At 41.2% G+C, this 59,536-nt stretch overlaps 3 protein-coding genes across 4 annotated transcripts; 1 reads left to right on the forward strand and 2 right to left on the reverse strand.

The window, feature by feature from the left end:
• Positions 1-19,814: 19,814 nt before the first annotated feature.
• On the reverse strand, positions 19,815-33,313 carry strn4 (striatin, calmodulin binding protein 4). 2 transcript variants are annotated; one of them, XM_010784360.1, is made up of 19 exons: positions 32,861-33,313; positions 26,050-26,153; positions 25,835-25,911; positions 25,639-25,717; positions 25,295-25,480; positions 24,568-24,630; positions 24,134-24,311; positions 23,864-24,014; positions 23,206-23,301; positions 22,756-22,874; positions 22,482-22,657; positions 22,317-22,364; positions 21,938-22,059; positions 21,689-21,856; positions 21,457-21,597; positions 21,240-21,338; positions 21,039-21,125; positions 20,413-20,603; positions 19,815-19,949 (listed from the first exon to the last, which is right to left on the reverse strand). In XM_010784360.1, exons 1-18 carry the CDS (start codon positions 33,164-33,166, stop codon positions 20,434-20,436), a joined length of 2,370 nt encoding a protein of 789 aa, XP_010782662.1. In that variant the 5' UTR covers positions 33,167-33,313; the 3' UTR covers positions 19,815-19,949; positions 20,413-20,433. The 2 variants fall into 2 exon arrangements, with proteins under 2 accessions (XP_010782662.1, XP_010782663.1); XM_010784361.1 differs by lacking the exon at positions 24,568-24,630.
• An 866-nt stretch (positions 33,314-34,179) lies between these two features.
• Positions 34,180-37,398, forward strand: fkrp (fukutin related protein). The gene is made up of 2 exons (XM_010784362.1): positions 34,180-34,536; positions 34,827-37,398. Exon 2 carries the CDS (start codon positions 34,938-34,940, stop codon positions 36,534-36,536), a length of 1,599 nt encoding a protein of 532 aa, XP_010782664.1. The 5' UTR covers positions 34,180-34,536; positions 34,827-34,937; the 3' UTR covers positions 36,537-37,398.
• A 540-nt stretch (positions 37,399-37,938) lies between these two features.
• slc1a5 (solute carrier family 1 member 5) lies at positions 37,939-47,605 on the reverse strand. Its single transcript, XM_010784363.1, has 8 exons — positions 46,914-47,605; positions 42,589-42,631; positions 42,384-42,452; positions 42,107-42,273; positions 41,754-41,987; positions 41,376-41,570; positions 41,057-41,191; positions 37,939-40,453 (listed from the first exon to the last, which is right to left on the reverse strand). The coding sequence occupies exons 1-8, from the start codon at positions 47,450-47,452 to the stop codon at positions 40,219-40,221; spliced, it is 1,617 nt and encodes a 538-aa protein (XP_010782665.1). The 5' UTR covers positions 47,453-47,605; the 3' UTR covers positions 37,939-40,218.
• Positions 47,606-59,536: the final 11,931 nt, after the last annotated feature.

The raw sequence follows: 59,536 nt of genomic DNA on the forward strand, positions 1-59,536 counted from the left end.
ACCACACTTCTTTAGTTGACACCCTCGGTTAATAATCTTTTACCTTCTGTATGTCTGGTTGACTATTAGAGGGAGCTAGCCCCAGGTGCGTTCTAGAGTGGGGCACCTCAGTTTACTATGTCTCCACTCCGTTGTAGGTCTTGAGTGTGCCCCTGATGCAGTTGTACTGCGACGTTCTCGACCCTGGTTTCATGTGTCATGGTAGTCATTGTCGTGATGCGGCCGGTCCCCTGGTTTAGGACGTCACCGCAGAAGGGACGAAATTCGTCATGACAGGTCCGGGTAACTCAAACGATCTCTCGTAATCTACTAGGTCTCTCCTAACCCTCTTACAGTATATCCCAGTCTCTTTGGTTTTCATATTGAAAAACCATTTTGAGTGATCTGCACAAACCTCCTCTTCTACGACTCAACGTTAGGTTTCTCGTGGTATGGTATACACTTTGTACCCCACCTTTTGTAGTACGAAACCCCGACAAAAGACGTTTCCCTGGTCTCTGCTGACTATCTTTTATTTTTTAAAACTCCCTCAAGTCACAAAAGATCCTACCTCAGTATCGTCGCCACGATTCCGTCGCCCGGTCGTTTTACACTCGCCCGCGCGCATGTCAAAATTCACACACGCGCACGCTTCACCGAAGGCGTAATACAAAGATAAACCAGACGGTCGTATCTTCTGTGTAGTACTCTTCCGAGTTTACATTAAGTCATAACATTACTTGTATTAACCACCCAACCTGTAGTGTAGGAGATCCCCCAGGCCCCCATACGGGGGGGCCCTTCTAAAACAAAAATGTAAAATTATAATTTTCCATGTAGCACCACTAAACTCGTTGTTACTGATCTCTACTAGATTTGGAGATTTGTGGTAACTTTTTCTAGACAAAATGTAAAATTATTAGTTTATTAACTTGTATGGTTATTTGATTGGTACTCTATTGTTATCATTGAATAAATTAAAAACAACAAAATGTAGTGAAAGTAGTCCGTTAAAAAACAAATTATATCCACAGTTTGTTCGGACCGTACAATTAAACTTACAGATAACAAGACGTCACTGAACTTATAGACCCAAGACGGGTGGGAAGTACGTCTAGATCTAACCGCAATCGCACCGAGACTAGTCGACAGCCACAAGAATGAGGGGTAATTACTGGCGCAGCGACGTGTAATAGGGAATGTTTGATCATTCAATCATCTACATTAAGTAAATTACATCCGAAAATAGTTTCATACCATCCAAATTGAACACTCCCCGCATTTACCATTTGTGTAAATTAAGTACTTATATGTAAATACGCAATACTGAAGAAAACTCACTAACACAGGTTTGATTTCAATCACAGACAATTGAACGACACAGAACAGAACATCTTCAAAAGAACGAGACTTTACTCGTCAAAGCGATAGCCACCGAGCTTCAACGCTCGCGATCCCCCGTCGTAAAATTAAGAAAAATTTTTTTTTTAAATTTTTTCTTAAAAAAAAAAAAAAAAAAAAATAGACGAACCCCCCGGACGCGGGGGATCGTCGCCGCGCTATAAAGTCGTCGCCGCGTCGCGGCGACGACTTTTGTATATTCCCCTTTGGTGACCTCAACTTTCAGGACGACAACGGGTTCGCGTGTGGGGGTTTTGTAGTGACCGAGATCTCCTCTAGATACCCGAGTCTTGGTCAGGAGTATTATGTGTGTACGTGTGTCTTCCTAAGGTGTGAACCATAAAAGTAATTAGGTGTTCCTAAGTGTGAACATAAAAAGTTACGTGTGTGTTTACACAAGGCAAAGTATATGTACATATATTTTAGGTTTGTGGTTTTTTCAAATGTATACATTAAAAACTAGGTGTGTATAAACAAAAAAGGCAAATTTTTGGAGACTTTGGCCGGTTTTGTGTTTGGCGAAAGACACCGTGCCTAGCGACACGTAAGCACACACCCAAAAAACTCTGAGGGGACTGCCAGTGCGGCTAAAAGCATGGAACATAAAAAAGATAGATCGCGGTTAGTCTACAGGGGGGAGTTAAGATTCTGTTAGGGTACTCGCGCGGGGTGCTCCCTGGTTATAGGTCCTGTGAGGGTGTAGAGTCATTGTAACGGTGAAGGGCTTGTCCTTTACGGTCATTTATTTTCGGAAATATTAATAATCCATTCGGCGGTGAAAGGTTTGGTAACTACTTATATTTTATTATACACACATGTTGTTTTTTGCCCGTCCGTTTTGGCAAAAATTTACACACAAAAGGACATACCGCTTAAGTCGACGAAGTAAATACAGACATACTTACAAAAACACTCACACCTCTCTCGTCGATGTCCAATCGAATCGGATTAGCTAGTCACGGATGCTTGGGTCACTTGACAGTTGCCCCCCTCGGGCGGCCAGTAATAGCCGCTATAAGTGAGATTTATCAAACTAGCCCGAGAGATATTTCCGCTAGTTCCTCTCGACCTAGACTAAGCTATACATGTATTTGCGCTCACTTCACATTGGCCTGCGCTCTCTCTCTAGTCTAGTCGACGAACCAGACTGCTCTGTGGTACGAGACGTTATTAGTGGACTACGTAGGAAGAACAAACGCCGACGGCCTGTCGCGATTTACGCATATACTTTCCACAGTACTTGTCGTTATTTAGTATGGGAGCACCCGCGCGAGTACACTAACCGAACTGACCTCCTCGTTGACTAACCGTATATCTTACCTTTATTTAATGTCATCCTTAGCCCACTGGCAGTCCCCTCAGTAGTTTTTTGGGGTGTTGTAGCGTCGCTAGGCCAAACACCAAACATTCCACGTCGCCAAAATTTGCTGTTTGGTTTTATACACACTAGTTTATGTATACATTTGAAAAAGACACCAAACCTAAATAAATGTACATATACTTTGCCTTGTGTATAACTACACACGAACTTTTTGTGTTCACACCTAGGCCTTATGTTCAACACGTTAGGAAAACGCCTAGTAATGTATGTTCCACACTTTAGGAGACACCACGGTACACACAAAATACTCTGACAAGACTCGTATATCTCTAGACGTACCTCCTTAACCCGGTATTATGGGTCGTTCACACAACTAATGACCTTCTGACCAATATATTTGGCAAACTTGAGAGACAGATAACGAGGTTTCCCATACTACATCAAATATCATGTCAAACATACATAACAATGTGATTAAACGAATTAATACTGGACTTTTAGTTTTGAATACCATCATAGGTGTTATATATATATAAGTGTCTATGTTTAGGTGTAACAGACTGAAGAAATTCTTAAATAGAACGTGTTAATACTACCTGTGTTCAAACAGTTGAGTGTTCGTGTCAAGTAGAGGTTATGAAACAATAGTATGGGCAAACACCGTTACTGTCTCCAGTTGCGCCAAATATTATTCAGAGGTGTCCCAATGAGTGTGTACAACGTACCATAATACCGGGTAAGGAGGTACCGTCTAGAGATATACGAGTCGTTGTCAGAGTATTTTGTGTAGTACGTGGTCTTCCTAAGTGTGGAAACATACAGTTACTAGGCGTTTTCCTAAGGTGTGAACATAAAGGGCCTAAGGTGTGAACACAAAAAGTTACGTGTGTGTTTACACACAAGGCAAAGTATATGTACATTTATTTTAGGTTTGTGTCTTTTTTCAAAATGTATACATAAAAACTAGGTGTGTATAAACAAAAGGCAAATTTTGGCGACGTGGAATGTTTGTGTTTGGCCTAAGCCGACACGTAAACACACACCCAAAAAACTCTGAGGGGACTGCCAGTGCCCCTCGGCTAAGGATGAACATTAAATAAAGTAGATCATCGGTTAGTCAACAGAGAGGTCAGGATTCGGTTAGGTGTAACTCGCCGCGGGGTGCTCCCATACTAATAACGCAAGTACTGTGAAGTATATGCGGTAAATTCGCGACAGGCCAGTCGAGCGATTTGTCTCCCGCCTCGTAGTCCACTAATACGTCTCATACACAGAGGCAGTCTGGGTCGTCGACTAGACTAGAGCAGGAAGCGCAGGCCAATGTGAATGAAAAAGGGGGGCCGCAAATACATGTATAGCTAGTCTAGGTCGAGAGGACTAGCCGGAAAATTATCTCTCGTGGCTATTTGATAAATCTCACTTATGAGCCGGCTATTTACTGCCGCCCCGAGGCACTGTCAAGTGACCCAAGCATCACGTGACTAGCTAATTCCGATTCGATTGGACATCGACGAGAGTAGGTGTTGAGTGTTTTTGAAGGTATGTCTGTATTTACTTCGTCGACTTAAGCGGTATGTCCTTTGTGTGTAAATTTTGCAAAACGGGACGGCAAAACACATGTGTAGTATAATAAAAAATATAAGTATGTTACCAAAACCTTTCACCGCGACATGGATTATTATATTTCCGAAAATAAATGAACGTTAAAAGGACAAGCCCTTCACCGTTACATGACTCTCACCACCAACAGGACCTATACATGGAGCCACCCCCGCGCGAGTACCTAACAGATCTTAGACTCCCCTGTAGACTAACCGATCTATCTTTTTTAATGTTCATGCTTAGCCGACTGGCAGTCCCTCAAGTTTTTTGGGTGTGTGCTTACGTGTGCGCTAGGCACGTGTCTTTTCGCCAACACAAACGGCCAAAGTCTCCAAAATTTGCCTTTTGTTTATACACACCTAGTTTTTATGTATACACTGCTTTTGAAAAAAGACACAAACCTAAAATATATGTAAACATATACTTTTGCTCTTGTGTAAACACACACGTAACTTTTTATGTTCACACTTAGGTAAAACACCTAATACTTTATGTTCACACTTGGAAGACACACGTTACACACATAATTACCTCTGACAAGAACTCGGGTATCTAAGAGGAGATCTCGTCACCTTTACAAAACCCCCAAGCGACCCGTTGTGTCTGAAAAGTTGAAGGTCACAAAGGGGATATTACAAAGTCGTCGCCCTTGCGACTGGACGCGGCGACGACTTTATACGCGCGGCGACGATCCCCCGCGTTCGGGGTTCACGTTATTTTTTTTTTTTTTTTTTAAAAATTAAAAAAAAAAATTTTTTCTTAATATTCACGACGGGGGTTATCGCGAGCGCCGTTGAAGCTCTGTGGCTATGCGCCCTTCGACAGTAAAGTCTCGACTTCCTTTGTGACGGACTGTTCTGTCTGTTGTCGTTCAAACTTCTTCGCTGTATTGGAAATAAACCTGTGTTAGTGGAGTTCTTCTTCCAGTATCTGCGGTATTACATCTCAATATATTAAATTTTACAAACAATGTAAATCTAATTCATTTAATTATGAAACTATTTATCGGATGTCACAATTCTTACTTAATGTAGATCGATTGAATCGATCAACATTCCCTATTACACGTCGCTGCGCCAGTAATACCCCCTTTTCTGTGGGCTGTCCGACTAGTCCTCGGCGCTGCGCTTCGCCTCCCTAGATCCAGACGTACTTCCCACCGTCATTGGGTTCTATAAGTTCAGTGACCCGTCACCTTGCTTCACCTCTGTAAACCGTGTAAGTATACATGATCCACGGTACGAGAAACTGTGGACTGATAATTTGTTTTTTTTAACGGACTACTTTCACTCACATTTACTTGCTTGTTTTTATGTTTTTTCAATGTAACACACTAACCCCGATACCATGCAGAATAACCATACAAGTAATACAACTAATTAATTTTACATATTTGCTAGAAAAAGTATACCCACAAATCTCAATCTAGATCAGAGATCAGTAACACCACGAGGTTTCACGTGGTCTAACTTCGTAAATATAATTTTACATTTTTGTTTAGAAGGGCCCCCCCGTATGGGGGCCTGGGGGATCTCTACACTACAGGTTGGTGGTTAATTACAAGTATGTTATGACTTATCGTAAACTTCGGAAATTACTACCATACACAAAAAGAACACGACCGGTCTGTATTATCTTTGTATTACCGCCCCTCTCTCGTACTCGTGAAGCGTGCGTTCGTGTGTGAATTTACAGTGCGCGCGTGCCGAGTTGTAAAACGACCGGGGCCGCACGGAATTCGTGGCGACGATACTGAGGTAGGATCCCTTTGGTGACCTTTGAGGGGAGGTTCTAAGGAAATAAAAGATAGTCAGCAGGACCAGGGTAAACGGTTCTTTTTGGTTGTCGGGGTTTCGTACTACAAAGGTGGGGGTACAAGTGATCATCCATAGCCACAAGAAACCTACGTTGAGTCGTTAATGAAAGAGGATGGTTTTTGTTGCAGATTCGAACTCAAAAATGTTTTTCAATATAAAACAAGTAGACTGGTATACTGTAAGAGTGGTTAGGGAGAAGCCTAGTTAGATTTACGAGAGATCGTTTGAAGTCTACCCGGGGACCTGTACATGTACCGAATTCGTCCCCTGTGCAGACCGTTGACCGTCCTAAACCCAGGGACACCGGCCGCAATCACACCCAATGACTACCATCGGAAACAATGATAACCAGGTCCGAGAGACGTCACAGTAACTGATCCAATTGCAGATTCAGTCTTCCCAGCCTGGTGAAGGTCTACAATTTTGTTTCTGTTGTCCTTTGACAGCTCTTTGGTCTTGGCCATAGTGGAGTTTGGAGTGTGACTGTTTGAGGTTGTGGACAGGTGTCTTTTATACTGATAACGAGTTCAAACAGTTGCCATTAATACAGTTAACAAGTGGAGGACAGCGGAGGCTCTTAAAGAAGAAGTTACAGGTCTGTGAGAGCCAGAAATCTTGTTTGTTTGTCGGTGACCGAATACTTATTTTACAGAGGAATTAACCGTTAATTCATTAAAAATCCCACAATGTGATTTCCTGGATTCTTTCCCCCCATTCTATCTCTCATAGTTGAGGTGTACCTAGGATGAAAATTACAGGCCTCTCTCATCTTTTTAAGTGGGAGAACTTGCACAATTGGTGGCTGACTACATACTTTTTTGCCCCACTGTAAGTAGCTACTATCAAGAAGGCCCCACTAACAGTCTCTCTCTGTGTAATGAAAATATTAGTTTATCTACCCTTGATCTCCAGTGCTCCCCCTCCTCTCAAAGAGCCCTGTGTTTCTGCCTGTTTCTATGACATGAGGAGAAATTCTCTCCAACTGGTACAAACTCTCCACATGCCACTAAATGCCGCTCAACTCTGCGGCCTCCAATTGGATTACAGCACAAAACCGTTTTTACAGATGCTAATCGCCAGATTAGAATCATAAGGTCTCCTTTGCTCAGGACAAGAGAAGGAATGCAGGGGCCCAAGAGGCCGAATGAGCCCTAGAAAAACATAAATAACAAAGAAAACAGGTTGGCCTTACAGGATCATTCTGCTTCGACTAGCTTTAGTCCTAATTTGTACTGATTTCAAAAACATTGTACCCATTTATAAAATAAACAATTGTTGTGTTCCAGAAACACAGCAACATTGGCTACAAGAATAGAATCTGATTCGGCACACACAAGCTTTCAAATGATTAGATTGACTCTTGAGTTGGCCAAGTGCAATGTAATTTAAATGTTTATCTGAAAATCAACAAATCCCAAATGTCTGTAACCATCCTTCATTGCACAGTAAAACGGTTTGGACTGTGTGTATGGTAGGTCAAAGAAGGCCAAGTGAAGTCAAATCAATTTTTTTAAAAGCTTGCCTCAATGGGCTTCACAATTTTCGCAATGTACAAGCCGCCAGAGAGCAGCGCCATTGCACAAAATCCTCCTACGTGTTTACATTCATGAAATCACAAAGTAAACCCTCACCATATGCCTTTTGCTGAAAATGTTGTGGTGCTGTGTGGTCACATTGTATCGCTCTGCACCATCCAGACCATACCACAGTTTGCTAAAGAAGCATTTTTCCATTGGTTGAGCTGGTGTTGTCATGCATCACTGTGATTATCACAGCTGGGTGTATCTAATAATCACTACACCATCTGATCTATATTCCCCTTCACCCACCAGCCCTTTGTACTGCTACACATACAGTATATGCACCAAAACGGTAGGTGCCCTCCATGCATTTGAGTGACTAAAATAGATCCCTTTAGAAGAATAGAAAAAAGTTTAGCGGTGAACAGGAAGTCAGTCTAGAAACCGTGATCGTGTCTGTAATTACAACAAACACTTTGAGTAATAACTAACTTTTGTAATCTTCCAAATAAGTTTGGCCAGAGTTTGTTCAATTTTTCACTCCACCTCCACCACATCCCTGACTCCAGCCAGCAGTGTACGCTTTTAATAATCAAATGTCCTTGTGCGGACTAAGCTTCCCCCACAGCTTGCCACTAACAGAGGAGACACCAGGCACGGTCAGCCATGCAAAGCTGTTCCGCTACCATGCAAATTGTATCAAAGAGAGGGACACACACACAGTGAGAGAGATATATGCGTAAGCAGAACTGATACAGGTGGCTGTGGGTGTGGGTATAGCCTTATCAAAATAAACAAAATTTCCTGTTGCAGTAAGGTTTTTGCAGATATAACTTTGGTGAGATTTTTGCATTTGGCTAAAGCTGCTGCATTTGGTCAGTGACTGTGTGATCTTTGCTCAATTATCAAATGTCAAGCAGGCTGATAAAGGTGTGGTTTGTTCTTTCACTTGTATGTCCATCTGCCAGTGTCTTGCTAATTGACTGGCATTTATTCATCGACCAACAAAGGTTTGGGCTGATAAGCAGAGTGTATTTGTCCAGTAGCTCCAACCCATACAAGAGGCTTTTTTAATAATCCATGCAGCAAGACAAACCACCCCTGTGACTTTAGATCAGTACAGTGAACAGCATCGTAGATGTAGATTGTAATAAGTCAGACAAAATTAAGTCAGTGTCCTCAACGACAGCTGCTGATTATTGACTGTTGTTTTAATACAAACAATATGAGCTTGTCTGTCACACTGGGCCTTTATCTGGAAATCAGGGCCAACTGTTACGTTATTTTACAATGTCTGTGTGAGTGTGTGTTTGTGTGTGTAGAATACATTTGCACGAGTGTGAGGTAAACAGGAGGTAGTGTGTTTGATCCCATTCCCAGGGCCAAACTGCTTCTCCGGGGAGAGAGATAAAGAAACAGACCCTTCCAAAGCGGAGGTGGAAACAATGGCCAGGGCATGGCTCTCATAAACAGCTGTGTTTGTGTGAGTGTGTTTGTGTGTGTGTGTGTGTGTGTGTGTGTGTACAGTTGCTGATCTTTTTGTGTTTCAAACCATACAACTTAAAAACAAAGAATATTCTTTCATGTATACAACAGAATCAGAGAGAGATCCTTGTTACTTATTCTTGTTGATTCCTTGTTACAATACAGAAATTAACTAAATTGTAGGTGCAAGTTGAAGACTGAATGCAATGAATTTCTCCCTGTGCGTCCATTCTGGATTCATCACAGCTCACTGGCTGGCAATGTGTTGTAACTCATCACAGATTAGTATCCAGTAATGTGACGACAGCAAACACTGCCAGAACTCGGCAGGTTTGCACATGCTGACACATACATTTTAACACACCCACTGACAAAAATCGACGTGCATCTTGCTGATGATAAAATACAACAAGTTGTTAGTGTTGAAAGAAAGAAACGTAGCTGACAGTGGCACACCTTTTTGCAAACTATGTTAAGGAGAAATACAAAGCCAGACCTGATCATAGAGTATGTAAACTCTACGCTTCTGGAGCTCGGTGTGTTTTTTTTTTTAAATGGTAAAGCCTGGCTTATCTGGCATCCATCTCTACTATTCACGGGGAAAAATTCATCATTCAAGTTGAGTACAGAATGAGTGATTCATCACTGAGTAGGAAAATATACGTCCTCCTGTATTGTCCTGCCACGTACAACAAGACAGAAGTGTGAAACTTTCGGATTTTAAAAAGGCCATTCACTTGAAGTGTGTTTAAGAGGGTGATCGACCTAATGAAAAGGTATGGCTAATAGGGAAGGCAGGGACAGTAGGTGGATGAGTGCAAAGAGACGAAAGTGGATGAACAGGAAGTGGGATGCGAGGAGGAAGAGGACGCAGAGCTTGAGAGGAAGTCGATGATAAGGCAGGCAGAAGGGACCGGAGATGAGCGGATAAGGAGAGGAAGTATAGGATCTGAAGGGGAGTTAGAGAGGAAAGGTAAAAGAGTTGGAGGTAGTGTTCCCAAAGACAGTTAGAGGGAAAAATATAATGTAACGTGCCAGAAACCAAAGAACAGAGAAAGGAGAGGAATACAAAGGAGAAAGGAAAGGGAAAGAATACTGAGGAAAAACGAGACGAAAGTTAAGCATTCGGTTATTAACTGAATTTCGTATTTTTTTCCAACATTATCATCACTCATAGTATTGGAAAATAACAACTAAGAGTCACATCGAAGTCTTATTTTTAAGCTATAGACCATTTAACATTTGTAAATGTGGGGAAAGAAGGGGGTCGGTGAGGCCTGTCCAACAAAAGCGCAAGTACATCAGAGCATGGTTGAATGGACACAGGCCGCTGGTTTCCATGCCACACTATTAGTTCTTGTTCCATCGGGAGGAGGAGGAGGAGGGGGTTGGGGCAACTGAAGGTGGGCCGGCTAAATGGGATTTTGGCAAGAACTATAGCCAGGTATAAAGCCAAGCCCTGTTTTAGAAAGGTGCGGAAACTGCTGGATCTAGAAACAGTTTTTGACTAAGGGTGGGTTTTGTGTTTACGGCTTAGTTGATGTTGAGATCAGGAGACAATTGACAAGAGCTGTAAATAACATATTGTTGTTCTTAATTAAAGTGTTGTTCCCCCTTAACTCTGGATTAGTGTTGGAAGTTGAAGCCAGGAGAGTGTGTGCTCCTCCAATGAGAAGTGTATGGAAAAACGTGTCAATGGAACACAAGGAGGCAGCCTGTGAATAAACAGAACCGGTGACTCACCCTTTCTGGGATGGGAAAGATGGGCGGGGGTGCGGGGTACCAAACTGCTTTCAATACCCCTCTAAACACACCAATGTAGGCATTCATGCGTACACAAACAGTCCAACTCATGTGTCGTACTCAGTTAGCCAAACCAGGACAAGCTGTCCATTGTCCAAATGTCCCACCTAAAGCTGGAGCTCCTAGCATGGCAGGAATTCTGTATTTAGGGGATTTAGGGGATTGCAGTGTGTGTGTGTGTGTGTGTGTGTGTGTGTGTGTGTGTGTGTGTGTGTGTGTGTGTGTGTGTTGTTTTGCTTTAAACAAGTATGGGAAATATCAAAGTGTCTTTTTCTTTGTAGGAATCGGGGTGCTTTTCAGATTTCCCTTTTGTTTGATTTTCAAAGTAAAGTAAAAAGGTAAACTCAGGAAAAGGAGACAAGGACTAAACAAATAGCTCTGGAAACATTAACCTATTCCCTAAAGGCCATACTCAACAAAAACAACTCTGAATTGTAAACAGCCAGCAATGTATTAGTTGTAATAAAAAGAGCCATTGTTGTCTGAACACTTTTTCGACAAGTTTTAAACAACAAACTTTGAAGAAACTCTGCATTTACTAACTGAAAATGTATTATATTATGATACTAACTATTATCGCACTAAATAAATCCAGGAGGTTCTATGGACAGAGGGTGTCGTATTCATATTCTGTACAAACTGTAAAGTCCACTGAGACAAATGTAAAATGTGTGATATTGAGCTATATAAATAAACGTTGATTGATTGATTGAATCCTCATTGAAAGAATATCGATCTGCTTTGGACTTCATTACCAGTAAGGAGCAATGGACACATTTTGTTGGTTGAATCAAAGCCTTGTTTATAATCAATGTTTTTCATATCTTTTGGGATGGGAGGAAACACAGGGAGAGCATGCAGACTCCACACAGAGAGATTCAATGTAATCAGTGGTGCCATTCTCTTACCATAGATAGACCTTACTCATCTCTAATAAACAAACCAGGTAGAGGCAAACAAAGCAAAGATTGACTTCACACTATCACAATTAGTACTTTAATACACTTGTTGGTTGTTATAAATAATAATCAACCTGTGTGCGTTGTGACAACTGTTTGTCCCTTAAAATTCGGAATGCTTTCATGATAGGAACATTTTTCAAATATCAAATATTTTAGATGTCAAGTGCATCATTTCCAACAGTTCAGCCAAAAATATTTTTTAAATGTATTATAGTCTCTCAAATGTCAAATACAGTAGTGTGCGTTTGGTGAATGTGACAGCGTCCTAACTGCACAGTTGGACTGAAGATGGTGAAAAGACAGAAGTATAAATATGACCAAACCATGAAAAAAAGGCCTATTATCTTCTTTTGCTGAGAAGGGAGTCTTTTCTAAATGTGATGCTGTGGAGCAGGAACCACAAAATAGTATCCAACATATATATAGAAATCTGCAGAGGCATCAACATTCCTTTCTGTGTCTAAAAACACAGAAAGTCAAGGCTAGAATGTTGTTACCGTGTTAGAACTGCTGTGGGAGTATGGCAGTTCTATTTGCCCATTAAATAGTTTATTAATCACCATAAGTCTGGTCTTACTGCACGTCAGATTGACCCTTCTACTTCCTGCCTTGCATCTGAGTCTTTCCCTGACAAAAAAAAAGAACATCCAGTATTTTATTAGCTTTCCAATTGTGTTTTGGTCCCATGTTACTCTAGTGTATTGCATAGAGGATTAGCGTTTTAAATGTCCCAACAACAACCTCTCTTACATCACACAGCAGAGTTTGGGTTTGTTTGAGTAAACAGAAAAAAGAGGATGAGAAGATGAAGCCACAAGTGAGCTGTACAGAGACATTGCTGTTTACATTTTGAAGGTGGTTCGCAACACCTCGTTTAACCATATCATATCGTATGAAAACACAATTAGAAATCATGCCAGACTACAGCTACTGTTGTCATTCTAAGTGCAGTTATCTAGAATGGTATGCACAGTACAGCTGAATTACCTCCCTAACTCAAACCAACTACATGACAGCTAGAGAACCAATTATTTAGGAAGGGAAAACAAAGACTGTTGTGCACAGGAACAGATTAGCAGAGTGGGTCAGCTGTTTGGAGACAGCTAACAATATTTCCAAGAGGATTTGTAATTGTGTGTGGTTTTGCAAAGCTGCTCTTAATAGGCTTTGGAAATCTGCTAATCTGAACACCTTTAAGCGTAATTGGAGGATCAAAATGCATGGCCTGCTCAAACAACTACAACAGCGTTACGTTATATCCTGCATGTGTTTTCTTCTATAGATAAATAAGGTGAAACTTTGCTGCTCTATAGTTTAATGATTATGTCCTGTTGGTTCTCAAATACTGTGAAGACCATATTTTACATAACACTTGATGCTTCCTGTTGCAAAGAGGATGTCAGTACTTCTTCCCCCTCCCCAACTCTAGCATATGTTGGTTCTGAAGTTTTGTTTTGCAGTTTAATAAAGCAAAACATTTCAACAAATTATTGTGATCATCATTTAAGTTAAATTGCTGAATAATACATTTTAAATACAGCAACATCGTTAAGATATACATGTAACAAAAGTCAAACATTGTAAGTGTAAAATATATATAAACATCCACAGAGACACGTAAATCTAAGGCATTAAAAGAGTGCTTCCCAGAAGGACTGAAAAAAGGACCATCATTTAAAGTAGTTTGGACAGCCTGAAAAAATAGTAAGGCCTGATTTATGGCCTTGTCCTCAGGCGAGGTTATCAGTCCTTTGACATCTTTGGCAATACAAAGCTACAACTTAAAAGTGATGTTCCTGACATCTGAGGAGATGTTAAGAAGACTCAGGACCATCACAAAGAAAGAACTTAGGTCTTCTGACAGAAAAAAGCACATTTGGATTATATAAATATATATAAATGAAAGATCCCACTAGACCCGCGTTGGCTCATGACTGTTCAGTTAATGTCTTCACACTTCTCTGTTTGACTAATGGCAGGTTAATGTGCTCCTCAACACTTGGATACTGGCTTGCTTTAGTTCAGCTGCGTGTTGAGACATGCATTTGGGTAAAAGTGTTCAATGCAAGTGTTATGGACCTACGTTTCCTGTTTCACGAACAGCACATGAATGAACATCCAGATGAAACTTTCTCAAACACTGAGCCCATACAGCCCTCTGCCAGTGTGTGGGGCTGGTGGGGGCATAACAAAGACTAATTGAAGGCAAAGTTATTTTTCCAACTGAGTGAGGAAAAAATTATAATTGCTGTAATTAGGGCGGAGCAGAACTGTGACATTCTGTCAATGTCTGGCACCGCTTTCTGCTCGAACACTTTGTTTGCTGGCATTTTCAACCCCTTTATTTACCTATGAGACCAATTTTTTTTTCGGAGAATGGGACACAGAAACAGAGATTGAAAGAGAAAGAAAGAACCTAAACTTGTCATCTGACAAACACGCTGTGTGTATTATGACAGCTTTAAAAATAAACAGCTTTCCACCTGGAGAAGCATTAACCCCCACATGTACACTTGTCCTACCTTGGTGTCAACAATGGAGCAGGCCATCTGTTTCACATAGGCCAGGTCAGAGCTCTGGGGCATCAGGACAGATTCTCTGGTCAGGCCGATCTGGATGATGAAGGAGACCCCTGTAAGAGTGGGAGGAAGAGGGGGTATCACAGCCCCCCCAGGAATCTGCACTGTTGTCAGGTCCATCATAGGAAACCCCCCCTGAACGGGCAAAGAGGGCATGGATATGGGGGTCCCTGGCTGCATCACGGCAGACCCTGGAGGTGAGGAGCCCTCAGGAGGAAAGAAGACCTGGGCCATGGCCCCCGAGGACATACAAGGGCTAGCGTTAGCCATCCTGTGTCAATGCCTGAAGCGCTCTACATACAAACACACGCCCAGGTACAGTGTACAGTTCTCAGGAAACCCTCACTCATTTGAAACCGTCTCAGTGGATGAGAGAGGGATGGACACGCTGACACATGGACACACGCACACACACACATACACATACACATACACAAACACACACTGAGCAGAGTCCCGGTTCCTCTGCGTCCTGTGTCCGCTCCCTTCTAGTGGATCAAGGAAGAAACCCTTATCCAGGAAGTTGTTTTTTTTCCTTTCTGCCACTTCTTCCGAGCGCTCTTGTTATAAAACTCCTGTTATAGTCCTTGCATGACAGGCATGAGCAGTGTGTGTGAGGGTCTCATCCCCCGTCTTCCCTCCTTCCCCTCTCACTCGTCCAAAGTAGCTGCTCTGCAGGGGAGAAAGTCCAAGCTTGATTGTGAAACTCCCGGGTGTGGGAGAGAAGAGAAACAAAAATAATGCCAAACTTTGTTGTGCCTTTCCTTCAGGCTGAGTTACAAAATGGCCTCCTTAAACAGGAAACTGTGAGAATGAAGGAGAGCAAGAGACTGCACTCCTTTTACGAGTCTTGCCCTGTTTCAGTTTCAGCCCCAGTTCAGTCTTTTTGGTGAAAAAGCACACAGAGAATGAGCCGCGTGAGGGTACCTCCCACTCCCCCTCCCTCCTGTTCTCGCATCTGTGATCTTGCCAAAGCCAGGGAGGAAGTGAAATGACTGACGCAGCCTGAAGCCAATGGCCAGCCAGAAAGTCCCGCCCTTTGACTCCTGGTTTCTCCCGCCTCCCTTTTCCTCTGTCTATCTTTCCCGTTCCTTGCTTTGGGGTAATGTGTGTCTTGTTTGTTCCCTCCCTGAGTGTAGGCCAGCAAAGATCCTGCCTGAGGGGAAGCTCGAAATTCGCAAACCCTCCCACTTCTTCCTCATCTTCTTTTTACTGCATAAGCCTCTTTCTATCCCTCTGTAAAACTCAATTTCCAGCCTTATTTAGGCTTTGTTTGTAACACATATTTTTCTTTGCATATTTTAGTGACACACCTATGCAGAATGAGTCCACAGCTACTTACTTAACCCTGAAGTTGTTTTCATGCAAGTTGACTGCAAGTTTCAGTAAAAGGGGGAACTTAGCTGGTACTTAGCACACACCAGGATATGCTATACTGGGTTAATTCAATCATCAGAATGACTGTGCGCAACACTAATCAATGTATTACACTAAAAGCATGCAGATTAATAATAACTTGTTGGCAAACCTTCTCACCATTTCCATTTCATTAACACTGATGAACCACATGCAACTGCACCCTTCGGAGTTTGACGGGAAAACTCAATAACTTTACAGCTGCAAATGTTTGCTAGGATGCTACTATCCACCACAAGAGGGCACTGTTTACTATAGATGGAAATTGAATTAATTATCCTCAATAGAAACGTATCCTTAGTGCTGCTTTGTTTATTTTTTACTCTGTGTTTGGTCTCATTTAAAAAATGTATATAGGTAAGGAGAAGGGATATGAGAGCATATTCCATTAGGGGGGACTACAGCACAATTTTCCTAGTAGCCTATGGATTACTTTTGTATGTTTTTCAAATGAAAGATAAGTTCTTCAAATATATTTAAACCTATTGTTGCATTATAAACATTTCATGTAGTGGAGAAAAAGCTTGGGGTTGATTATTCATTATTGGTTCTCAGTAGCTGATACAGCACCTGTGGCAAGAAGTGGAAAAGCAGAGATGGACTCTTTAAAAACCAGGCCACTGTCAAAGTGCATTCTTTCCAGTCATTTCATTTATCAAATGTGATCCTGGATGGTAGCTTTTAAAGGGGAACATCAATTTTACAAATCAAGTTAAAGATACTCAGCCTTTGAAAACAGCAGTAGGATATTCACTGGGCATTCTTGACTTTGGAAATGACAAAAAGTCTAAAGACAAATAGTTGCATATTAATAGACTTGGGAGTTAGTGTATGTTATAAAAGTTTTAACATAGTAACTGAACTTTATGAAATGGAGAAGACCATACAAAAAAAAGATGTGTATATGTTTGATTATGTAGGTATTTTTAGATATGTATGTGTAAGCGATACTTTCATGTGTCTAGTTCTTTTGAAAGTCTCATAAGCTAACTAGAAGGGAAGAAAGACAACACAAACACAACTCTCAGTTCACTGTACAAAAACTTCATTTTTTGCTTTTTTCTTCCTTAATGACATACAACAGGGGACCCGTAAACAAAAAGAGAAAGTCATTTGATACAAGCTAGAATGCAGTTCAAAAATATATAATAAAACAAAATGAATAAAAAGCAGGTCTCTTATCCCTTGTAGTTAGAGGAAGTAGTTTGAATACAGCTTCATATGATGTACAAAATATCACACAGTGATAAATTGCTAATAAAAAAATAAAAACACAAAGAAAAGAGAGTCCTTTACCTTGGCCTCTGACTGGTAACAGATTTTTTTTTAACTTATTTTCTGAATTTTTCATGTTTTTTAATCATTTTGCTTTTTTACAAGTTATACATTGTCATTATCAATCACAAGCAAGTTCTATGCCTAGCCAGGAAGAATGATTCACTTATGATACTACAGTATTCTTACATCTTAATAATCATAATCAAGGAAAAGAAATGCAAGAAAAAAAACAAGGAAATGATGGACATTTACAGCACGTAATGGCATCTCTAGTCATCATTTACAACTTCTGTTTCAATTTCTTTTTTGATGTGTCATACTGATTTGTCTTTAATCTGAGAAAGGGGCCATCAGTTACTCTCACTATCCAATAACTGTGAGCCACAGCGGGTTCAACCATTGTAGTATTTACTCCTTAATGTAAAGTAATTGCCTGTAAAACATTATTTTATGCACCCTGTCTGTTACCACTCTTCAACAGAAGCATCCATACTTAGATGTAGTGCAAAGTGGAGCCAAAAAGTAGTTTAATGTGATAATAGGACGTTAATTCCAGCAGCAGTACTATAATATAGTCGAACCCAGATCTTGAACAGCACACTCTTTTAGGAAAACAAATCAGAACTATGAATCCTCTTGTCCAAAGTCATTAGGAACAGAGTGTTTACCTCTAGGCAACATTGAACCCTTGGGTCTGAACTCTGACCCGTAGTGTGACCCTGTAGTCTTAAAAATGTGGAGGATGCCCCTTAACCAACTGATTGAACATCTAATTGTATTTTTCCTCTAAAGACAATAAGATAAAATGACTCAAGTAGTTTGAAGTCAGGTCAGCTCTTAAAGGGCTACTCTTACCTAAAGCAAACCAAGTTTCCTGGAGTTATCAGAAATAACTACAGGACACAGACAGAGATAGATGAGGGGTGTCTCAAAGAAACTTGTTTTCCACCTAAATCAAATGTTCTCTGAGTTTTGTTCAACATCAGCAGCAACAGTAACACATCGGCGAGACTGATTTTGAACCTAGTCATGTTACTTATATAAACTGACACCCACACATCGTAAAAATCAACTCATCTTTTTTCTTTTTTTAAAAAAAGGGACCTTTTCTTTCTCCTCCTGAGGCTATTTCTCCCAGCATGCCTCTTCTGAAAGAGACCAGCTTCACATCATTAGCTCTCATGGGAAATGTGCTACTGTGCTACTGATGCACGTCAAATCAAAACGAGGGATCCTCACCTCAACACACAAGTGAAGGTAATGTCAAACTCTCTTTTTTAAAAGCCTGATTCAATTACAGCACGCCAGAAACAAGCACTGCCGCCTACATACTGGCACCCACTTCAGGATGAAATGAAAAAGACGATCTGAAGAGCTCTCATCTGAGGAGTCATTTTCCTTAATGCAACTATCATCAGCTCTCCTCAAACCTGAAACGATCACTGCCAACCTTACTCGCAAACCTTCAATGAGAGAAATGAACACTGAACTTCAATTCTGAAATCAGACAACAAGTATTGAAATGATTTAACAATGAAATGTCATTTAAAAAAGCATATTCACTCTTTAGCCCGTTGAGTGAGAAACACAGTCTCTCTTTCTCACATGTACACACAAAGTAGGTCCCTGATTCTGACTCAAGACTGACAAGGTCTTTCATAGCACCGTGATTTAAATAGTGCATATTCAAACACGCACACTCTTACAGTGTTCAGTGGAAAGCACCAAATGACACAAACGGCGTCATTTGTTGAGACAGACTGGCCTCACTACCCCTGTATCTCTGCGGACACGAACTGTACTTGTATGATATCCATCTGTAGCTAGTAAATGTGGTGTGAGAGCATCGGTCTGCAGAGTTCACACTGACCATCTGTAGAAATGTACCATGATTGTGGAGTTATGTTCATTAATCTTGTACAGCAGAGTGTCATTTTATCTCACACACATATTTAGAGGCTGAATCATGGGGATGCTATCATACTCGGACATACAATGAGACTTGGCCATAAAGCTGAAATTAAAGCTATTTGTTCAACACTGGTTAGCAACTGTCTAATGTTTCCTCACATCATAGACAACTTTAACATTCTCCAACCCCGAAAATTGCCACCACACACGCTCTACCTGGAGTCTTTGGAATGTAATACATTGAATCCCATTGTAGATGTTGGGCAGGTGTTTTCCGCCCACACTGGGAAACTTAACTGTTATTAGTCATGCCTACATATGTATGCTAGCCACAAGCAATTTGTTAAAAAAAGAACTCAAATGAAAAGTTGAGGTGCATTTGTGCATCGTGTGCGATGTGCAGTGCAAGCTGTGGTTCCTCTGTGAAATGTGAGTAGTGTGTCGGCAGGTTGAATGAAATAAAATCAAAAGAACAGAACATTGTAGTGTAGAAAAAGTGTTTCTCCAAAGATTATTATTCGAAAACAGAGCGATTGGGATTTTATAAAAAAAAGCAGTGTGATTGGTATAAGAAGAAGTCACTGAGGCATCAGAGAATAGTGAGGAATGGAAGGGAGGTGACGTCCTGTGGCGATGACCCAACCAGTGGGGTGCAGGAAAAGTGTGTGTTGGGTGTGTGTGTGTGTGTGTGTGTGTGTGTGTGTGTGTGTGTGTGTGGTGTGTGTGTGTGTGTGTGTGTGTGTGTGTGTGTGTGTGTGTGTGTGTGTGTGTGTGTGTGTGTGTGTGTGTGTGTGTGTGTGTGTGTGTGTGTGTAAGCAGTTGAAATGTGTTCTGTCGTCTTCAGTCTCTTTTCGCCCAGTTGTTTATGTAGGACTCTAAAAATGCAGAAACAAACAAAGTTAGGCCGACAGCCGTTCACAACTCCTCATGACATATCATGAAAGGCAGAAGACATTAGGCTCAAAACATTTATCAATTGGTCATTTAGAGTTGTAAAAATCAAACAAATAAGAAGTCACACCACATTGGAAAATGGAAGCCATAGATCATTAAAAAAAAAAAAAAAAATTAGAATTTTGTGAAGTTCAGTTTTTTTTTTATATAGCCATAACGAGGTAACGGGAAATCTGTTGAGGTCCACTGCAGATCTACTTCGAACAGTAGGCTATACATGCAATTTTAGACCTAAAGAAAATAAAATTCCCAAAATGCAACTCAATAGCTTTTCAATAAACCCCCAAATGGCTGTTAAATGTGCTTCTATCAAACTCCACACCACCAGTGTGTAATACGGGCTTCCTGTCAAAGACTTGAAGAAAAATGAACACCCTATCTCACCAGAATGACAGCAGAATGCTTTCAGACAAAGATCTTGGCAAGTGCATCTGCGCCGGCGCTGGCGATAAAGGGCTGTGAAGAGTGGAAGGCTACGTCATGGATGGCCTCGTCGTGCTTCTTCCTGTGAGCCGTGATCTCCTGCACGCACGTCCTGTTGTCCAGCATCCACAGGCGCACCGAGCAGTCATGGCCTGCAGGGGGCAGAGGAAAGGGGGGGCAGAGGAAAGGGGGGGGAAGAGGGAAGGGGGAGGGAAGGGGTGGGAAGAGGGAAGGGGGAAGCAGAGGAAACAGCTTATTAGGTGCAAAGGTCCCTGAGGAATGCAAGGTGCAGGATCCCCTTATATTGTCTTACAAGGTAGATTTAGTGTTTCTTCTTCAATGCATTACATCGTCATTTTAAGCGAGATCGCAGATTGTACTGATGCCTTCTGATTATTTTTGTTTTATCTAAAACATGTATTGTGTTATACAGGTATAGGTGGGGTATAAATAACCTTTTGTGATTGTGAATAAAGTGTGCAGAGGAGAAGAGGGTATTTTTTTTTTATATGAAATAAATTATAAAGATTGACTTTACTGTAGAGGAAGCCTGATTCTCAGGTGTAGGCAGCTCAATAAGTACTCACTGCCGGAGATGAGGTAAGTGCCGTTAGGGTCCGTAGTGAGACAGGTGACGGCATCCAGGTGAGCGACCATTGAGTGGACAACTTTACCTGTACAGACACACAAAGCAAGCTCATTTAGACCCATTCACATACTATAAGATAAAAAGAGAGGAGAAAGAAGGAATCAACTGACGAGTCTACAGATGAAAGACCTGCAGATACCTGTCTTGTTGTCCATGAAACGGATGGTGCGGTTCTCATGGGCAGTGATGGAGACGGGCTCAGATGGGTGACTGACAACACGGTTGATCAGCTCACTGCCTGTGAAGGGAGAAAAACCACTCGATTGTTTTTTTATCTGCTCATTTAACTATTTATTTTTTAACGTATCTCAACAGTGACCAATATTACGCTAGAACAAATAGGGTCCTGAACATACCATCCTTGGTCTGTGTCTCTAGCGCAATGATGCTTTGCTCCGCGTTGAGGTCATAGAGCAGTGTCTCTCCAGCGTCGAATGACACCACCACCTGGTTGGGGTCAGTGGCCACAAATGCTACTGATGTGGGTGTGCCGTGCTCTGGGAGAAGACAGGAGGAGGTTAAAGTTGTGAGTCATGGACGCAATGCAAAGCTCAAAAGCATCTCTACACACTCCACATAAATGTCTACCTCTTTCTTTATTGAAGACAGACAGACAGGGAGCTGAGTTCTGAGGGTCCCAGAGGCGAATGGTGCCATCGGCTGAGCATGAGGCAAGACGATGGTGAACTGCTGAGAATGTTAGACCCCACACGCTGTCCTCGTGACCGGCTAGTACACTGCTCTCGATGCCCGGATCTAGATAATCAAACATACGTTAAAAAAGGGAAAATCTAAAATTTGAATATTCTTATCCATCTGCAGTTGAGAATGGCTGACCGTAGTTATCATAAGGATCCACATTGAGGTCGGGCATCTTCCAACATCTGACGGCTCCGTCTATTCCCCCGCTGTAGCAGGATTCTCCGTCCTCGCTCATGGAGAGCGACAGAGCAGCTCCACTGGACAGAAAGAGAGAGAGAGAGAGTGTTTGCACTGCATCTGGGTGCGTCAGTGACACAGTGGGCGACTGTGGCTACGAGGGATGGTGTGTGAATGTGTATGAATGTTAGTTCCTAGAGCATGGTACACTGCTCTGTATGAGTGGGTGTGAAAGGGTGAATGACTTGTAGTATGTAAAGCGCTTTGAGGGGTCGTAAAGACTGGATAAAGCGCTATATAAGTACAGTCCATTTACAACATTGGAATTTGTACTCACCTGTGTGCTCTAAATGTGTAGATGGGCTCAACATCCAATGCTGCGTTCCTGTGAAGGGACAGTCTTTTACATTTCATTCTTAGTTTTATTTCTTTGCTATGTTTGATTTTACGTTTGCACGTTGTTATTATTCCTACTCCAAAAATAAAGGGGTAGGGTTCTTACTTTTTAGAGTGCATGGACTTGTTGAGGTTCCACAGTTTTAGTGTTCCATCCTCGGAGGCTGTGAGCAGCACTGCTTGGCTGGGGTGAAAGGTCAAAGCGCGGATGGCATCGAAGTGGCTACGTAGTGTGAAACGAGGGTTCCATGTCTTCTTAAACTCGTCTCTGTTATCCTGCATCTGACGGGACATACGTTCAAAAAGAGTCACATATTCTGAGTGTGCACATGTATGTTGGATTACATCCCATGTATTGACCAGTAGATATATGTAATTACATCCATGGAGAGATCGTTGTCATTGGCAACGGTGAGATCAGCCAGTTCACCCAGGTTCATGTCCCCTCCCCCGACGGCATCCATAATGAAGACGTCAGAGGAAAAACCCAGGGCTCCACCTGCAGGTTTAGGGGTGGAAGTTCACAAAAGTTACCCTAAAAACATCACGGCCTGATAAAGACAGGCCTAGGAAAAGAGAATGGAAAATATAGCAATAAATCTCCCAGGCAAGAGTCCAGTCATCTTGTTTTCTTTACTCCCACATAATGTACCAGCGGATTTATTTATAGGTGTTGGAGCAGTTTTGTAAGTCTACCCCACGCAGGTTTTAAAATGGAACAAGACAGCATCTAAATTTGTTGTCTGGCGTTCAATCTGCAATCATGCTTGTAGAGCAGTAGAGGAAAGTCTAAGGTCTTTGATGGGGCATAATGGTGGGAGGGGTCTTACCTTCCCCGGAGCGAGCTTGTCCCGATACGGAGGGGGGCGGGGTGGGTTTAGGGGGGAAGTCCGCCATCATGCCTTGTAACTTGTTCCTGCGGTTCTCTGAACCCGGCAAGAGGAGAGAGACACAAAACATCCAGTCATGCAGATGGGCGGAGGAAGGATGGAGAGGCCAGCAGACGGACAGATAAGAGACAGACGGATGTAGACAGAGGGCAAAAAAATAGACTTCATTCTTTAAATGCAAAACAAACACCCATACAATTTGAATGACTCTTCAATAAGAATGATTTTAAAAAGAGCACAGGGTCACAGCGTAAATATGTATCAAATAATGAAATGTGCGCGTAGAAAAAAGGGCAGCATGCGTGATAACCTTTGAAATGACCCCACCCTGCACCACACAAAATACATCTATGGACAAAGGTGGCGGCTACACAACTCTAAAGAGTCACAGACTGACAAGCTCGTGAAACAGGACAGAGAGACAGGTGGTTGGGAAAAGAGGTCGGTTTTATTGACAAGAAGAGATGCCAGGACACAATGAGAAGTAAAAGATAAAAAAAGTGAGCAGGGAGGGGGAGGGGTGGGGCGCAAAAAAGACAGATACACTGGTGGCAGTGATTCTGGCAGTGCTGATGATGTTGCTATGGCAACAGCGTACCTAGCTCCCGTCCGTCCCCCGAGATGCGGGCCTCTCCCGCCCCCTCCCCATCCTCCCCCGAGCCCAGGAAGTCAAATTCACTGAGGGCGTCTTCCGAGTCGTCTTCGTCCTCCTCATCCTCCGGGTCCAGGTCCGTGGTCATGGGCTCCGACTGGACACGAGAAGAGAGAGGAGAGCGTTCATAATGTGACGAGTCATGAATAAAGCTTGCGTTAAGACATTCAGATGTTCCTCGTCTTCCCAACTTAATTTCTAAATCTCACATCTTACCTTTACACGGGACTTCTTGTTCTTGCGCGGTCCATCAATGCAGTCAGTGGCCATGCCTTGAAAGTCATCTTCCTCGTCACTGTCGTCTTCATCGTCGTCCTCGCAGCCATGCAGGAAGGGGATTTTATCGAGCACCGAGCTGCCCAGATGTTCCTTAGAGTTTTCCTTGCCCGCGTTCCTGCGAATGCAAACAAACTTTTTCAGTCAAAAAGATAATACAGGACAATACAGGTTGACCTCAATTATACTTATTTATATATAATACCATATTATAAGAACTTTGGCCACAGCAGTCTTCATTACAGTTTAGCTTTTTAATAAATATTATTATTGTAAAAAAGTTTTATGGATACACGTGCTTTTTCATTTACTTTTCTACTTGTAAATAATACTTTTTTGAATAGATTCGTGCTAACTTTTTCTTATAATCTTACCATGTTGTCATGGTGGAGGATGCCCTCCGTTTTAGACATCCTTTCTGCGTCTTGTTCTGTTGGCTTTTGAGATCAGGGTGTGCTTTTTGTTTCACTGTCTTCACATTTCTGCTACAGATAAATGCTACTCACAGAGCTGCCTCAAGATACAATGATGACTCATGTTCTGTCTCACCTGCAGTAAGTAAGTTCTCCTATTGATAATAACCTAACTGCACTCTAGCCTACTGTTGGTTTTCTGTCTGCAAGACCATTTTTCTAGTTTCTGCCATAGCACTGTTTATAGCGATTTTGCACAAACTAATACATAGATTTTTCTAATGGGTCTTAGTCAGATGATCTTAAGAGGAGCGGTGTGTGCACTGCCAACAAAGCATACCATAATATCTCAAGGTCTGTGCATAGACGATCATATCAAGATGAGTAAATTAGGATGTTGGTATTTGCAAATGTTTGCAGTTTTATACCAGATATTAAAGATGAATATCGTGATTAAACTATTTATTACAAATGTTCATCTTTAATTCACATGATGTATCATGATTTAGGCTTTGTGTAGCAAACTGTGGCTTTTTTCATTTTTCTGATAAAAATGGAACACTTATTTAATAATAATAATAATAATAATAATAATAATAATAATCGTACATGTTATTTATACAGCGCTTTTCCTGGAGCTCAAAGCGCTTTACAAGTAAGTACAAAAAAAATGATGTAGGGTTCTCACCTCTTGATTTGTTCCTCTATCTGTCTGACCAACAGCGACTCCCCCCCCGCCCGGGGCTCGGGCTCAGGTGAGCTTTCAATGGGGGCAGGCCCGTTAGCCTCGGGGCTGCTCCGCCCGAGCAGCGAGCGCACACGCTTAGACCGCATGTCCAGGATGGTGTCTGAATAGCCCACCTCCTCAAGATATCTACATCCACAGGAAAACCACACATGATTACATAACCACATTCATATGATCTAGTCATTGGAGTGTAGATCACAAATGTAACACTTATGATAAAGCACTAATGAAACATATTAGTATATTACTGAGATCAAAAGGAGCTGATGACAGCGAGGCCTTACTTGCGTAGTAGCTGACGTCCCTCCTTCCAGGACATCTGATTGGCTGGCTCAGAGTCTGACTCAGCCGGCCCATTGGGAACTACAGAAAGGATTGGTCAATAGTGATGCAACAGCAATGAGCAGAACATTTGAAAAGCAAGAACTTTGAGTGTCTTCTGAAAGTGAAGCCAAAGTAACAGATAATGTAATCACTTACGTTGGTCTGCCTCTGTCTCTGGTTTCTTGTCTCCGGGACTCTGATCGTTTCCCGTCTTAAGCTTCTGGTGTTTAGCCCTGCAACCCCACAAAATACCACATGAGGGCAGTACAACAAGCAAATATAGGAAATCCTTTAATGATCAAATGACAGACAGCTGTCCGAGTGGATAACAGACATGAGGGACAGAAAGAAGGAGTTTGCTGCCATCTGACCTCTCTTGTTTCAGGGCGTACTCCAGCATTTTGATCCGCCTCACCAGGTCCTGTTTCATGTTCTCCTGCCCCTTCCTCTCACCCTGAAGGAACGCCACCTGAGCCTGAAACACATATACAGGATGGTAAGGGACACAAAGTACCTTAAGAAAAGGCACACACATACAGTACAGCAACATCATTAAATACATTTCAATTGACACTGTAACTGCATCCATATGTATCTTAATTTAAGATAGACGCTTTTAGATCAACAAAGATCACAAGCCAAGTACTTGAATGGGAAGAAAAAAGTTTGATGTGACAAGCATAGCAAACATGACTTCTGAGAACCCAGAGGAATAAGTAGAGGGTTGTAGAACAGGGCTCTTATTTTTAACTTCTCCTAACCAAGGCCTCAGTGCGCATCTGCAGAAGAAGAAAAACAAGACACACACTAGCCAAATTCAAAACCCTCTTTTAAAACACATCCTTCCTTTGTGTGCTTCCCCTCTCATTTTCCTTCCGCTTCCTTCCTCACTGAGCCGATAAAAGGCTTACCTCAAGGAATGAAAATATTCACTGCCCATTCTTGCCATACGGCAAACAATTAAAATGTTTGTGAAAAGAAGAAAAATGTGATAATGAAAGAATTATGGGTGATAACACTGTCAAGATTTGACGAGGGCTTTGTTTAGACAGGATCTTCCTCTTGGTATTGCATCATAATGCAAGACTTGACAAAGGTGTGAAAGGGATCCTGGAGCGGATGAGAAAGTTTGATAACACATTTTAAAACATGCTGTGTCTAGCAGCAGGTGATGATTTACAGTGGGCAGTTTCTGGCCTCTGTGGGAATAGAAAGATGTGAAGAAAAAACAACATACTGTAGATCCTAGTTAGAAATAGGGTTGAAATGCCACTGCAAGATAACACGGTATGACAATTGACGTTTATCAAAATGTGTAAATCCGCTTTTAAACCGTATCAAAAAAACTCAAATGAGTGTATGTGTGAGTGTGCACAATCAATTTTACAGACAGGAGCACATTATTGTAAAGCTCTTAATAATAACCCAATTCAACATACCATAGCGCTGCTAACATCTATTCTAAACTAATGTGTTTTAGTTACATAACTATTTATGTATTATTATAGTCACATGCTATCTTATCAGATTTGAAATTCAGCTTATTAATATAATTCAGGTTTCATCCCTTTAAGGGTCATAATAGTAATAATAATACTAAGAAATAGAAAAACGACTATATACTGTACTATATACTATAAAAATGTCATACCGTTACAACCCTAGTCAGAAGTAGGTTAAAAGGCCTGTTTCTACCCTCAGGATTTGCATACAGGTGATTGTAGGGACCATTGTTTTGCGTTGTCTCCATCTCCCAGTCTTTTTCTTTCTCTCTGTGTGGTGCTGGAGCATTAATACCCGTTGTTTTACAGTCCATCTCTCCTCTGCATGTCTCTGTCTGTGTCCACGAGTCTGCTCCCACGCGCATACACAGTTCGGTATAACTAGAACAGTCTAAAATCACTATCTCATGGGACAGGCACTCGGTCTACTTGAGAGGGTAGTCAATCACCCAGGAAAGAAAGAAAGAAAGAACACACACACACACACACACACACACACACACACACACACACACACACACACACACACACAGTAATGTAACTGGCTGGGAGGGCGAGCGTAATAAAGGATGATCTGTCAAGCAAACCTTACTACTACTACTGCTGCTGCTGAGTAATCCTGATTAATGCGAATTTGAGATAATTGTCAAAGCTAGCATGTCAATAGTGCAGGCCAGATCTAAGAGGGTGTGAAATACAGATAACGACAATGTTGTCGGAAAAAAAGCAATCAGAGAAGAGACTGAAAACAGCATTTACTGGCATTTTTGCGGTCTACTAGTTAAATAGACTTCTAATCAGTGCCTCTATAGTAAATGCTAACATGCTATCATTATAATGTCATCTTCAAAGTAAACTTGCAAACATGTTTGCTTCTATTGATAAGGGTAATGTCGAAGCTAGATCCACAATAATTACAAAGCTCTGTTCTGATAGTGTTGCTTGTTTTGGGTCAAGTAGAGCCAACTTGGGTAAAACCAATTCAGTTCAAGAGTAGGCACAGTAAGATATGAGCTCCTCTGTACACGAAAAAACACGTCTTTTACAGAGATTTGTTTTCAGTACAGCATTGATAAACAAACCTCCTCATAGACCATGCCCTAAAATCATCCGAGGGTCAACTAGCTGCTGATCGGTGGATGCTGGGAACTTCACCTAGTTAGCGTATGTTATTAAGGGCTAGGTCATATTTACTGAACTGAACAAATAGTTTAAACCAACAGCAGATTACTAAAAGCAGTCATAGTAATGTCACCCTACCATGAACAACCATTTGCTCATTTACTTATGTTCATGTGTATAAGTGTTGCAATCGCTTAGCTGAAACAATCAAACAAAGTTGGTGACTAGTAAACTAAATTATTCAAATCATGAACGATCTTTGTAATTTCCACCTCTAGAAGGAATGTGTCTACTTCTTCCTTCAGGGGCAAGGCACACAACTTAAACTCCTACTCAAACACACAGACGAGCTACAACCTGCTCACACACAGAGATAACTATCACACCCCTGTGTGCCGTGATCCCAGAAGGACAGGTTCATAGGAGTGTCCAAAACTTTAAAACCCTGACACTGCTTTATTGCCCAAGATAAAGCCATGGCTGCACACACACAATTATTAAGATGACAATGAACCCAGACTGTAAGAACTGCCCTTTTCTGAATCATAAAGGCAAAACACAGGGATGAGTCTGTCAAAGGGTCAATTGTATGTCATTCTCCATCTATTACTTACCTACTAGTTATATTTGGCTCTGACCTGGTTTTACTTGCTCTTCCTTTGTAACATGTATCCTTGAAAGTGGTAGGATAATAAGGTACAGTGGTAAAGAGTAGATGATTTTTCTGGGTACAAGAACAAATGCAGTTTGACAGATTAGCTTGTTAGGGAAAACAAGATCACAAAACCAATACCCGTCTTAAATTGTGTGAATTCAATCCACTCACAAAAACATGCATGGCATTGTATTGTTTTTAGCTTTCTTTGTTTGTTTTTATTATGCCCTTTGTCTGGTTCAGATTGGGATATGCTTGTTTTTACTTGTATGTGGGACCCGGGCCAACAGAGGTGAGACAAGAAATCCATTCATTAGCTGTTACGGTGTTCTTATTGACCCGTTATATACAGTAAGAGCCAAACTGGAGAAGGTCAGGTCATCAAGGTATTCTAGAGAAAGATATACTTAAACTGAATATTGTTCCATGTTGAGGAATTACAAATTCATACTTCAAAGTCATTTGATATAGTCCTGCAAACACAGATGCTGTGGTTTTACTCATTGTATTATGTTGGTATTCTAACAACATACAAAGGAACCTTGTTGCGGGCAAACCTTTCGTGCCATCTGATCTGTCTTTCCTGTGGGGGGGTTTTCCTCGGTGTGACCAACTGCTGCTGACCTTTCCAGAGTTTGTTGTAGCATGGAGAGCTGACACATTTAGCCTTTTCTGTCAGTCTCCCTTTACTAGCTCCAGAACAGGGTCAAGGGCAGCTTTCCTCCTCCACTGGCCACTCTCCATCTTCTCATCCCTTCATCCTCATCAGAGCATCAAGGAGCCAGCAAGTAGAGCAATGAACTTTTCTGGGACAGGGTGCTTTGATGGAACATATCATAGTGTGTGGTATTCAGCGTGAGAACGACAACATAAAAAGTTGGGCTGGTTGCCTAAGTTGGATTTGAAGATGATTGAAACGAAATGGGAAGCAATTAAACTGCATGTCATGAACGTTTTTAAATCAAAGGGGAAACAAATGTAATCATGATTTTCCAGATTTCAGGGGAAGAGCAGAGAAAGAAACAGGAGGGAATTACAAACAGATAAAAAAAGATACCTATAATAAAGGGGGGAAAACACATCACTGCATGTTAAACAGGAGCTCTCTAAGTGAACGAGGCCGGCACATACCGTAACAATATGGCACATATGGATGTCATATTTGTGTCATAGCTGAGAGCGCAGAGCTATTAATAAGAGATGTGTACACTCAACAGGAAGTGATGTCAACTGGGTCACCAGTAATCTATTCTACACAACTACTGACACTGACTGGTTAATACAGTTAATTAGCTGAAAATGAGAATAATAGAAAGAGGTAGTAACAGGTAACGGTTCCCTGTTCTCTATAGAATAATGTGAGTGACTTTGCTGCTCAATCTGTTAATATAATAAATTATAATGAGTATCAGGTTAAAATAAGTCTGCTCAGGCAGTGCAGTGGTAATGTAATTTGATATAACATGCTGGAAGAAGCCTCATGTGTGTCTTAAGAACAGAGAGACAAGGCCACTGCCACCTGTCCCTTTTGCTGCCGTCTTATGGTTGCGCTGGGACGTCCCACCTGGCCCACTGCGGGGAGGGTCTTCATTCCTGGCATGTCACATGAGACGCGAGAGCACAGGTGGCCCTTCACACTGAAAACCCATTCAGGGAGACAGTACATGTGTTACAGTCTCACTAGGACGCGCTGTGCTACAAAAACAGACATCCACGCAGCCGCACAGAGACTCACATGGTCATCAAATAATGGTGATGGTTTTGCAAAATGTTGCATATAGCTTCCCTGTCCTGTTAGCTTCACAAATGCCATAAAAACTGAAAATGCCATGTATAGTTGCCATGTGAGTAGCATACATGTACAGTATGGTGCTAACTGTACAGGATATAGCCCAGGGGGGCTCCTAACTGGCATGTTGATAGCACTGCCAGCATGCTGGCAACAAAAGCCAAAGGCCTGTGGACTGTGGCCTGTGGGTGTTCAAATGTAAGCTAGGTCAATTTTTCAGCCTGGCACTCTAGCAATCCCTTCTTTCTCTCAGCACAGGACGTGGTACTAATTGTACCCATGAAACCAGACCATGTGTAGCAAATACGCACACGCAAACAAAGTCCCATAACAAGCACTAATGGCTTGTTGGACATAACGATGGCCCGCTTCTGCCTTCCATTCCCACTCCTTCATACACGACTTTAAAAGCAGGGAGCAAAACCAGTTTGTTATTGTTCATCCATATTTTATCACAGCTCCTATTTATAACTACATGGGGTTGAGTCAGGGGCAAAGTGGGATGCAGAGTATCAGAAGAGAGCCTATGATATGTTTTTTTTTATCTGTGGTTTTGTCAAGCTCATAAACTCCAGAAGATATATCAACGTAATTACAAGCAAACAGCAGTTACAGGAGAGAGAGACCACAAATGGGTAGGAATGAAAAGATATACTGTTCATCCCTTCATTCCCTCAAACACATCTTTGAATGTGTGCATGTTTACCAAACCTGCTTTAATCCTGGAGCAATTTGATGAGTAGGCACAATCTTCTGCCTCAGACAGTTATAGCTGCATGCATTCAGGGGTGTTGCGTAGTAACACCCTCTTTCTTCTGCTGTCAGTCTCTAACAAGGAGAATTAGGGAACCCATGCCTTGCTCAAGAACATTTTTATAGCATTGATTCACACGTTCTTGTCATTTAAAGACTTCAACTGAAAACCTTTAATAACACAAGTTCACTAATAGCATTGAGGGCAGCCAGCATGTGTGTTTGTAAGTAGCAGGTCATAGCATGTTTATATCTTTTATAGTTAAGTTGTAGTAGGATGGTAACCAATGATAATGTAAGAAAGTCGGAAAGAGTACAATTGACTTAGAAAATACAACTGCATTACTTACGTATAGACTAAGTGTGACAGACCCTTATTCAAAATGTGGATATCATTCCAATGCCACCAGATACACATTGACTACAAACCACTAAGTTAGATTAGGGCCTCAAGGAACTTTATCCGAGGGATGTTTTGTAATAAAAGTTGATTTCATGCAAAAACTGTCAGCAGCCCAAACTGTCACCCTAATAACTTCCTCTCTCTGTTTGCTGATTATTTGATGGATCAATAACTTAACTATTAACTATTTTTAATAGAAACTGCCCTTAAGTGAGGACACCACTTGACAACAGATGCTCACATTACTCTCATTGTCAAATGCAGAGATTTCCAAGTGAACTCACAGCAATGTGTTATCGTCTTTAACCTCAACAGACAAGCCACATATTACCAAATGTGTCCCCAGAGCACATAAAAGCCATCTTAATGTGAATTTACAAATAAATGTTTTTTTGCAAAATATCCTACCAAAATACAGTCCATCTTTATAAAGAGTCTGGTAAAGGCATATTTTTGCATGTGCATCTGCATTAATAACAATGATACAATGCAAGGTAGCCACATCTAAACTCTGTTTACCTGCCTTATTATTTGCTGGACAATAGGCTTGCTATAGTAAGCTGAACAAGGCTGACCTTTCTAATCTAACTCGGTAGTGTAACTCTGTGTGAGTGAAATGTTACTTAACTGATTATATGGACAAAAGGCGTATAATAATGCTTCGTGCAAATATGTTATTTATGTTTAAAATGTACGAGTGCCCGTTTGGTTTTAGGTGATCTAGTGGAGGTCATAGAGTGTCTCCATTGTTATGCACTGTCTAGTAATCATACATCCTGGTCAATACAGTACACTATGATAGGGTGTAATGTTAGCCAGTTAGCATTGTGGCATCCCGAAACTGATTGATTGTAGTGCATGTGTGCTGTCACAAAGCGACACTAAAGGAGCTCCTGCCATACCCGCTCTGGCCTTTATTCGGATTTGCAAACGCAGGCTAAATGATAAACAAATTTACCCTGAGTTCGTCTCTCTCTGCCTCCCAGCGGTATTTCTCGGCCTGGAAGCGTCCCCACTCGTACTGGATGAAGTGTAGGATCCCAGGAAGCGACATGCCCGAGTCCCCGTCCTGTAGCTCCCTAGCCTGGGACGATCCGGGCATGGCCCCGGCGGCTGCCGCCGCCGCCGCTGCTGCCATCACCCCGGCCGCCGCAGCTGATGTCGCCGGGCCCGGTGCTGCTTTGGGCCCGTTTGGGTTGCGCCCCGCTCCGCTGCTACCTCCGGAGTTCGGGTTTGGTCCTCCGCCGGATCTATCCGCCTCCATTTTAACCGTTCAACCTTTCGCCAGGATAAGGAGGTGGAAACGGGCAGAGTGTACGAACAATAATAATAGAAAAGTACCTCGTACCCTTCTTCCAGCCCAGCAGCACTCCACTATAATCGACTCTCTTTTCTTCCTTTTTTCACAAGCACAGAGCAAAATTACTATTCAGTTAGCAAAATACTACACTTCCGCTTTCAAAACCTTCAAAATAAAACACGACAATGAAGATACATATTTGTAAAATTGTGGCCTTTTTAGTTAACGATTTGCCATATTTATCATACATTCCTATTTATAAGTGTATGCTAAAATGACTCAAACATATGGGTTTTAAATGCATACAACTCAAGACAAATGTTTAAATGTTGTTTGCGACTTTTACTCTGTAAATCCCGGATTTGTTTCCTCCTCCTTGTGTTTGCTTTTGGAAATACCCAATGCGGGTGACAAATAAAGGGCCATGTTTGCAGTAATACACACTGAACATGTCGCTTGGGGAGTTCATTTCCTGCCATTTTGTGAGCAGGAATTTTGAGGAAAGTGAAGTTGGCCAACATTATCCACAACTGTGTTTCCTTTTTGAAAACGTTGCATTAAAACACCTTCACAACACAATGATGATACAGGTCGACCGCTATTTTGTGTGCCATACAATCCCAACAGTTCTCAAAATTGCAAAGAAAATCGTCGACATGCATCCTCTTAATATTATTTGCAGTATGTAGAAGTGCAAAGATTTCATGATATATTTCTAATGCATTGTTTATTTATATTTATTTTTTACAAATGTCCAAATACAGTTGCAGAAAGAGAGAGAGAGCGAGAGAGCAATGCAATGTTGAACATAATTGTCATTTATTGTGTGAAAGTAACCTTTGGCCCAGCAATAGAGTTTTGATAAGTATTCGCATTACGTTTTGTGGGAATACGTTTTCGAAGATGCCCCTTTTATTTTGAAGAATCGAATGCGGAAGTGTTTCTGTTGTTGCTGCGGACATTCGGCAAGCGTGATTCGTGCAGATGGGTTTCATGGTTGTGTTTGGGTCCGGCTACATAGTAATGCCATTTTTTGATGCGATTTGCGTGCACTTAGCTGTCGATTTCTTGATAAGATGTTAGAGACTCTATTTCAACCACAACCGTACAAATACTAGCTCAAAATGAATATGTATTGTTGTGTTGTCTGCTACTGATTAAGCCTGGCTTGCTCCTCTGCTACCAGAGCATGCTAAAATGGACCATCATGAATACCAAATATAGTACAACAAAGTTAATAGGCTTAACGTTGTCAATGCTTCTGATAACTTGGCTAATGCATGATGGGATGGACTGCAGTTTATTTACAGGATACATTATGCATCCAAATGAAGGTAAGTTTTCATTTTACCATCCTGTTTTTAAAGATTGGTAATGCTGCTTGTTTATATATGAAAGTTATCCTTGCATGAAGCTATGGCTGCTTTTACATTTAAAATAACAGATTATTGCTAGCATAATTTAGTGCACTGCTGTCTTTTTCAAATTAAAGGAGTCCTCTGTTTACATTTTAAATGAACATAAGGTGTACCATACAGTCAAGGCATCTTCTTACATTCTCTTACCCAGGGATTATGAATAAAACAGAATTAATACATTTGTATATATTTGCTGTCTTTCACAGGTTGTCTTCAACGGTATCCCTTTACTGTTACACTAATGGGGACTTAAGACCCACCACTGGACTAATCTGTACTTCTCCTGATAGAGGAACTGGAAAGTAAAATCAGTTGCCATGCGTGTCAGTCTGTGCCAGGGCCTGTTATCTGGCGCCATCCTCCTTAACCTCCTCATCCTCTACTTCGTGTCCCGGGCCCAGCAGCAAATGATGGAGAAGAGGAAGGAGCTTGGCAGGGGCACGAGAAGGTCAGCCCTACCGGCCTCAGGTCTGGGGGGAGGCCTAGGGGTTCTTGTAGGAGTTGGAGGTGACCTTGGAGTGGGCGGAGGTGAGGGTCACAGTCGTGGCCAACGCGTGACTGTTCTTCTTAGGGAGTTTGAAAACTTTGAGAATTACGTTGGGGATGTGGCTAACTCTTTCCTCCGCCAGAGACCCGAGCTTCCCTTCTTGGCTGTAGCTGACACGTCTCCGTACCCCCCCCTGCTGCTCCCAGAGGGGGCGCGCCTTCTAGTGCTCTCCCCCAGCCCGGACCAGCCACCGCAAGCTCACAGGCCTGAGTTTCACGTCCAGACAGAGTTTGTGCTGCTGGTGCCTGATGGAGTAGAATTGGAACAACCTCGGGCTATTGAAAGGCTCATCAGGGAGCTGGAAGGTGAGGGTGGGGGGCCTGTGAGGCTGGTGGCTTCCCCTGTGCTGGCTCGATCGGCTGTGCAGTGTCTCCACCTGCGGGTGAACCTCAGAGAGTGGACAGCCACCTACTCGCCGGCTGCGTCTGGAAGCAGTGGGAGTGTGTGTACGGCTCTACAAGGAGATGCAGTTGTCCTCATTCGCACTGAGGATCTATTTAACCTCTCTGTCCCTCTGGGGCGGCCCCTTTTCTCCTCGCTCTTTGTCCAAACTGCCTTGAGAGGCTGGAAGGTCAAGCTGCTGGAGAGCCCCTGTTTCGCCGCAAACCACCGGCCCCTCTTCAGCTCCGCTCACAACCAATGGAAGGCCGACACAAGATTAAAGGAGACCACCGGGAAGCTGATGAGGAGTTTTGGTCTAAAGCGACTCCTGCTGTCCGATGGGAAGGAACAGTGGTATGGCTGTAGTAAAGAGACGCCTCGCTGCTTTGGCACTGTGCAGGACGACACTCCAGACTACCTTTATCTGGATCGATGGACACCTCCCTGCTGCCTGCGGGCTCTCAGGGAAACCACCAAATATGTTATCAACATCCTGGAGACCTCAGGTGTACGCTACTGGCTAGAAGGGGGGTCTCTTCTGGGCGCTGTCCGTCATCAAGACATCATCCCATGGGATTATGATGTGGACCTGGGCATCTACCTGGAGGATATTCCCAACTGTGATCACTTGAAGAACCTCGACTCAGGCTCTCTTGTGGATGCTAACGGCTATGTGTGGGAGCGTGCAGTGGAAGGAGACTTCTACAGGGTCCAGTACAGCGAGGCCAACCACCTGCATGTTGACCTGTGGCCGTTCTATCCGCGTAATGGCGTCATGACAAAAGACACATGGACAGAACACAAGCAGGATGTGGAGTTCCCGGAGCACTTTCTGCAGCCGCTGGTGCCCATGTCCTTTGCCGGCATCACCGCCTACGGCCCTAACAACCACCGAGCCTTCTTGGAGCTCAAGTTTGGAGAGGGCGTTATTGAGAACCCCCAGTATCCCAACCCCACAAAAAAGAGGCTGGACAGAAGCAAATTATGAGAGATGGAGACTCCAAAGCCTGTTTATGTTGTATTATATTTGTTTATTTAAAAACACTGAAAATGTTGCCTCAATTTATTTTATTGAAAGAAAAAAGATGATGCCTGAAAACTAATACGGTACCAAAAAAACTGTGTTTGATTACTATTTTACAACAGTTATATCACCACTATGATCTACTGCCTGGTAAAGATTTCTTCATCAGTATTTGGATGTATAATCAAAAATGTATTCTGCCTTTCTAAGTTCAATGCAATAGTGCATTTACATCAGGCAAATTCAAAATGGTCGAAGACTGGTTTTACTACACGGTGCACTAAATCTGTACTGTAAAGTACACATATGACTGCTGTAAAGATGATACATACTACACATGTATTGTCTTGTTAATAGGTGCAAAGTACTTTATCTTAAACAGGATTTAAGATTATGTACAGAATAATTTATGCACTTGTACTTTCAATTTTGCACAGTTTGTGAATAAATGTTAATGTATATTTATCCCATTTGGCCAATACATCACCATGTTGTGAAATGAGAAACAAATCATCCTTAACCCTGTTATTGTTGGCAATAGGGGAGGTTTATATGGCCTTAGTATTCAGTAAAAAACATTAACTGGAATTTCCTCGATTAATAACCCTTAGCTCAGTTATGTGTGACTACTGAGCGCCCATTATTTATTTACTGAAATTGGAGGAGATTAATCAAAGCAAATATTTTAATTGTGAAGTTGGACGCACAGACTTACCAACTTCTCTGGGTACAACATGTTTCCTATAATGTTGTTGCTTGTGTGTGATGTATTAAGATGTAACCCCAATTGATGAACTAGTAAAATAAATGAATGATGTTTTATTAATTTGTTTTGAGGGTTGATGGCAAATACACACAGTATAAAGGAGGGTTGCAATTCTTTTTGAACACCAGGTGGCACAACATACTTTTTTTGTATTATCTGGCCTTTACAACTCCTAAGCTTCTGCACTAAGTTGTGTTAACCATACTGTTAACAGCATTATGGGAGTTCTTCAGCCATATGGCATGAGCCATATGGCATAACCAAAATTGTTCATAAATGTCTGTGTGGGGTTATTTTTGGATTAAAATAAATAGGAATCTCAGTACATATTAAATAAGTTCTCCCTCTTGCATGCTGCCATAGTATATAATCTGGAAATGACTGACTAGAACTAGTTTTCATGAGGCAATAAATGTATTTTTCTTTGCAGATTGTAGTGCTTGCAATTAAAACACACACCCCTATCTCACGATGTTAATGAAAGTGACAACACTCTTCAACAAAGTCTCGTAAAAATAGGGCCAGTATTCATTCCTGTAATCTTGCTGGCAAACAAATCAAAACTATAACCTACTTGACGGAGTTACCAAAACAATTGCCAAAAAATTAAAAAAAGGCCTTTATTGTTTACATCCTTAAGACAGTAAAATCAGACTGTAACCTGGGAAAATTTGAAACAATAATAAATGTACAACTACCATGTGCACACACATCACAACACAGATAATATGCGCGGACAAGACAGATGTCCATATGGTGAAAGATCTCAGAAGGGAATGATAAAATCTTTACAACCTTCCACCAAATGCTTAACATATTATACATTATGATGAGGCCGCAGGACTGCAGTGATTTCCTTTTTTTGACCATCATGGGAAAAACTGCAAAACTAGAACAGTTTAAAAGCTGATAAAGAATACAGACTTGAGGAATTTGTATTGGACATTAGTCAAATATATCCCAGTAATTTGGTTGATTTTAACAGTTAATGATATGGATGGAAGTAATACACATTCAATAGTGCAACTGCAGTTAATCATACATACATGGCATATGGTGCACACATTGAATGCATGTCGCATTTGAAAATAAACGTGTAGCTATAGGGTGCCACCAATATAATTCATAACATCACTTCTTTTTTACACAGTCTCACAAGTCTACCACTACTAATATGAAAAAGAATATTCCAAAAAGGATCACCTTTTACAAAGAGTAACATCTACAATCCAACCCACAACATGTAACTGAATTATGGAGTAACTAACATGTCAAAACGTACGCTAAAAAAAAATCTCTTTGGATTTTGATTAGGGAAATAAATAAAATTATCAGAGGCATTAACGATGACATACATGTAGGCCTGAAGCCCATATATAACTAGTATTTAATGATTATGGCCATCAAAGGCAAACTTAAACAGGTTTATGTGGAGACATGCTTAACTTTGACTTAAATCCTTTCAGTTTTCAGGCGCCAACAATCAAAACAAACTAGTAGTCCATTGCTGTTATTCGATCAATGTAGCAAAATCCTTGTAGTGGAAGGACTTGTTAGTGACTTACACTTCACATTAAGTCATGCTTTACACAACGTCAAACAAATGTCCTTATGTCAGTCTGTGCTTTAACATACATATGTGCCTTGGTTAGATGATGGTACCAACACAGAGCAACAGCAAGTAAAATTAAACATGTAGGCTTTGGTTAAAAAATTAAAATCTTCTTGGAAATGACATTCAAAGTTAACAGGTGTTGAACGTTCTCCTTGTTTGGGTGATTTTTGGTTTCAGAATATTAAAAGTACAGTCTTCAAGCCATAGTTAAACCTGAGGTTGTGTTGCCAGCCTTCACACCCCCGTCCATCAGAAGAGGCAGAAAGGCTTGGAGGTCAATCTGTTTCCATACATATTCACGTAGTTTTAAGCCCTTGGGTTAAAAGTTCCTTCATTAAGCATAGGGGTATTGAAATAGCATCAAGCATGTCCTTTTGTGCGGCTGAAGAGGATAGTATTTCCTTTGTGTGCTATTGCTTTTCACCATGAGAGAGAGAGTCTTCGTACAGACACAAATAACATAAAATGTCTATAACAACTAATGTAGTGTCTTTTCTCTTGAGGACAGTCTCGGCCATTTCAATGCAGGGCATATGGAATATAACCTAGTCAAACTAGTGTTTCATATGCTTTAAATATGACACATTTAAACACAAGACATGAAGTTTAAATACATGACATGATATCTGCATTAAAAAAGGGGCTTTAAGGATTTAAAATAAAATACACAAAGTAAAAAAGGAGAGGGTGACTAACAAAAATCATTTTTAAAAAAGGTACTCGATTCCAGATGGAGAAAACGAAAACTTTTTCTTGAGAAAAACCAACGGCAAGCAGTTATGTGGTCCCTGTCAACTTATAAAGTCAGACATTTTTGTGTTTTCCACCACAAATTCAACAAGCTGCCCTAATGGTCAACACCAGTAGTGTGCAAATGTTTTATCAAATTAGATGTTAGAGGGTCACTACAACAGCCCCTTGACATAGTAGAGGTACACAGTGATTTGGTGAACACCTGCTGTTTACAACTTGGCCAAATGTAAAATGTCTGACATTTTGAAGAGGACCGACCATATGCAACATTAGTAGCCAGCCTAATGTACAATTATGCCTCTAAACAAGGAAACAAAAGTCCCTATGATGTGATGGATTTTTAATGTCCGCCTTAACTCTTTTGCACAGAATAGTGTAGAGGTAAGATAAAGTTTCATTGCATCTTAGTCCATCCTCTCTTTTCTACAGGGCATAAAAAAGGGGTTAAGAACCTCAGGTTTTGCAGGAGTGTGAAATAAGTGAGCGTATCATTGATGGTATCAACAGCTTGATTACATGGCCGACTCTCTTTCACCAGAAGGAGACTTCTTCTCTTCACTGTCCCTCCCACCTCGCCTCTCAATGAGCGGCGAGTTCTCCGGGGCCGCAGCTGATTGGTCTCCGTCCAGCCTGACCTCGCTCAGCTCTGCTCCCTCCTGCCGTTGCGCCGTGCGGTCCACAAAGTGCTGCAGGATCCCAGCGCCGAAGGCATCGCCCTCTACATTAATCACTGTGCAGGTACGGTCACTGAAGAGACACAGAAGGGAGGGCAAACTACATTTATATACATTGTTTATGGAGGTTTCAAAAGGTTACATTTTGGACTTTAAAGACCCAATAGAATTAAAATGAATACCCATCTGTGTTTTGTGATCATGTACAAATAACAGTAACTTAGAAAAAATAAACGTCCTAGACTTGAATGCATAGGAGAACATTGATGTAATCCCACTATACAATATTAACAAAAACTCAAAGCATGACGGTCACCATGGAGATAGACTCATGGATGTGCCGCAGTAAATACGGCAAGGTGGAACATTTTTTATTGTGATCCAGTTCTCGGCTATGCAAAAAAAAATCTATAAATTCAGGCGCCCCTTTTAAATATTTACAGTCAACACATCAGTAAAACATTATCAAGACCTATCAAATCATTTTCTTTTAAAGAGGCCAACATTTCAGAACATTTAATATAAGACATATTAAGGAAAGAGCTCTGTAAATAACTGCCTCAGACTTTGGCAAGGAACAGAGTAAATCTTAATTTGATTCTGTAAGGTATGTCATAACTTTTGTTGGTTGTTGTGTTCTGTGTTTTTCATAAAATCCCAAAAGTTGTGTACTTACACAAGCCAGTCAACAGCCAGGATGAGAGAGATTTCTTTGGTGGGCAGTCCTATGGCTTCCAGGATGATGGCGAGGGTCAACACACCACCAGCAGGTATACCCGCTGCTCCAACACTGGAAGCTGTGGCTGTCACACTAACAAATCAAGAGGGAACATGATCACAGTTAGACACAGATTCACTTCCATAGAGCATTGTCACGAACATTTTATTCTATTCAGACTACATTTGCACCTAATAAGTAAGGTAATTGTAGAATTGCATATCAAATGTATTCAGCAGTGTAATTCCAGTTGTGTTTCAGTGGCTTTGGGACTTACAGGATGGTGATGACTTGGATAAAGTTAAGTGAATAGTTGTTCAGCTGAGCGATGAAAACAGCAGCCACACACTGGAAGAGAGCCGCTCCGTCCATGTTGACCGTTGCTCCGATGGGCAGGATGAAACGGCTGATGTGCTTGGATACGCCGTTATTTTCCTCCACACACTTCATCAACAGGGGCAGAGTGGCAGAGCTAGGAAACAAGGAATGTGTGAGCATATCGAGGCGAAAAGGTATTTCCATGTGTGTTTGTAGAGAGAGGAAAGTGTGTGTGTTTAAGAACAGAATATCCTTAGTATTAAAAACCAGAGGGAACAAATAAGTGTGTGTGTTTGCATGCCAGAGTGACAGAAGGGAGCAGCGTGCCGTTTATTACCTGGAGCTCGTTCCGAAGGCCGTTGCCAGAGCTGTGAATATCCCCCAGAGGAAGGTGTATGGGTTCTTCCTTGTAATGATGAAGTAAATGAGAGGCAGCACGAGGATGCCATGGATGGCATGTCCAATCATACAGCAGACTATGTATTTGCCCAGACTGGCAAATAGTAAGGCAACATTCTCCATCTCAACAATCTTGCCAGCCACGAGAAACATGATACCAAGAGGGGCATACCTGTAGAGAGACAGTGAGGTGAGTGCAGGAAAGACAAATAAGTGGACAGATCATTAAATAATTATGGTTCTGGAACTTACACAAAGAACAAGCCTCTCGCATTTACGCAAGTTTCTTACCACATGATCCAGGAGACCAGCACCATGGTGGCTTCATTGAAGGAGTTAAAGAACTTGATCAGGATTTCTCCTTCCTCTCCCAGTTTTCTCAAAGCAACACCAAAAACAATGGCAAACACAACCAGACCAAGAATATTCATCCCGTCCTGGTCTGTACCAAAAGGCACCTGGAGACATGCACAGAAGAAAAACGTCAGGGCACAGATCCACACCAGACACAAAAACATGTTGGATTATGATGTGTTGGGTATTTCTGGTTAATGTTATGGCCCTTTACCTTTTCTACTGTGATATTGGGGTTTCCATCAGTACCATTCCTGGTAATCAGCTTGTAGCTTGTTGCATACTGGATGGGAAAGAAAGTTTTGACAATTATTTACTTTAGTAACTTGAGTCAGTTAAATAAATAATCTTAAAAATATCCTTTAAACAATTTCAAATGATCAGTTTTGTAAAGTGCTAGAAAAGATTACAGTACTTACTGATTGAAAGGCAGCAGAAACCAGGTTGGATGGAAATATGTTTCTGTGGAGAGACAAAAACAAAACACTTTAACGATAATTCCTCAGTAAGTATACCAGATGTCTCAGGAGAAATCCAATGAAAACAAGGTAGCTGTAATTGGAGGAAGATAAATTACATAGCAGAAAACAATACAAAGCGTGAGTCTTGTTTTCATTTGCATACACACAACAGCAAAAAATAACCCTGAGCACTTATGTGAATCGAGACACAAGGCAAACGCATCGTAAAGCTATAGAGTGGTCTTTGTTGAGTTTATAGCTGTTCCTGGTGAATTCTTAAATGTTTTCACAGCACATTAATAATTTAAATCAACTACAAAAAGATAGTCCTTTCTTTCTGTTGTAGAGACAGCAGCAAAAGTTACCCTCTGGGCACCACTGATACTTCTAGCAAATGGAATCACAAGATGGATCATGTGGAAATAGCTGGGAGAATTTACCTTTAAGCCCCTTTTCCCCCACTTCTAATTGCCGTTTGGCTATTCAATCTCGGCTAAGAAGTGTACACACACATACATTGGTACATGGGTCGAACTGCATGTTAAATCTCTAAGAATGCATGAAACCAACGTGTCCCAGATAGTCCTATATGTATTGGATTTAGAATATAATCAAGGCATTAACTTCACAAGCCCTTTCCAACCACTAGTTCCCTTACATTGGAACCATAATGCATTAGAATTCAAACATCATGTGATTGTGGCATGGCAACATGAAACACCCTGCAACAGGAGCACAGACTGAGGCAAGATGTGCTGCAAATAACCATGGCTGCCAGGCTTTCAAGCAAATAGCAAACTTTATTTGGATATTCAAGTGGTTGTGTATTTACAACGGATTTGTATGACTAGCAAAGGGACATCATCGCAATATCTGTATGTTTAGTATTATTAGAAGCGCTGCCACGGTTCTCTAAATCATCAGTTAGACTTTTGATATTTTTTTTGAAAATACTTTTCAGATCCTGCTTTTGAATACAATGATCAAAAAGAAGAGCCAAACGATTTTTGATTTGCAAACAATACACTGACGTCCCTAATCATTAGGCCTAAAGGATGTTATAACGACTTCAGAGGATAAAACAATACTGGTTGCTAAGGAATTGATTCTGCAGAGATTTAACCAGAATGGATCCACTTCCTTGTTCTTTGTTGTGGCAAATTCACTCCTGTTGCAGGTACAAAACCCTTCCAATAAAATGCAGGCTCATTAGAATATATCACCCCCCCATCTCAGTAACTCCGCCCACTGCTTTTGAACTACCCTTAGGGCATAAAGAGACAGGCGTGCACCTAACACTGTCTATTGCACAACCAGAGATGACAATAATCAGTGGTATGACAACAATCCACACATTCAAATGCCATTATTAGGTGGGTGTGTTGCTTTTGTGTCAGGCTTCTGTTCGTTTTAGGAAAATTGTTGTGACGTCTTTCCAGCATCTTGTTACACCAGGATCTAGCACCAATCAGGGAAGATCTAGCGAAGGTCGACGTGGAATTGTTAATGTTTAGGTTCTTGCCAAACAACCATTATTTTAGGTTCTTGATAGGCCAGATGACAGACTAGCTCCTACTCTTTACACATTGAGCCACATTAGACAGGACTCCAAGTTATATGATCAAAGCAAGAATATAATGAAATGGTAAAGTTTAGGAAGTGAATCGGCTGTCTGGAATTGTTTTAATTGTAATATATAAGGAAGTCTAGGTAAATGTGCTTGTTTAAAAAGAGAACACCTCCGCCTTAATAATAATAATTCCTTACATTTATTATAGCGCTTTTCCAGATGCTCAAAGCGCTTAAGACAAATGATACTCACACTATGTTTAGTAATCTAAAAAGAAAACACTGAGACGTGTCACTTCTTTCCTGTAGCTATAGACAAACAACGTTGTCAATAATGTCACAGGTGTCACCAGCAGCTACTGATAGCAGTCATCTGTGAATGTAGGTCATATTGTTTAAAGTGGGAAACCAAACAACATGTGGCAGATAGGAAATGTCAACAAGGGTATGTAGGAGTGGCTCCAGTCACAGTTTAACCCATCACAAACATCGGTAAGCTAACAGTTGGTATTCTGCTGTAATGCTTGGACAATGACAGAAAAGCATTTAATAGAGTGCGAGTCTTGGAACAATGACCAGGCCATTTTTACGCTTTGATGAACAGCCCCCCGGTAAAGTCTCTTTGTCTTTGTTGTCACAACTAACTAGAACACCAACTGAGAAGGATCACTGTAATGAGAGGCACGGGTTTTGTCAGCTTTCTTAATAGGATAATGTGTTAGTGTGTGCGTGTGGTGTTGGCATGTGTCCTGCACGAGCTAAACATTACTTTATGAACAGCAGACGACCACAATAAATCATTTTTGAACAAAGGTGTTCCAGACGTTGCATTCAGGAACATCCTTTAACACTAAACTGGACCAGTATATTGATTCTAGAAGTAAAATAAGTAGTATATCCCTTTTGATCCTTGCTGTTAAACATGAACAGTCAAACAAAATGGTAAATAGTCCATCTGAAGTTTGTAAACCAGACCATTGTGTTGCAATTAACATAAGGCCCCTGATAAAAACCATCAGGATAACATTGTTAATCTACGAGTGGTTGTGTTTTGCTCTGTTAGTCCTGCATGTGTAATCTGGCTGTGGGCAGTATGAAATGTATTTAGGAGGTGTTACCCGGGCAAGGTCACACTAATGGTATGGGAGAGAGGGTGGAACATACTGGCTTTTATAGTAAACAATTCCATAATTCATGGAAAGCTGCACTGAATTCTCTAAAACTAACCAGAAAAAATTATGCAATAGAGTCCCACGTGTATATGAAAAGTGAATTTCAGTTATTATGAAATAACAATACAGGTTTATATTGCTCAATAAATACTGTTGTAGAGAGCCCATCACAAAGCCGAAACTCAAAAGAGTGTTAACCAAAAGGGTACAGTTTCTCAACTATAAAGAAAAAACTTCAAAGGCCCTTTCTAGTCACTAGCGGGACTTTGTGGTGTAGTGTGTGTTTATAAAAAGGCTGAGGTTCAAGAGCCTTTAACCTTATAGTAAACTAATCTACTACTGAATAGGAGGCTGTGGCTTAGTGGATAGTGTGCTGGACGAATCAGGAGATAGCAAGTTCGAGTTCCACTGCAGTCAGCATGTCCCTGGGCAAGAAACTTCACCCCAAATTGCTCCTGTGGGGATTGTCCACAATACTGAATGTATGTAAGTTGCTTTGGATAAAAGTGTCTAACAAATGAAATGTAATGTAATGAATAGCTGCTGGCTCAGATAAGAAATGCCTTTAGGAGATCTATTTGATTTTGGAGATGAGAAAACCAACAACCTCATATAACATGTTGTGTATAATGTGTTACTGCAAATTCCATACATGATTATGTGTCAAAAATGTTAGATTCTGAGTAAACCTTTTGCCAAGTCTAAGCACTGCTGTTGTCCCTTGTTCCTCAAAAGATGATGTGGCACAGGTCTCATGATGTCCCATGACTGTGACACATTCATAAAAAAAAGAGACAGGTGTGGTGAAAAATGGACACAGTGACATGCAAACAGAGTCACCAAATTAAAGCCTGCAGGGTACAGGGCACTGAGCCAGCCTTCTGACATCAGATAAATGTTAGACCACATTTCTCCTAACCACTGTAGTTTACAAAGGTAAACTACAGTTTGTCTTTAAATGGTGTTAAAAATACATCCTGCTTCACACGTATGGTAGTAAATTAAGTGGAAAGGACATACTCTTGACATAACCGTGACGCGCTTCCTTAGAGTAAAATTAGAAGAGCGAGAGGTTGAAACTTTACAAACGGGGGACGAAACAGGAAGTGTTTCAATGTATCATCCACGTGTCAAAATAAAGACAAAATGTGAACGAAAACTAAATTATTGAGTCAACTTGTGTCTACAAAAAGAAAACATGGTAAAAAGAAGGAGGACCGTAGTCGTTGTATGGAACAGACCGAGACAACAGGCACTCTGTCCGGGGGAGCGAGCAGAGCTGATGCAACTGTAGATGTCATTACAGCACACCTAGCTGAGGACACATCAAGCTACACGACCCAGTGGCCAGACTTATTTGGTCTTTGTGACTTTAAAAAAAAAAATTGAGTCCTTTACATGACCGAAAGATAACGCCAACTTAGTGTGTAACTTATTAGCAACACGTTTAACACATAACTTGAGGAACAATAACATAGTAAGCATCGTTTTTAAGAGTGTCTGGGTTCAGCAGGTTTTGAAGTATGGGGGGGAATCACTTACCTGATCAAATCTAAGAAGGAGTCTATCACTTCTTTAGCCACAGGTACTTCGTCCCCAAAGTCTTGCAACGTGGGTTTGGCTATCGACCCAGACCCGGGGTTTATGATGTAACACATTATAACTCCGATGGAGGAAGCAATTAATGTGGTGACCAGGAAGAAGAGCATAGCCCAGCCGCCGAGTTTGCCCAAGGCTTTAGGATCGATGCTTGCCGAACCGGACACTAGACTGCACACCACCAGGGGGATGATGATCATCTTGAGCAGCCGGATCAGCAGTTCTCCGGGGAACCCGATGTAGATGATCTGGGTCTTGGACAACGTCGCGTTGCGCACCCCAAGTCCAATAAAAACACCGATGATGACCCCGGCCACGGTGAGAATCACCAGCAAGTTGGCCATCACTATTCTCTTGACCCGCTGGACCAGCGGCTCCTGGCCGCCTTTATTCGGGCTCTTCATTCCGGTGACCGGTGTCTGATCGAGGTGTGCGTCGCCGTTGGATGCCTTCCCCTCCTCCATGTCCATCTTCTCAGCCATTGTGCTCTTGAAAGTGACCCTGACAATACTCCGAAGAGCTCAAACGCTATTGTTACTGAGGTGATAGTAACTTTTAATATTATAAGCACTCGCTGCCGGTTTCCGTCACACTTACACACGATGCTGCCACTCCACTGAGCGTATGTGACTTCATTTATCTACTCGGAAAGGCAACACCCACTATGACGTGACTGCTGGGCGTGTTTGATTAGATAAACTGGAAACTGTCAATTTGCCTATTACTCAGTGGCGTTTTCTCCTGGAGGCCAAGGGAAGCCAGGCTTCCCCTGTTTTTTCGGATTGTAGTTATAATTTTAATAAATAAATAAAAACACTTCGTTTAGTTTCGGAAATTCTTTGTTGTGTGTTGCTGCCGGCCCGTCTCTCCCCCATTCTCATTGAGTATTTTACAAAGAGTGAAACAGCACCCCGCTAGATGTTATGGTGAAACAGTAGATTGCACTCTCTGTTGCGAGAGGAGGCCAGCCGAAATTTGCTTCCCTTGGTGAAAAAAAATGGAGGGATTGACCAATCAGATGAGGCTCACGTCATGCCCCTGCCAACCTGTGATTGGTCAGGGCCATGCCAAGGGAAGCCGGAGGCGGCTGGCTTCCCTTGCCTCACGATCCAATCAAATCGCATCAACTTAGTGGTGCAGTGACGCGTCCCAAAAAGCGGAAGTAAGCTGCGCTCGGTTTCCCTCGACAAAATAGCAATGGGATTTCTCCATAGGATTTTGGAAAATAGCTCGAAAAAAGGTCAGTGGAAAACGAACCTGTTAGGTAAATGCACGTTTTGTTCAGTCGGATAATATCCACATGTCTACCCTACTTTTATAATTTTCGAATCATAAATCTAATCGATAGAAGATAGATAGCGTCACTGCACCACTCTCACCGCCGTGAGAAAGTAGCAAGCAACTGAAGCAAGTGCAATTATGGAGGGTGGAGATTTGGAGTATTTAATCAAAAATAATTGAACTAAACTTCCGCTGAAGCAGCAACAACAAATACAATCTGATGACAGCGAACCGGACGTAAAACGTTAAAGGTCTCCTGATTTAGTTTGTGAATTAATGCTTATTAGAGTTTGGGCTGGAGAGTGCGTGCGGACCTGTCGGTCAGATAACAGGCGTGTGTAAGTCCTGCATCTGTATGATACAAATGTGTGTAAAATGATACCGGTCGCTGTAATCACTCTTCTGGTTACGTTATTACATTCTTTACCTTCATCTAGAACAGCGCGGTGTTCAGGGCCTAATAACTAGAAAATAATAACTATGGTGTAGAGTAGGCTTTGCAGACAAAAGTAAAGTTTGGCATATAGCGGCATTTTCATGTTTAAATAAAGTTTATACATGAAAGACTATGCAGCAATAGTTTATTTGATTGATGTGAATACACTGAAAATAGCTTCCTGAAAATAGCAAGAAACTAGGTCTTGCTTCGTGAAGGGAAAGCATCACTGCATGCACATTTCCTTAAGCATAAATATGCAAATATTTGAGCTGAATGAGACTTTAAAAAAAATTGAACATGAGAAAAATGTATTGAAAAAGTGATACAGAATTTTTAAATGAAAAAGCTGCAAGTGTTAGTGAAGTACATCAACCGGGAAGCTTTGCCTGCACAGCTGTGGAGACTGCCACTGGACTTTGATGAGACCTCCCTCCTTTGAGTGTTTGTTTGTTTTCTTCCCAAGAACCAATTCAACAAAGAATATCATTATTGTTATAGTCTTTACATCAGGCATGTGGAACCACAAGCACATCACCATAACAATAAGCAATGTAATGCTTTTAAGTAATGATAATTGAGTATCACAGGTTACATTGCACAATTTCAACTGCACTGTGACTCAAACAACCACTGGAAAGCAAGGCAATACACTGCATCCTTCTCCTTTTATTCAGACATATTTCAGGAACAAGTGCAGGCAAGATGTAAGAATGAAAGTGAGAGGGAGGGTTTGGGATGGAAACAGCAAAAAACTGGTTTCAAATTCTCAAATCATTGTTTTCTGGCTGCCACCCTGCAGTTTTTTGGCAGGTTTTGTGTCAAACTGTAGCAGAGACAGACTCTCATTGTCAGAAATACTGAGGACTACAGTCTGACAGCTTCAAATGCGTGTGTAGGGGTCCAATAAAGACTAGGGTTAGCTTACACTCAAACAACAATCCAATCCCCTCTAAAACAGTGTCCCACTGGTAGACATTTGTGGGAAAAACACCTTTAACACCAAATAAAACCCACAGGACCAGAACTCAGGCTGATAGGAAGCCGTCCTCTCCTATTGCTTAGTTTGTTATCTCAAGCCTTTTCTTTGTTCTCCCTGACTGTGAGATGATTGGAGGATCACTGTGATTCTGTGAAATAGAGCGTTACTCTGTGAGAAAGGACAACTTCAATAGCTAAACCCGCAGGCACATTGGAGCCGAGAGTAGGCCCCATCTATAAAAACACACACTGCACACACAATCTGCACAAACCGCATACCTGACAACATGATTTTCTACTGTTATTTAACATCTCACAAATTGAGTTTTCTTCCAAATGCAGATTGATTACAACAAGAACAAAGACAAAACGATACAGAAAATAAACTTAAATCCAAGATATGTTCAATCTAATGCCATTATGTGTCTGTAGTATATTTCTAAATATTCCTGTCTATATATACACTGCCTGTCTATATATACACTGCCTTAGAGTGTTTGGTGATGTACCTGCTTGCTGAATAAAGTCACACGGCACAAGCATCATGTGGCCTCGGAAACCAGGACACGGACAAAAGGACATGTTGGATAACAAAATACAGATGTCTCAGGTATCATGAGAGCCAATAAAGAAATTAGGAAGGTGGAGACAGAAAGGAAACATAACAATACATCTTAATGTGCCATAAAGTAATGGAATTCTACTGTTGTCATGTAGCATGACCCAGGTGCAATGCAGAAAGGCTTTCACTAAGCTCACCTCCAAGGGACATTGTATTTTGTAAGAATCCCTCAAAAGAAAAGCGTCCACAGAACATATATTCATAAGAATGTGTGTCCATAAACCACATGTTAGGCAAGGTATGTGCTGAGTCATGAAAACACAGCAAGTCTAGATTCAGCTCCATCGCTGTAGTCCAGAAGTGATAGGAAGGCCCCTAAACCCTGTCTGGTCTTGTAGAGCCTTGTGTGATCAGGAGGAGCCTCCGAAATTATTCACGGATTTACACTTTGTAATCAGACTCACATGCACTGCCTACAACCAATTCCTCCCGTGTCTGTTACAGCCGACTTTTCATAAGCAGGCTTACTACTTCTCTAAAGGAACTTTTCTTTTTAAATAATGTACAGTTATTTTATAAATGAATTTCTGACTTGTAAAGCCAGACGCAGACAAAAGATCCACACTCTGCGTTAAAAGCTACACCAATTTCAGTTGTGCTTGACAATGCCTGATACGAATCTCTGTAAGATGGGAAGGAAAGCCTAAATATGTTGGGTTTCAATTAAGAAATGCCGGATGATTGAGAAGATACATGACTGAAGTTGTTTATTCTTATAGAACAAATGATGTGCAAAGCCTCATATAGCTGTACATCTTTTTTTATCATCCCCACAACCGACATACTTTCCTACTCACACGACCCTCCCCCATTCACAAACACTTTGGGTAAATTATCCACACGCTGTGTACATCCGCAACGAGGCATCTTTAGGAGAAACCTGTTCAAACCGCACCACATGTTGGAGAGCTTTTTTTCTGCTAGCTTTACATTTTTAACCCTGGACTGCTCCTCCCTCTCCCCTTCCACCACAGCACCATTTTCCTTTGGCTTGTTTTTGCTGGAAGTCTTGCTTACTGTGAACATGTTTTTTGCCCTTGGGTAATGTCTTTTAAACGTGTCTAGCCAATGGTAGTTAATCATTATTGTCTTTTAAATGTGGTATTGTTTAGCCGCTAACACTGCTTAACCGCTTTGATAATTAGACATTAACATTTGAATTAAGGAATTACATCCACAGAAAATCCTCCTCCCCTTTGTCAGTCTTGTATCCTTCTCATGCATATAAAGGACCAGTGGAATATGGAAATGGTTCTGCCTTGCCCCTGCCTCTCTGCACTGTAAGTCATTTGATATTCCTGCTGGCTCCCTCCCTGTCTATCTGTTATAGGTGCAGTGAGTTCCCTGGTGGAGGTCATAGCTGTGTGTTTTGTAGAGGCTGGTCAAAACACACCCTGCAACTGCCACGAAAAACAGCTGGCCATTAACATTCACTCTGCACAGCTGTTTAAGGAGAACAATTAACAATACATGCAGCTCACTGCATGTCATTACAACATTGTGTGCATCTTACATGTGCTGTTGTTTGTGTCACTGTGTGTACTTGAATTAATGACCTGCATTAGGCTGAGGTCAATCAATAACACACAGAGAGGAAAGCAATCTGCTGGCTTTTGTTTCCATTATTACTTAACTGAGTAGTTATCTGAACTGCTAGTTCCTGTAACAAGGCGTAAACACTTGTTGTTCTTTTTTATTCTAACGGAAATTCAGCAATTTCAGCACTCATCATTTCCAGTGAAACGGAAATTAAATGATTCACAGGTCCCCTCCCTCTAAGTCAAACCCTCCTTCAATAATGTCACACTAAAGGTCAGACCAAGAGGTGAGATGCAAAAGATGTTTAATATTCCGTATCTTAAGGTAACACAAGAAAGGCGACAAGAAACATTGCATACATTTTCTAGCTCATGTATTTTCATGTGTCCACCTTCGGGCAAATGAAGGGACATTCTTTTGAAACAAAGACAAATATGCAAGCACTTTGTTTGTGTCATGAAACTATTTACTCACTGAATTTAATTTTTAAAGTTGGGCCAGTATGTGGCATAACTGTCCCGCACTGAAACACCCCTCATGTCATTTGGTGGTGGCAGTCGTATTGTAACGACACTTAAACATTGAAGATTCCACTTGTAGCCTACTTGTATTTCTTATGATACTCGAGAATTTGAATTACCTTGTTAGCTTTCTTTCTCACCTATTTGAATGTTTATCTTATATTTGCGCTGTAGAAGGTTAGGGTTTGACTTCTGCTAGATTAGATTTAGGGGGCCAGAAGAACACAATCTTCCCTAGGACATGTGCAGGGAACATTCAGGCCTGAGCAAAAAAAAGGCAGACAGTCAGTGAGGGCTCTGATTTGCTGAGCTATACACGCCCTTCTCGCCACTCCTCCCCCTTACTTCTTTCCTCGCAGTCATATGATACTGTATGCCATGGAGGAGCTCAGAATTTCTTCTTTTCAACAGTCCACCCTCTCTCCGCCTCATGTTTTTCACCACCCACTCTGTTCTCGTTCACTGGCTTTCTTTGTGTAGATGAGAACTTGATCTAAAGAACAAGAAGAAGAAGAAAAGAGCGTGATTGTTCTTGCTTCTTTTAAGTCTTAAAAGTCGAGAAACTCTCATAAAACACATTGGTTGTGAGAAAGAGTGAACTTTTAAGGTTGTAAAAGTGTAATGCAAGGGATTGTGCCCCCGTTAGCTTGTTTTTGCCATTTGCGATGACTACAATGGTTACGAACCTGTATTGCTGAGTCACTGTTAGAGTTGCAAAAAGTTTTTTAAAAGAGACCGGCATATCCCAGCTTTTTTCATGTGCAGAGTGCACATGCTCAAGATAGTCATGAATAGTTCTTGTGTGTATACAAGTTGCAGAACAAAGGATTGTTTGTCCTCTACTGGTCCTGTTTTAGGTTTCTCATACAATTGGGGGCCACTAGAAGGAAACCAAAATATTTGATACATGTCGTGGGGGAAAGACGAGGGTCTTCCCTAATCAAGCAGTTCACCCATTTAAAAAAGGACTACCTCCATTTTTGAAGAAGATTATTCCAAATGGACTGGAGGCGGCTTAAAGATGTTAGGGTTTTACTAGTTGTTTGGATTTTTGTAATAACCATATAAGATTAAACTACAAAAAAATGAAGCTGATTTCAACATGCATTAATTGAGCGCAATTTACAATTCAAGAGGTTTGCCCGTTAGATGAAGATTCAGTTAATTTGTTTCCACTGAACCTGCCAACTCTCGATATGACATGGGATATGGCTTCTAGAAAAAAAAACTCACAGAAGGAGTGAGGTGTAACTGTAGTGTGAATAACCAAGTCAGGTTCAGTGAGTGCAGTTTAGTCAAAAGGCTAAAGGGTCTTATGGAGCGCCCCCCACCCCTCCCCCTCCAAAATGCATTGAACACTTTACATGTGTGAAGATTAAAGTTAACTATTCCTCATGCAGAGAACAAAGTACCAAGATATTTTACATAAATAAATACTGATACCATAGTATACATACACAAGTATTAGCATCAAAATGTTCTTAAGTTACAAAAAAAAGCACTTATTCTGCCCAACGACCAACCCTGGAATAATATTAGTTACATTAGCAAATAAATCGATTGATGCATTAATGTGTTTATCACCTTAATGTCGCAGCTGGTAAGGATAGAGATAATTGTTTTACTTGTGAATTTCAACAAGGGATAAATAACGTTTAATCCAACCAAATAAATTGTATGTTGATTGTGATTGCATTATTAATCTTAAATCGACACTCTAAAGATGTATGTATTTAATATTTTCCTATGCATTGCAGTGGTGTTTACACATGTAGTAACTGGAAAATGAAACATTCAAGTACAGTACTTAAGAAAAAGTACTTGGTTACCGTTCACTACTTTCCTCTTTTATTTAAGAAAAAGTTGTTTTTTTGTAATATGAAAAATATATATCCATGAGTCAATTGTTTGTACATACAGATATAAATGTGACACACACTGTATATACATATACTATATGTACAGTGTGTGCCTGCTTATATGTGCTCTTTTAAGTCAATGTGTACTGTCGGTGAACGAGCACGTAATGTGTATATGCATAGCTCTGTGTACATGAGAAGAAGCTGGCTAATGCTGGTCCTGCCCAGAGTAAAGGTTACTCAAAAGTGAACTTGAGATCTAAAAGAGAGTTAAAGGTGCAAGCACATTATTTACTCTTTCTGTTAAAAGGGTAACTGCTGCCTTGTTTGGTGGGCTATTGTCCTTCACCTGGCCTTCACAGAGGTATTGGCCTCAATAAAGGACTGTAAACACATACATAAGACCTACCATCTACCTATAAGTGCTATACCAACACTGTAACAAAATAGGCTCATTGGAATACAGTGACTATTTATGAAACTGGTGACTAACAATTTCTTCAGCAGCAAGGTGGAGAGCAAAGAAGGAAGTAGTTGACCCTGAGGTTAAAATGTCAGTGCTATCATGGCAATGATGATGAAATAAGAACCTCTAAGAAAAGCTACTGTTTGTAGAGAGGAGGTTACATGTTGCCATAACAACAGGGTCCTCTAGGTGTTTTGAATACATCGTCTCTTATATTGCGGGGGTAAGCCAGGGTCGGGGTCAGTGAGGTTTTATACGTGATTATCTCCTCTCTTCTTGCCCCTGAATCCTTAATAATGGGAATCTTTTCTCATTCTTGCTTATTACTTTCTCATAAATCTCACCAGCATCTTAGTCCTTCAATATTGAGAATGGAAGGCTGTAAACCAATACCCTGATGGCGACGGCTGAGTCAGTTTAATATCATTTCAGTAGTCAGCGCTATTAAAGGATTCTGCTCTTAATGAAAACCCAGTTGGAGGTATTTATGCCGATATGGAACACAAACAGTAGCTATCATTTGTCCATTAATGAAATTAAAGCTGGATTCACCCTGTGCTTGTTTCCACTGGGATTTTGCTTTAATAGAGACTACAGCATGCAAGAGAAAAAAAAATCTCTTAAGCTCTTCTCCCTCAATTTGCAGATTTACCGCTGTTCCTCCCCCATACATTTGACTACCTCTCACCCCTCCCTCTACACCCACATGGCAACATAATCCCCTCACTGTAGCCGATAATGCCTGCTGGCCCCCGCTGTTAGCTGCAGTAGTGGATAGGATAAAGCACACAGGGCTGCCATGTTGTTTAGATAAACTGCTGCTGCTCCCTCTGATCTGATCTGTAGAGCTGGCATGAAAATGCTTCTTTGTATTATACATCATATTAATTAGCCACTGTTCAGGTAATCACATGATCTTATTCTTATGTCCCGGTTACTTTGTGCCTAATTCTCCTATTGTGTGTGCCTTACACTGAAAACTGCGCCTAACCATAAGATGAGGCAGTAGGAATTTAATGCAGCTATGTCATGAACTCGGATGCTTTTATGCTGATGTAAGGTTTACCATGTGCATTGTCTTAATTTAGCTAACAAGCATGATCAGATTGGCTCTTAGCCCTAAACACAACGTACAACTGAGACTGATCCTATTTTGTCATTAACTAAAGCACAAATGAAATATAAAAGATAAAGGATCACAAAGCTTTTTACAATATATGAGGGGTAAAGGAATGTGGCCACCAAATTCCATAGTTGAGTTATGCAAGACAGCAGCTAATTCTTATATTTGGGAGCCTGCAACCATTATCAACTCAAATGACTCAAACAAGTCCCCGATCAGTTGTGCAGGGTTTACACAGATGTAATTAGTAACGGTAAGATTGGGTCCTGTTACATTTAGATGGCGCAGGGCCTTGATATTGTGCATGCACTGGAAAGGCAATGAGACACTAAATAGAAAAATACAGTATTTATAATAATAAATTACAACTATATTTACCCTGCAAAGACAAAAAAGCCTACACTTTCTGCTTCCTCTTTGCATGTTTCTCCATCTGCTGAGAACAAGGTCAATTGCCCACAACTGAACTGGTTTACAAGTTGTGGCGCGCAGCAGAGCCCCAGAGCCCTGTTACACATCCGTCTAAGTCTACACCCTAGGATTTAGTTTGGACAATCCTAGCGTCTGTACTGTATTGCTTGGCTGATATTGCAATCTTTCAGAAATAGAAAAATAACTACTGCTTCTTTATACACCAGACCTGAAAGAATCCTGCTTATGGGTCTTGAACAGACAGACGCCAGCAGAGGCAGAGCTGGTGGGGCCCGGTGGAGGACCGGGCGGGGGTCAGACAGAGGGGTGAGATGCTCTAAGCCTTCCCCTGTGTTGGACATGCCCCTGGGATAGGTGCTCAGACACACCCCATCCCGTGAGAACAGCCACCCTGCGTTGCTACCCTGGGACACAGAGACACATCCACATCCATGCATGAAGTCTGACCAGCCAACCATCCTTAACTATGTCTGTCATTCTACGCTCACACACAGAGACACACACACATACGCAAACAGTATATACACACCCAGTGTAAGACATATAAAAACATAAACTGCCTATTCAGATCTCACTACACACATGCGCACAGACACATGCTCTAGTGAATACAATCTTATAGCCACATATGCGGGTGTGTGAAGAGACAGGTTATTGATTTAACTATAACATATACGCAGGCCAGGAGAGATCGTAACAACCATCAGAAATCACTTCATGATTCTGAGTTGTGCAGTGTGCAAGATCTATCACCATGGCAACTACACATGTGACCTTACAGGAGCAGAGGACATGTGAAAGGCAGCGCAGTTCATCAGAGCATGAAATAAATAATCTTGCTACCTCAGCCCGACCATTAAACATATTGGAGGTTTATGAGTGTTTTTGTGCATAGATTCACTACCTATTGGTTTGTTTCTCTCTACAGGAGGATATGATTTTATTTTGTTTGTTTTAAAGTGATGAGAGACAACCATAATTACACATGTTTGCAATTTGGTCAGAAGGACATAGTGTTCCTTTGGCACAAGAGGCAGAGCAAAGAAGAAGAACAACAGAAAACAATTGTATTGTCCATTGCCACTCATGGTTCAAATTAAAACCACTATCACACAATGCAATTTAACGAAAATCTGAAGGAGTTTCCACGTCCACATTTTAGAGTCACAAATAAGTCTGTTTCAACCTTTTGTCAATTTCATAGTGCTCATCAATGGTTTAATTTTGTTGTTGTTTTCTACACCTTTCAAACAACCTTTCAGAACGAGACTCAATCAACTCCTCAACTTTGTCATGAACTGGCTACTGAATAAAATGGAGAATGTATTACAAATATTATTTAACAAACAAATAATCAGCATATCAGTGTCAGTGTCTGCATGTGCTGGGGGGAGGGAAAATGACTTTCTAGTGGTTCAGGCCAACATTCTGAATAAACCAAAACAGCAATGCAGGAGCAAAGACCCTAATCAACAGCCCAGGTGAGCCAGCTTGGTAACAATCTGCAACAGAGAGGACAGCTCTCTGATCTCAATACAGTTTATCTCCTGAAGTTGATGGATGTCCTTCATTCACCATCTTATAAAACTGAGATTTGAATTAGCTATGGTGCTTCATCTCGGGAATGAGTTGGCCATAAACCCCCTGAAGGTTCAACAAAGCACACAACGTACTCTATTCTAAAAGGAGACTATATGTAGGTGAGAGTTTATTTGCTGGTAAACTGATAGTGGTTTTAGCAGAACTTCTACTTAGGACCTTTTTCATTAACAAGGTTTACAGTGTTGAACGCTAAGGCCAGTTTTATCTTTATGCTACTCAAGAAAAACAAAAAACAATATAAGAACAGGAGCACATTCCTGTGCTGTGTCCTTTTTTGCAAAAGGAGGAATGCACACAGCAGCAACACAAGCCCTCGTGAATTCTAGAGATAATGTGTTGACTTCTTAACATAAAAAATGTGGCTTCAAAAAAAAAATGCCCGTAAACTTTATTACGTTTCAGCAGCAAGCAGATGCGTGGCAAACACAGAGTTAGCCATCCTTGTGCTGCACTCTGTTCATTCCGCTGCAAATAATTTTCTAGATTAACTGAACATTAATTTAGTCTAATGGAGAATACATCTGAATACAATTTCTTACAGTCCAAGGTTACTCCTGAAATGCGTTGCTTTATCTTGTTTATTCTCCAAAACCTAAAACAGAGAAGTGATAAAAAATAATGTTTTACTGGAAAGAGGAATGAAAGTGTAATTGTAAAAAAGAGAACCCAGTGTTTCTTTGCATCATGGTCAGTTGTCAGGAGCGTTGTGATAAAAGACATTTGTTTTAAATCAACTGTCACTGATGTCGCATTCTGAAACCTAATGGGGAAATGGAATTCATGGAAGAGCTTAAAGGATAATACATGATGTGAAAAAGCAAGACAAAGTATAAAAACAGCATCATTAAGGCAGTGAGAATTAGCCGGTGATGATTTGGGCTATAGCATCCCATATCTTCCATCTCACACTACACACTTTACTGACATCCATATATTTAATTACTTAAGTTAACCTTTTTTGATTGGGCTCAATTATGATTGCTTTAAATAGATAACATACTGTAGAATTATAGCAGTGATGTTTTCATGATAGTGTGATCAGGTGAATTACAGCTTCCCTGAGACCCGGCTTCAGATCAATATTCACTGAAGCATTACAGACAAAGGCACGCACTCATACAGCGACATCATCAAAGTGAAGTTGAAGCCAGACATCGAAATTTCCTACACAAGTTGTTTGCTTTCATGTGTGTGCTTGAGTGTTTTTAAAAGTTTATTCAACACAACAAAAACTAAGCACTAGATATTTCTGAGAGCCCAAAGCCAAAACACAAAAGTTCTCTTCAGACATAAAGATGCCAAACAGGAATGCCTAGCCAGCCCTCTTCTGCTGCAGGGTGTGTGAAGGCAAACTATTTACCAATAATAATGGTATGTACATACATATGGGACGGACGGTTGAGAGGGAACGGATTCCTATGTTACCAACTGGTGAGCGTTCACAGCATCAAGACGGTTGTACGATTACAGAATTGGCCATGTGACAGCCGCATTAAAGGTCCCCTATTTTACTGTTTTTCATCAATATATTATAGGTCTCAGATATATACAAAACATGTCTCCGAAGTATTTGGCTCCATATACCAAACAGATAATGCATTGTAGCATCCCATAAACCCCTCTGTTTCAGCCCTGTTTCAAAAGTGCTGATTCTCTGTCTGTTACTTTAGATGAAAATAAGGAGCCACTCCCCACGCCCCTCTT

Source organism: Notothenia coriiceps, unplaced genomic scaffold (assembly GCF_000735185.1).
Source record: "Notothenia coriiceps isolate Sejong01 unplaced genomic scaffold, NC01 NC01_scaffold00026393, whole genome shotgun sequence".
NCBI classification, from domain to species: domain Eukaryota; kingdom Metazoa; phylum Chordata; class Actinopteri; order Perciformes; family Nototheniidae; genus Notothenia; species Notothenia coriiceps.

What these genes read in the sequence shown, in the direction of transcription:
- strn4 (XM_010784360.1), bottom strand. Translation starts at nt 33,166, where the DNA reads ATGGAGGCGGATAGATCCGGCGGAGGACCAAACCCGAACTCCGGAGGT. An exon ending in TACGCCCTGAAACAAGAGAG is followed by an intron (nt 25,912 to 26,049) that starts GTCAGATGGCAG and finishes GTGGGGTTGCAG; the next exon opens with GGCTAAACACCAGAAGCTTA. An exon ending in AGAGACACAGACCAAGGATG is followed by an intron (nt 21,339 to 21,456) that starts GTATGTTCAGGA and finishes CTCCCTTCACAG; the next exon opens with GCAGTGAGCTGATCAACCGT.
- fkrp (XM_010784362.1), top strand. Translation starts at nt 34,938, where the DNA reads ATGCGTGTCAGTCTGTGCCAGGGCCTGTTATCTGGCGCCATCCTCCTT.
- slc1a5 (XM_010784363.1), bottom strand. Translation starts at nt 47,452, where the DNA reads ATGGCTGAGAAGATGGACATGGAGGAGGGGAAGGCATCCAACGGCGAC. An exon ending in TTTCTGCTGCCTTTCAATCA is followed by an intron (nt 42,453 to 42,588) that starts GTAAGTACTGTA and finishes TTTCCCATCCAG; the next exon opens with TATGCAACAAGCTACAAGCT. An exon ending in CCAATATCACAGTAGAAAAG is followed by an intron (nt 42,274 to 42,383) that starts GTAAAGGGCCAT and finishes GCATGTCTCCAG; the next exon opens with GTGCCTTTTGGTACAGACCA.